Genomic DNA, 72,089 nt, shown 5'->3' with positions numbered 1-72,089 from the left:
TGCTTCCTCAGGTGGTAAAAAAAAAAAAAAAAAGAGAGAGAGAGAGAGAGAGAGAGGGAGATTTAGATTAGTGACAAAACCACCACTTTACCTTGCTGAGAGATAGCGTGGTGAGGATTATGGCAACATGGGAAGGAGTTCTTACTCCATGGTAGGTTAGCTTGAATGCTAGGAAATCTTTTTTTTTTTTTTTTTGTTATACTAAATACTAAAATAGTGGCCAGTGAGACCTGATTTCATAATTATAAATTTAGAGATATGTTCCTTCAGACAGTGAGGTCCCACACTTTCATTTTTCTATTGACTTGCCCTAATGCTATACATTTAGGGGGACATAGTCCCCAACAAATGCAGGGAAAAGGACTTGACCGTTGTTTGCCAGGCTGGGACACCCTGCAAGAGTGGTGTCTGTCCTTCTGCAAGTATGAGGATGTACAGCTTGCAGGAGCGCTGAGAGTTAAACTGTGTTTTCTGGGAGAATTACATAAACGTCTACTCAATAGTACAATTCACATTATTACACTGATGGTTCACTTGGGGATATATAAAACTGTATTTGGCAAAGCAGAACTTAATATATGCTCAGCATTAGGATTCACTAGTAAAAGTTCCTTTTACTAGAGCTTGACATTTTTAAATCACGCCTCTGCTTGCTGTTTTTGTTTCACGCTTTCCATATTTCTGAGATTTCCACTCTTGATACCTGTGCAAGACAAAGACAGAGGAGCCAAAAGTAAAAACTGTTCCCTCAGGATTGGCTCAGGTAAGTGCTAATTAGAAATGTAAATACTATCCTTTATAGTTTTATGTAGAATTTAGCAGATAGCAGATGAAGGGAGGTTAATTCTTAAGTGAACACTTTAAAAATTCTTTCCCTGTGTAAATAATCTCCACAAGACATTTCATTTTTTGATATTTTCTCTGCTTCATGATGGCCTAATCATAATCCAGACACATGGATGATTTTCAACACAGCATTTGCTTGCCAATAATCAAAGCTCAGATCTCTGCACAGGGAAGTGAGACATCATTAAAAATGACGTTAATCTGAAAACAAAGAAGCACCAAAATAGCAGTTCAGAACAGGCCCTCCCATTTGCACTTCAAGCCTTGTATGCTTGCATGGCCTGTGCCTGTGTTGCAAATCTCATCAAGCAGCAGCAGCAGTGTTACTTTTGCCCTTGGAGAGAACTTGCCTTGGAAATGCTGAAAGAAAAAACAAACTTGGCATGTAGTAACTGCAGAAGACAGAGGATAACACAGCTATTGTCAATAATTCATCTGGAAGATTGATGTTCAGTGCAATTGAGATGAGGGATGGCAAAGCCTTTCTGAAAGCTGCCTCCTGTCCTGTCTTGTCCTTGGCCACTTGGGCTGCTGAGTGCTCAGGCATACTTCTGAGGGCAGCAATGGAGAGTGGAAGCCATACTTCTCTTGCAGCTTTCTCTGTTATCCATTAGGGCAGTTTTCCAGCTGGTTTACTGTTTTAAGAACCAGAAAAAAAGCTCAGCGCTCCACCCTCCACTTTTCCCCACATGAATAAAAACCAGTAGTTGATAAAGAAAAGTTAAGATACACTTGGCTTTGCTTTCATGGTGTGACTAATCAGCAAATGGCGGCAACTTACTGCTTGCATACAAAAACCTCATTCTAGATAACACGTTCTAAACCTTCTCAACATCTAGTAAACCATATAGTAAGCACGTTTTTATCTCTTCTGCAGAACTAAGCCATGTTGTCAATGTTTTTTCCCTCTTCAATGTCATTACAATGTTACCTACAGTCCTCCAGTGTCAGCAGACTAAAGGCTATGCTCCTTCTTAACGTAGTCTGTATGCAGCAGCCACCTGTTAGTTCAGCTGATTTTCAATCTGAAGTGGCAAGACTTGCTGTAGAATCAGGTGCTGCAAGGAAGTATTTCTTTATGAAATGTTTTACATGCTCTTTTCTTGTATTGCCCAAACAAACCCTTGTAATTCTTCTAATTTATATAATTAAAAAAATAAATATATCTGTAAATAGCTATTTGGTGTTTCTCTCCTCAGCTTTTGCCTCCTGCATGGGTCTATAGTGAGCTAGCAAGATGAAAAGTGATATCTCACATGGTGACTGGTGTTACCATGAGCTGAACATCTGGAACCTTTTAGGAGCCTATCCTGAAAGAGACTTCTCCACGATTTTATTTATTTTTTAAATTCATACTCTGTAGAAAGAGCTTTAAACACAAAGACTTTAGAGACTTCAGGTAGCTCACATTGGATGGAGCTTTGAGCAACCTGGTCTAGTGGGAGGTGTCCCTACCCATCACAGGGGTTTGGAACCAGGTGGTCTTTAAAGTCCTTTCCAATCCAAACCATCTTCTGATTCTGTTTCTACAATTCTATGTTGTTTATTTTTCTGAAGAGTCATCTTTTGGTGGAACAGAACAAACCAATGAAAAGCTCTGTCTTGAGAATTAAAAAGCTTTGTACCTGGATGGCAGGATCTGCAGAAGAGCTTGTGGTAAAGAAAAAACAGTGACAGCTATGAGACTCACCTGGCTGCCTGATCTATCCACTGTTGTGGATTCAAATTACTGATCCTCCACCACAGAACTGCAGAATCACTTTTAGCTACCCTTTGTTTTTTACTTCTTTTTATTCTTCTTGGATACAGTCAATTATCCCTTGATACAATGATGCTTTAAAAGATGGATCCTAACATAATTTTATAGTTTTAGATCTTTGTCTTTTATTTTTATTATTATGTACTAGAACCCCATTACATTAATAATATAATATAATTTCAACTGATGTTACCTGATGGATGCATACTTTTTTATTTGCTTCATCAGCTGCTCTCATCCATTCTTGATTTTAGTTTCAGATTCAAAGTTGTTTTCACTACATTGTCTCAGATATAAAAAATGAAAACCATTTAAACTTGGCCAGGGGTGGGGGAAGAAGGAAAGAGGAAAGCTTTTGGCACAACTGATTTTTCAAAATTTCTCCTCATGCTAATAAGAAAGCATGATGGAGATTGAATGCCATGGCTGAATGGTTTTGTTTAGCTCTAAAAATTCAATTAAAATCAATTTTCATTGCAAAAGGAGGGGTTCTGAATAAGTGATAAATGTTTCACATAAGTATTGTTCAGTTGGGAATAAATAAAGTGGAGCAAGATATGGGCATATTAGCTAACAGAATAACTAGACCTCCATGTTAAGTTAAATAAGATACTGGGATACAGGATATAGGAATATGAGCTACAAGATGAGATCTTATGTGGAGCTCCATTCTCTGATATGAAAAAAATGATAGACTAAAGCTAAGACATATATACATGACCTATCTGAAGGATCATGGATGAACCTTTACAGAAGGAAAATGAAAGAGCTTTTCTCTTGTTCAGCCTAGCACTACAAAGGCTTAGCTAAGATTATTGCCTCTAAAAACTTTGTAGGAGTAAATATCAGGACAAGAAAAGTACTCTTTACAGTTCTAAATAAGAAGACAAAAATGCCCCAAATGAGGTATTAGTACATTTTGGCTGGAACTAAGGAGAAATTTTCAAATTGTTGGGGTAGCCAGGGAGGGATAGATGCGCAGGAGGAAGTGTCTGTGAAAAAGCACTTAAAACAATTTTAAATAAAAACTCAGGTTTTTAAATAAAAACAAAGGAAAATACTGCCTACAGAAGATAAAAAACAACCCCAGTACTGCTCCTGTATCAGGATGCTTCAGGCAGAAGAAGGGGTTTGGGGGAGAGCAGAGGGGACACATGGCAGGCTCATGTGGCCAGAAGAAAAAAACTGAACTGCCCTAAACCCAGATCTGTGCTGTAACTGCTGATGGGCAGAGTGAATGGGCACGTCCTATTGTGGCTGCTTTGTGTGTGCAGTGAAACTCAGTCAAAAACAGTGGTGAGTTTTGGAATGACCTGAGCTATACTTTTTAGCATATTCAATACATGTGTCAAAAACAAACCATTTTTTTCTGATCTTCTGGAAACTTTGATTTGAAATGGTACTATTTTCACCAAGTGAAAGCTCTATTTGACACTGATCTTGTGACATTTAGAGTAATTCATTTGGTCAATTAAAACACCTGTATTGAGAGACAAATCTCCACCCCTTCCAAAATCCCTAAGATTTGCATGGGGAAAGACATGGAGCTAAACATGTCTTAAATATATGAATGTAGTTCATTGCTATAACTTGCACGTTTCTTGTTACTTTAGACTCCAACTTTTTTGGTGCATTAGTTCACCCTTGTGTTAGTTTTGTGTCACATGCCTGGGACCAAAATGACCTGTACTTGCAGCAGCAAAGCAAGGAACCAGTGGGAGCACTGCACTGCTGTCAGGCTGCACCTTCAGCAGGGGATTTCTGCAAATACAGTGGGTCTTTCCTGTTCCAATCTCTGACAAACATGCACTGGTGCTCTGTGTCTGAGCACATCCAAGCTCTCTGCTCCACAGCAAAGGCAAGCAGCATAAGGTAGAAAGCTGGATGGAGATGAAAAACTTGCTACAGGTAGCAAATCAATTTGTCTTGTTAGCTTTGTCAAGCTTGAAAACTGATGTGCTTTTCCCATCTTTCCCTCAGTACCTTTATTCTCCCAGTTTTGACCACTAAAGACTTCAAGCTTTTGGGGGCAGGGATTATTTCTTATTGGTAGAGGTGTCAAGACATCTCAGCAGAGGCAACAAATGAAAAAATGAGGCACTTTGTTAGCAGAAAATAGGAAAGAACTTCTAGTCCCATAAAGGTTATGAGGTCAAAATATAGCCTAAATTGCAATATGCTCCTTTATTCTTCAGGTTAGACATTACATCACCCACAGTATTTTGAAGTTTGTTCTGGAACAAATGACTGGGCTGGCACACATTGTTAGCCTAAAATCCAATTTCTAGGTTAGTTCTTGCTTATTCTAAACAGAATGTATCCAGTCTTACAGCTTCTCTGAAATCCTGTCTCATGCAAAAGAGCAAATTAGAGAGCTGTACGGTCGTGTGTGGGTGTAGTGGAGGAGGTAGAGAAGAGAATGGATTTGTGTTTACTTCGTATCCCCAAATGCTCAATTAATTGCTTTCCTTTCTCCCTCCCTCTTTGCCCATGATGACAGCAAAATCAGCTCTTGTCTACTGTTATAAATTGCCCCTCTGCCAAATGAACACATGGTTATAGAATCAGATAGCTTTAATGACAGAAAGTCAACGAAGTCTTAAAAAATAAAACTTCTTCTAAAACACAGAAGAAAAGGGTGTTAGATTTCCTGGTTTTGATATCAGCATGGATATTCAGCTTTTCACCTGTCAGATGCAATGAGGATGGGCCTTCTGCCTGATGTGCTGGGGCAGAGGGAGGGAGGAAGATGTTCTCAGACTCTGAAACCTCTTCCCTGATGGAGGGGCCACTACTCTGTTGGGCTAATGCCTCTCACTAAATTGTTGAGAAATGAAACAAAACAAATTCTCCCATCCCTGAATTATGTTAAAGCTAGAGGTCAGATGCAAACATAAATTGAAATACTCAGTTGGATGTGGCCAGGCGTGTGCTGTTTAATGTGACACTGCCACAGTGTTTGTAAGCTTCTGATTAATAAGATGGCACAATTATCTCATTTACATATGTGAATCTGGACAAGAGTGCTTTTTAACAAACTCTCTGAGAGCCCTGGTAGTGCCTAAACATTTGGCTCTTCCCTAGAAAGCCACCTGGGTCCATCCGCAGCCACAGCTTGTGCAGACCCATGCTTCCCACCTGCCTGCTAACAGCCTGTGCTCCTGGGTGCTCCCCGTGCCTGCAGGCAGCCTTCTCCTCCCTTCTCCCAGGGCTGCAAGAAAACTGCATGAACCTTGAAACACTTTGACCAGGGTTGTACATGATGCCTGCAACAAGGTACTTTTCTGGCACTAGCTACCAGCTAATAAGAGACGTTCTCTCCCATGCCAGGGTGATTTTCAGAAGTTGTTCAGAAGCAATATGTGGAAAAGTTGTAGCTTGTCTGAGTTTTAGGGTGTCTCACTGTTACAGGTGTGAAATACATACATGTTTTTGATTTGGCAGACACTTCATTAAATACTTTTCATTGTTGTATGTAAGGGAGGAAGTTCTCTTTGCAAGAAACTTATTTTTCCTAACCCTCATCCCATCAGTTCGTTGAATGAACCCCAGAGCTTCTATTTACTTATTTGTACTTGCAGAATACAAAAGCCCTACTTTTACAATGGATGCATTTCCTTCTTTTTCACCCTCATTCTCTCTCCCTGAAAGTCAATGTTCCTCCCAAAAGTAATTTGCTTTGCTGTAAATTTAGAGTGTGTTCGATAGTTATTGAAGTAGAGGATTAATGGATCTGTCTAGAGGCAGGCAAAGACAACCAGCAGACCTCCCCCCTCAGCTCTTGAAATACTGTGCAACTCTTGATAGGTTATTTCACTCTTAGGTCTCTCTTTTCAATAAAAAGTATTTGCCAGTTCTCACAGTCATCCTGTCTGTTACATGACTAAGAAGACCATACACAAGCAGAGGAACCAGCTGTGCATATGCCTGGAAGAAATTTTCCCAACTAACAGACCTACTGAGAAACATTACAGCACTTGAGCAAAATTGCTTTTCCAGAAAAATCCACATTAGCAATGCTTTTTTTTTTTTTAACATCTGCACAGAACATGTGCAAATGTAAACAGTCCCTCCTGTTTTCTACAAGCTCATGACAGACATCATGGCAGTTGATCAGGTAGTCCTGCACTTGAATTGTAAAAATATAGCTGTAACTAAGGGTTTGGTTTATTTATTTATTTATTTATTTATTTATTATTATGTTCTGGCACCCCTTCAACCACAAAAAGACTATCCTGTTTTACATCCCATCTCTTTGATAAACAGCCTCTATTATGTATGAGATTTTAGCAAGATGGATGAGTGCCAGTTGGCATAACTTCCTATTGTAATGACAAGCACCTTCTCCACCAGTCAACAGCAGCTGAGCATGTTGATTTACATGCCCTTTGCACTGCAGATGAAGCTGCCTGACAGATTTTTATGGGGGAAGGAAGAGAAAATGACAGATGCTCCAAGCCGCACCCGTTGTTGTCACATAGGGGTGAGTTTTCCGGTGTGTGCATCACTTACAACTGGAGTCAGGGCTTCCCAAAGGAGCTCAGCTGTTATACAGGCTGTTATTTAGAAGAGCTCTGAGCTCATCAGGCATTGAGTACTTGAGAAGTCAAGTTCGCATGTGTAACAACTCTTCTTTTTTGGTCCCAATTCACCCATGTATCATTCCAATGTCAATTTAATCTAACCACTGAGTCTGAAGGAATTAAACTAGCATGGGGCCAGAGTGAATATATGCTGTCTTTTTTTGTTAGAGAAACAAGAGTTTGTTTCAGGTGTTACCCTCCTTGTGTTAATACGGTACGTGCTGAATAAAGAGCCATTTCAACCGACACAACTCAGTGAAAGTGCTGTGGGCAATACTAATAAAGAAGCATGCTATAAAGGGGGAAGCTCAAGGGTCAGTCTCTCAGCCTCCTGGGGCCATGTCTGCATGCTTTGATCATGCTTTTGCTTCCAGAAACTCAGCTGAGATGTGGTGAGGCACCCACACCGCTTAGAAGCTGGTTTCTGGATATACTGTGTTGTGTGAGTATATAAGGGTGAGAGTCTGGGTCCAGCTAAGAGCAATGGATGTGCTTAGCACTTCCCTCCCTACCCTGGAGTATCAAGAGCCAGAGCACAGAGGATGCCTTGCATGAGATATAGGTAGTAGGCAAGACTGGCATGGAGAAAGGGGTGGGATACTTTTTGCCCACAAGTCAAAACCATTCTGGCTATCTGGGCAGTATGAATTAGTATTAAAGCTTAGAGATTCATCTTGCTGATGGAGTTTCAGCTGTCAAAAACAGGAATGATATATGAATGACTCAATCCAGACTCCTTCACTGGATAGCGGAAAGAAACAAACATTTCCAGGCTGGATTCATTCGTTGATCAGAGGTGAATCATGCTGTAGAGATCCCACTCTCTTCATTGACCGCACTAGGAACCCAGGGTGACAATTCCAGTGCAGATATCTATAATGTGAATACCCACCTCTAGTGAGATGAATCTCAGTTACTGTCAGTTTCCAGTACTTAAAGAGGAGAAAGTGGCTTAAAAGAGAAAAATACTCAATGATTTCCAAGATGAGACTTTCCCTCTTTGTATATCTGTGGTAACCTTGTTAAGTCATGTTTAGTGAGATGACCAGGGAGGTATTCCTACAAAGAGTTGAACTGAGACCGTAGTTGAGGAGAACATAGTAAGGAAAGACAAGAAACAGAAATCTATTGAACTTTTCATTATTTTTGCTGGGTCAGGTATTTGCCAGCAAGGAGAGGGCTATGAAAGGTATGGAGATTTTCATTAAAAACAAACCAAAACAGGGAATGGGAAATAAGAAACAGATGAATTGTGATTAATCACAAATTAGCCAGCTTTTATTCCTGAGTTGAGTTGAACCATTTTCTAAGGCCAAGTGTAGCAGCAAACATTTCCACTGAGCTGATGCTGAACATGGTTTATAGTCTAAACATGAAAAGGAAAAATGTCTTTCAGCATTGTTACTCTTCAGCAGATATATTTTCAAAGACACAATAGTCAGATGCTGATTAACTACGTTTAGTGACCAGATGAGCAAGGATTAGATGTTTGTTCACCTGCATCACAATCTGTGCTGCTTTCAGTACAAAAAAGTGTCAGTGCTGCTACTCACACCAGTTAAGGAAGACCATTAGTAGCTCCAGATTGTTCTTCTGGCTGGAGTTTCATTTTGAGCAATTGAAAAGTACAAAGTTTTTAGTAAAAACATTGTCACCTGATCCTTTGCTATTCATTAAGAATGTAATTCTTGGCAAAATAGTCTTATTGTGCACCATCAGAAACCACTCCATTTGCTCTCTAAAAGGTTTTCAGAAAGGCATACAGTATTAGGTAAAGGAGGAAATAATGCACTGCTCTCCCACTGCCTGTGTACTGGTGCTAATCACTGCACTATTACATAAGTAAGTGAACAACCTGGGGATAAAACAGAGGGTATGCTGCACTTTAGCTACAGCCAGAAAGAAAGGCAAATGACGGCTACAAGGGAGGAATTTAACAGTGTCTCCAGGAAGGTGGGATCTGTATGGTCAGGCACAAGCACAATGTTGAAACTGTGGTCAAATAAGTGACAGTCTTCAGGTGCTTGTGGGGTGATACAAATAGAAACTGAAGCTCATCAAGGTCATATTTTGAGGCTTTGATAATGCTCTCTTAGAAGAGCACGTATGAACTTTTTGAGGATCTGGATATCAATCTTCATCATGACATGCTGAGGCGGGTTCTTGCTGAAAAAAAAGTAGCATTGACATCATACTGTTCATGGGAGTGATGGAAGATTGGAAAAAGGGGAAATTACTGGAGACAATGGTAATAAAATAACATTAATGCCATCTCAGAAACAGAGAGCTTTATCAGGTATTCCCAAAATAAAATGAAGCAAGGTATTGGCCAATATTCATGGAAGTAATTACTAATATTATTGGCACAAATGCTTCTGGGCTCACATAGGATGTTGCAAAGTTTGTAAGTGCTGCAGTCTGCATCTGCACAATCTTTCCTGTGTGAATATTTCTTTGCTGAGAGTTTTTAATGTGGCTGTTTAATACAGCTTTTGACATATGCAAAACATTATTTACCTATGTGAAGAAGCTGCAATTAATACTAATAGACTTTTTCTTGTTACAAGAACTCTACGTCTTCTAATCAGAACTGGTGCTGGGAGGATCCGATCTTTCCCTAAGGAATATAAGGAAACAGTAACTGTGTGGTAGTAGAAGCCAGCATATAAACTGCACACAGCTCCAGTGTACTAAACTTGCAAAGAGGAGTAGAAAGGCAATGTCTGAAGAAAACAGCAATGTTTTTAAGGCTTAGCATATTCCTCTCCTTGATTTTTTTTTTTTAAGTAGTTAAACACTTGTTTCTTCCAATCTATGTGCCTTAACTGCATGCTAATTTTGTTAAAACTTCTTTCCTAACTGCCCTTTTCTCTCTCTCTTTTGTTTTTTTTTTTTTTTTTTTTTTTTTCCCCCCTGGGTTTCTTATCTTCATTTTTGCTTAGGCCATCTCAGCTGTGGGAACTTCAGTTCCTTTAGCAAGATGAACCAGCTGCTTGGATTCATTCAGACAACCTCTGCTGGTTCTGGGCACTCTCTCCCACTTTCTGATGATAATCACTTTGAAATCCATGATGGCATCATAGCTCAGTCCCTATTTAGCTTGGAGGCTGGAGATTGACCCTAATCCACTGCTGCCTCATCTACCCTTGCTTTTTGTTTGCTGATTCCACTTACGCAGAACTCCTCCCCATCACCTGATTCTCCTCCAGACCCACTTTTTCAATTACCTGTTTCTGCAAGAGCATGATACATCAGTCTCAGTTAACTTTGATTCTTGAACTGCAGCTTTTTTTATTAAAGGCTTTGTGGCTCAGTTTCTACAGTTTGGAAAAGAGCAATGTTTTGATCTTGAGATTTTCTGTATTAATGCTATAAAATAAAAGACTTAGGGGAAAGATATAGAGAGTTGGAGGCAACTGAACTGCTCCCTTAAAACTGCTCACCTTTTCTGCCCTGTGTGGAAGGTAGGTGTTCCTTTCTAGTTGTGCTGACAACTTCTGATAAATATTTTACACGTTTTTACTCCCAAATCCAGGAACAGAACACAAAAATTTCTTATCTGTGAAAGTGACCAGGAAGTTTAATTCTACTCCATGGCTGCAATGTCTATAATAAGATCATGGAAGACATAAGATTTTACAGGAAATGCAGGATAAATCAATCTGGTGTACATGTTAGTGTCCACTGTAATGTGTGGGGTACTTTACAGCCCTAAGTAGGTTGCTGTAAACAATGACAAAACTCACATCGACTACCACATAGATAGCATTGTACCCACTGTTTCACACCTGAACTTTGTGGTTGACTTTACTCCTTCTAATTTTCTTTTTAATTATTATTATTGATTGATTGAAAACTTGGTAAGGAAGAGGCATTGCAATGGCCAGAAGAAACTGCTGCTATTATTTTTATCTAACTCTTATTTAATGTATTGGAATGAACAAGACAGTTTTTTAGATCTGCAGCTTAAAGGAAAGATGTATAAAATATGACTTCTTCATAAAATACTATCACTTCTGCTGTGTCAAATAGGTGCCAAAAGGATGAGTACAATGAGAGGTATAGAGATTTGAAACTGGCATCAGAAATCCTGAAGAGGCAGTAGAAGATGAAAGAGGAGGGCAAGAGTTTGCCTGGAAGAAATGCATGGTGAAGTGAAGAGAGCAGCATGGAGGCTGAAGTAGAAAAGTATCTATAAGAGGTTTTGAAAGGTTTCATTTCATTTATTTATATATTTTCTTTTCTGATGGACTTTGTTCTGAAGGGACAAGTGGTTAGATATTAACTTATGGGACAGACACACTGAACTTCACTAGAAGTAAGCACTAAACCAAAACCTGCCTCATGATTATCCCTGTTCGGGGGCAGCTCCTCAGACCCCTAGTCAGAGAGATCTGATACTGTGCTTCCCAAGAAGAGGAAATAATTATCTTTTTTTTTTTTTTTTTTTTTTTTTTGCTTAGGTTCTCTTTCATTCTGCCCAGTGTCTGATTAGCTAGCTGCACCACAAAAGACACCATGTGATCTGTTTCTTTGAGGACATGCTAGCTCCCTTTAACTCCCTTTCCCCCTTCCAGATTTGGATCTCAGATGATTTTCTGGAAGGCTGACTTTCTGAAGCCAGCTGATTTTGCTTTGTTTTTTCCTTTCTTCCTTTCTTAAGAAATGTGAATTCTGTCATTGTGTGGCCACCCCATCCTCAGTTGCTCTTTGCCTCCCCATTCTAGTCCCAATGTTAGTGCTTCTTGCAGTGTTTTCTTTTCCACTCTTTTCTCAGCTTTCTGCATCCAAAAGTTGTTAAACCTGTAACCAACAGAGAGCAGTTGGGTTGTCTGTGCCTCACTGTATTCTTTTTCTGGATGTGGGATTCACCAAAGTTTTATTATGGAGCTGTAGCCTCTTTCTGGAAGACAAAGCTGAGAATCTCCATCTCTGTTTGCACTGATGGTATGTTAAAACACAGTTTTGCTCTACTGCATATTATTGCCTCCTTCTTTGTTCCTAACTGCATTTCAGACAGCAGAACTAGCTGGCTTTTCATAACTTTATTAAACTTCAAACCAAATTATCATCTTTGCTCATTTTCCATTTTACCGTCATAGCTTATGAATAATGAAAGAGCTTCATTGCTACTGATTTCTTTGATATTATTCAGAAAGCGCTGCAATATGATCCTCCTGATGGCATGTAAAACATTGCTTTTGGGCTACCATCAGCCCCCTGAACCAGCCAATTAAATACATTGTGCCAGTTAACATGATTGTGGTGGTGACTCTTTCAGTACAAGAAATCTACTGTTTAGTAACTCATTCATTCAGGGGCCTGCCGGCACAGAGAACCTGTCCAGAAACCCACTGGATGTAAGAAATTACTGGCACAGCAAAGCCCACAGACAGCTTGTAAGGAGAGCAGGTCAGTGTTCCCAGAATTTTTTAAAGGACTACAGATAACATATGTATGTATGTGTGACATTTCATGTTGGCTCACCATCTCGAAGTTCAAGACTAGCCAAGGTGCAAGAGCTGGCCAGGAGTTCTGACAAATGTGAGAGTGAAAAGGGGCTTCCTTTCCTCATGAAACTAGAAGAGGTTATATTTGCCAGGCACAGCTGAAGACTAGCAGGTTCCATAAAGAGTCAAACTAACCAAGATTAAGGACTTCAGAAAAGCTTAATGCTTTCCACATTCATGTCTGATGCATCTTGGAGGGTCTTGTTTTCCATGAGTCTTTTTGGGAAGGTTGAAAAACAGAAACTCCAATATTTAGACCACTAGCATGTGCTTTGGAAACGGGGAGTAGAGGCATGTACAGAAATTGATTACATTTTACCTGTATATCTCATTAACTAGAGCATTTTGTTAGATTAGAATTTATTGCTGAGGTTGAACTATGTTTCTGTAGTTCTGTTCTTAGTGATGTATTCTTGCAAGACTGCAGTCTTGGGCTGAAAACCATCAAATATTTATCAAGAAATTATCACTCAAGCACTCTAGCTGCAGTGTGCTCCATATGATATTGGTGGACAGTAAGATTTTGAGTGAATCGGTCAATAGCAAATACAAAAGCTGCTTTCCAGTTTGGTCCATTTAGCCTCCCCTGGAGGAAGCTTAGGTTGCTGGTAAAGAATTAAGCTAAATGCAGTATTCTGCAAGATCTACCCCTCTGCTTTTACTATCCTTGGAAAAGAAGGGAAAGGTAAACATTTTATATTGAAAATCTAACAGGTTGTTGTGAAATTTTATACCACTTAACTCTAACCACTTCTAAGCTGTCATTGCTATTTTCAAGCTCTTTTTTCCCCCCTCAAAGTTGTTAAATGATTGTATGAGGATTACACTGGGGAAAAAGATGGATTACAATTATTCTGTCTTGAGGGCTCCAATGGGATTTTGAGGGAATTTATTCAACAAAAAATACACAGAGCAAATTTGCAGGGCCAGTGGAGAGGAATAATAGTCTTGTACTCTGCCTGTCTGTATCATCATTATTCTTAATGGTCTGCACATGCATTTCTAAGATACGCTGTACCTAAAAGTGGATGAGTAGCTGTTCTGAGGGACTCAATGCATTTGTAGTCAATGCTGCTCTTTTGCTTGATACAGAATGCAAACTTGAAGGAAGCTCATGCCATATGTCTGTCATTTTTTCTCAAACAGTCTCAGGTGCTGTAGGTATGCCCTTCAGTGTTCTCCTTTCTTTTTCTTTGTTGAACTGTTAAGGGCTTCCATGAAATGTTGAAACCCAGTCTGACTTCTATTGCAACTGAAGGGAACTGCTGTGTGAGTTGCTTTCTTTCTGCCTGTGACTGTCAAAAGAAGTTTTTTTTTTTTTGTTTGCTTGTTTTCTCCTGTAAGTTGTTTATGGTGCTCATCTGCCATTTTCACCGTAACTTTGGAGTTGGTTGCCCCCCACCTTATAAGTGTCATCACTTACTTCATAGCATTTTGCACAATAAATTAAGATGTCTATGTCGATTGTGTTGAGTTGCATATAGTCAAATGCACACAATTCTTTACTGTGCACACAGTATTCTCACTGTGTTCTTTAATTTAGAAGGCTGCTCTATATTCCCACTTTTGTAATAACGAATGTCTTTACTTCTAATAGCTAGCAAAGGAAGAAGCAAAATTTTCAAATCAGGAATAAGAACACTCTCAGCTTAGATTTTAAGGTGTATTCATATGGCCAGGAATCTTTTGCTATCCAAATACCATTAAAATATATATATATATATTGCTGCTTAATCCATACATCTCTCCTCTTAAATTTTGAAAATTTACATACAAAGAGGCTTGACCTTCATTGAGAGATTTTACACAGGAAGACTAAGCATGCTCCGGTAAGTAAACACTAAAGATAGGTGGTAAAAATAACTGAATTTGGACTGAGTTAAAGGTAACATAAATTATGTTATTATTCAAGAATAACATTTTTTAAAAATACAGATAGTTAAAATGAGTCTTCTAGAGACATAAAAGCACTGAAGAGTAAATTTGCAATTTTAGGCTCAAAATGCATATTTGTAAGTTTTGTTGCAGTTTTTTATGGGGCTAAACATACATTTGAAAACTTAATTTTTGGAAGTCATTTAAAAAGAAGTTAAGAAGATGTGACAACTTCTAGTAAGGATAATTTGCATTTCTATGTCTCCAAGCAACACATCCTTTGGTCATTTTGAAGAAGGGAAAATCTAAAATGACACAGTAGATACCATTCAAAAGTCTAGTGAACACTGAGGCTTCAGATCTCATCCAAAACATTGTCATTTACTCTTACAGACTCCGTGCTGAAATTCCCACATTCAATAAACCCCCTTTTTCTTTTTTTTTTTTTTTTTTTTAATAAAATCATCATCAGTAACAAAAAGAAACAAACCAACACACACACAAAAAACATCAACAACAAAAAAGCTCACACCTTTTTTTCCACCGTCTAATTCCATCTGCTTCTGCTGGGCCAATTAATTCAAAGATATTAACTCTCCAAATTGTTTCTCCCCACTCCCCAGTGGTCATATGTCAGAGTGCACTGTGGAGTTTGGTATTAGCAATTTTATGATGTTGCTGGTTACAGAATTAAAATGAGAGTTAGGAGCACACACCAAGGCAAGACATGGGGGGGAAAAAAGAAAGAAGAATTAAAAGATGAAGGGAAAATATTTCTTTGTCTATCACATTTGTTACTTACCAAGAACAGCCTGTTCGGTGACATGAAAATTACCCTCTAGGCCAGAAGTAGAAGATCTATAGCAGGAAATATATATGACATGGAGTTGTTGCTGTGATTTGCAGGTAAAAAAGTGGTGGAAGGGAAGGCAAATGAAGCATATAAGGGAGCTTTTCATAAGAAACTCAACTTCCTACATCTGTCAATGAATGATTTTACTCACCTGTTGTCTCTGATCCAACTACTATTGTGTCCTCATTTGGGTCTCGCTTTCTACCTATAAATACAGCCATTTTGGATATTCTGTCTCTTGTAAGTAAAGAGAACCTGCTTGTCTCTCCTGCAAGAGATATTGTCCACAACAGGGTTGTGGAAACAACCTGGAGTGGAAGCTGTTCACACCTGGGAACTGGAGGAAGGCCACTCTGAGCTGGTATGACTCAGAAACATCCCGCCCCCGTGTGAGTTCACAAGTGGATGCAGTGAGGATCAGGACCACAGTGTCTCTGCCTTCAAAACATACCTCCATATTAGTGCATCTTCAGACAGCATAATTAATGCCATTAACTTCAAAGAAACGACTGACTGCTCTTCCTGGTGCTCTGGCTGCCTAGATGAAAGAGGTAATGCTGCGTCTGTTTCCTTCTGCACTGTGTGTACATTTCCCACTAACAAAGAACGTTAAAGCTTTATTTCCAATCAATTCCAGGTTATATCAATCACAACTAACAATACCCGGTGCCCCTATAATTAATTCAGACACATGAACTTAATTGTTTGTCTTGGCAGGTTCGGTTCATTGCACAGTAACTTACAGCCTGAATTTCAGAAAGCTTAAGCCTTACACTGAAGTCAGCAAGCATTGCAGTTGCTCACCACTTGCAGTGTCAGGCCATTAATGACGCCTGGATGACAAGCGCCTTCACATCATCATCACTGCCAAGAGCACTTCCTCTGTCATCCAATCCACCTTCACAAATCATTCATGATAACTGTTATGAAGACAAGGACACTGAATGAATTAGTAATCAGACACAGATTTAAAAAGCACAATCACATTTTCAACAATAAAATAACAAATCAGTGTTACACTTTTCTGGCCATTGCATAAATGTTTACCACTCTTATTTACAGCCTTTCTTTCCCTCTGTATAGCATGAGCCCATTACATCTGTAGCACTAATAAATAAAATGAAGTTCCAGTGTAAGAGAAGGTCTCAGCATGAGTTCTCTTTAGCTGGTCTATGAAATTTCATAGATCTTTATTATGCCTGAATCTTACAAAACATTTCAGCAAATCACATTTAAATTCAGAAGACAAACGGTAGTGACACGTAGCCTAACACTTGCCAGATTGCAAGCATTTACAAGGAAAAAATGTCAAGAAAACTTAAGACACTGTCTGAAGTCAGCCCATGCAATGCATCATACCTTTTCGTTAGACTTATTTTTTCATGACTAACTTAGATTAGTTAAAATATATAAAAATGAAGCGTGGACATCTAGTCTTTGTTTCAAGCAGAAGGCTGTGCCATCACACCTTTTTCTGTGTGGAGGTGGTAGAACACTTACATATGACGTTCACTCTTACTCACAAGAGAGCTTCACTTTAAAGAGTATATATGTGCTTTATAGGTAGTTTGGTACCTAGGTGGCTCAGCATCAGCAGCAGTCCAAGTGCACTCTCCTGGTGTTGGTATTGCACTGAAGCTGAAACATACTTTTTTTCAGATGCTTCAGAGCATCTGAAAACATGCTTTCAATGCCACCTTCCAGCACTGTTCTCATTTTAATTTCTGTTACCAGTTGGTAAGTACCAATTTAATGGTACTAAGGAGCACTTGAATATTGGTCTTTCTCAGTTCATTATGCAGGATGACCAATTTTATTCATCCTTTTTTGCCACGGTATTTTCCATACAGATTGTATTGGTTTGATTCTCTTCTGAAAGATCAACACATCTATCAGACACCCTGGTTTTCCATGTGCAGGCCTCCCTTGGAGAGGAATGCCCATCTCTCTTACAACTCAATGGACTTTCCTCAATGTGGGAATTTACTGAATAACCCAATGTGTTATGTTTCCCTAGTCTGTAGTGAACTCACATGGAGGCGGGATGTTTCTGAGTCATACCAGCTCAGAGTGGCCTTCCTCCGCCTCACTAACTTCTGTCTGTGATCTACCAGAAGTGACTGTGTATCTACTTGCAGATCACTGATGAGATTACTGAGTAATGGGGAAGATCTACAAGGAAGATAAATCCTTCTTCAGTGATTTCCCTGTTGGAAGAAACTTGAAATGTGTCGATGAGATAATGATTTTTCTCTTCAGCCTGTGCTTTTTTCCTTCCTATAATTCTATGCTTTTAATCAATGTCATGAGTTACTAAATCAAATACCTTTACACTCTGTAAGTCTATTATGTCAGTGCACTTACATTTAATCAGTAAATGTCATCTTATTGAAGAATGAAATCATATTTGCTTGACAAGATTTTTGTTATCCAGAAAATTGTGCTGAGAAACATGAACTATATTTCTATAATTTAATTATTATTATTATTTTAAAATAAAATCCTTATATTGGCTTTTATGGTATTTTACCTGCAAATTATGTCAGTCTGGGCCATGAAAAAATGTTCCATGGATGGTCCCACCCATCATTAGGCAGTTTGTTCTGCACAAGTGCTGTCCTTTTTGGTCCCAATCCCATTTATAAGGACTTAGGAATTTTGAAATATTGATTAGCAATAATGTAAAAAATACTTCACCAAAAGTAGGCAAAATAGGTGGAAGAATAAATTTATCTTTTTTTTTTTTTTTCTTCAGATGAAGTACAGGCAATGGAATTGATAAAATTCTGGATTGATTCTATTAGAAAATTGCAAAGAAAATTCCATAGTGGAATAATTAATGAATAATATTTATTTCTATATATTTATATTTATTTTGACTCATTTATTTAGAAGTACTATTACAGCAGAATTTCTGGGAAGAGGTCCTACTTTCAGTCAAATATATATGTTACACAGTTCACACCCGTTCAAGAACTCTGATGGCCTGCTTTTTTTCAAAGCAAGGGCTCTGGGCATTCCTGGACCTCTTGGCTCTTCCACCTTTAAGTAAAAACTTCTTTTGATAAGACATCTATACAATCAAAGAATATCCCGAGTTGCAAAACTCCTGGCTTGACACAGCACCACCCAAAAATCAGACCATGTGTCTGAGAGCATTACCCAAATACACCTTGAACTCTTGCAGGCTTGATGCTGTGACCACTGCACTGGGGAGCCTGTCCCAGTGCCCAACCACCTTTTCCCTAACACCCAGCCTGACTCTCACCTGTCCCAGCTCCATGCTGTTCCCTCAGGTCCTGTCACTGTCCCCAGAGAGGCGCAGAGCTCAGCACCTGCCCCTCCACTCTCCTTGTGAGGAAGCTGCAGGCTGCCATGAGGCATCTTGTCCATCCACCATGAACAGTGTGTGTTTTCATCACTTACGCTACACCTGGCCAATTGGCCTAGCATATGCTCTCCATAACAATCATTTTCCTTCCCTCTACTTCTTAAAGGAAGAGCCTTCTCATTTTTGTAGGTCAGTGGTAGTGTCTCCCCCTGTGAAAAGAAGAGGATATGGAGAACATATCATCAGTGAGCTTAACCTGAGCTCTGAGAAATAATTCAGATCAAATAATGAACTATTTAGAATGCACCTGTGAGATAAAGAAATAGTTGAGAAGCAGACTGTAGGATTTCATAAAGAACAAATTGTATAAAAATAATATAATTTTCCTCTGTGGTAAAAAAGGAGATGTGGAACTAATCCATAGAACTTCATACTAGGAACTCTTTTGATTTGATCTTACATGATATTCTTATAAACCAGCAGAAGAAATACAGTCTGGATGAAATTACTGGACAGTGTATACACAACAAGGTCTGTATCTGTATATTAAGAATTATCTCATTGTCAAAATATAAAAAGGTAGTAAGGGATCTTACAGAGTTCCTTCTGCTCTGACTCGGCTCAGTGTTTGCATCAGTGAAGCTGCTCATAATTTATTGTCTGGATGACTACACTCAAAGAATTGCTCAATGTCCAAGTGGAGGTCAGTGATGAGTTATGTTTCTCAGGAGCTGGGATTGCAACTGGTGCTGTTTAACATTTTTGTTGGTGATATGGACAGTGGGAGTGCACCCTCAGCAAGTTTGCAGACAATACCAAGCTGTGTGGTGGGGCTGATATGCTGAAGGGAAGGAATGTCATCCAGAGGGACCTGGACAGGCTTGAGCAGTGGGATTGTGAGAACCTCATGAAGTTCAACAAGACCAAGTGCAAGGTTCTGCACCTGAGTCAGGGAAATCCCAAGTACAAATACAGGCTCAGTGGAAAACAGATTGAGAGCAGATCTAAGGAGAAGGACTTGGGAGTGTTGGTTGCTGAGAAACTCAACGTGAACTGGCAATGTGTGCTTGTGATGTGCATCAACAGAAGCATGACCAACAAGTCAAGGGAGGTGATTCTCCCAAGCTCTACTCCTGTGAGGCCCCAGCTGGCGTACTGCATTCATCTCTGGGGCTCCCAATATATGAAGGACATGGACCTATTACAGCAAGTCCATGAACCTATTACAGCAAGTCCAGAGGAGAGCCATGAGGATGACTGAAGGACTGGAACACCTTTCCTACAAAGACAGAATGAGGGAGTTGTTTCTTTCAGATTGGAAAAGAGAAGGCTCCAGGGAAACCTTGTTTTCCAGTTTTCCAGTTTTCCAGTACCTAAAGGGGGCCTACAAGAAAGCTGGAGAGGGACACTTTGTCTGGGACTGTAAGGATAGGACAGACAAGGAGTAATGGCTTTTAACTAAAAAGAGGATATTTAGATTAGATATTCAGAAGAAATTCTTTACTAAGAAGGTGGCGAGGCACTGGGACAGGTTACCCAGAGAAGCTGTGAATGACCCATCTCTGGAAGTGTTCAAGACCAGGTTGAATGGGGCTTTGAACAACCTGGTGTAGTGGGAGGTGTCCCTGCCCATGGCAGGAGGTTTGGAACTAGGTGGTCTTTATGGTCCCTTCCAACCCAAACCATTCCGTAATTTTATGATTTAGAGATGAGCCAGGGCAGGGTTGAGAAACAGGTTTAGGTTTCAAAGTTGTCTTGACAAATTAGAGAAAAGGTGTGAAAAAAAATCAGTGAGGACAACTGGAAGGGAATGACTGAAGAAAAGATTTTTCAGTTGTATAGGTACTAGCTAGTTGGGTTGCTCTTCAGAAAAGGATCTGTGGGATTGCACTTTATTGCCAGCAGAACATAACGTGTACTGTTGGAGTTGGCAAAACATCTAATGTATCAGTAAGTCCTCAGAAAGAAACCCTTGTACAGCTTTGGGCACTGTGGGTCAAGGAAAATGGAGGCCAACTGAAGAGTGTCAAAAGAAGAATGAGTGTGTCCATACTGCTGAACTCCTTTACCCTGTAAAACTGGCTGTTGGCAGAGAGTTTGTTGGCCTGCGCTGACTTATCAGGTATGCCCTACAGTTCTCCAGGAGAGTACTAACTAGCCCAAGTTAAGTTAAACCAAGAACTGGTCTAACAAGAAATGCACAGAAATATTCTGTAGTGTTTGACTTATAAAAATAGAAAAGGACTATGATTTTATGACCTTCATCCCAGTCCAAAATGCATGGCATCCCCTTATGAAAGAGAACTTCTGTCTTTGCTCACTGGTCAAACTGAGTCAGTAATTCAAAAGACAGCTCTTCAAAATTCATTTGGAGTCTAACATGAGAGAAGAGAGATCCCCAGATCCCCCAGGCTTTTTGTAAAGCTCCCCTTGATTTTATTTTATTTTATTTTATTTTATTTTATTTTATTTTATTTTATTTTATTTTATTTTTATTTTTTGCATCACAGTCTGGGTGAAGAAAGGCTGTTTTTCTGAAAGCAGATACTCCCCATTAAGTGTTTGCTTTCAGAAAGCTCAGCAAGGGTAACCTGTGAGAGATGAAGAATCTACCCCATCAAGTGTCCTAAGTGGCTCTCAAATAGTTAATGTAACATGGAAATGGTGTTTTCTGAGGTGCACATGTATTGGTCTGCTTCTTGTCCACCACTCTTGTGAATGAGAATGTTTTTAATCTGAATGATGCAATCATTCTGTTGGCTCCCTAAGGGTAACTTGTGTAGTACTCAGACTTTTTCTTCTTGTGTTGCTCAGGAAAGGTACTTGGGTCTAGATTTGACCTTGTTCCACAAAGAGACATACAGTCCCTGAGAGGTAGCCAGATCATGCATCCCTCAGGATAGCCTCAGCTTTTCATCTCTGTTCCCTTGGATGCCTTGGAGAAGCTAGTCCAGTGTCCCACAAGAGACTGTCATCTTGGGAGCTCAGTGGAGAAAAACAACAAGACATGTTGGGAGGATTTGACCACAGTGCCTTCAAAAAGAGAAAGAAGCCCTGTCTGCTTTTTTTTTTTTTTTTTTTTTTAATTTATATATTTTTTAAACACACTTTTTAAAAATCAACACCATAGAGCCCACATTCAGTCTAAAAAAGTGCCATCTAATTCTGTATCTGGAAATTTTATAAAAATAGTGAACATACAAAGATATATTTCCTGAGCCAGAGATAAAATAAAGCTTACTTAGTAGTCTTGCATGGGCCTTCTCCTCACAAACTCATCTAATCAGTTTCTGAATCAATCTAAACTTCAGGCAGCCATGAGATCCTGTGGTGATTAATCCATGTTTAATTATTTACTTTACATCTCTTATCCCCACCCCTATCTTTAAAGTTTTAATGATACTACCTGAGAATTTCATCAGTGGACCTTCAAATATTTTGTTGCAAGAAATAGTGAATGTGAGTTCCTGTTCATTTCTACACATCATTCACAACTGTACACATCATATCTTCTCTTAGCCCTTTCTCAGCAATGAAAACATTTTGAGCTCTTTAACCTTTCCTTATATAAAAGTAATTCCATACCTTCAATTGCTCTTGCCTTTCTTTGTATATTTTCTACTTCTAACCCCTTGGAGGATGAAAGAGTCAGGACAGCATATAATATTCACAACACAAACATACTTTATGAGCTGGTAAAAGGATTGGCAGAGGATTATTATTCTGCTTGTTCTCTGTTCCTTTCTTCAGAATTCCTAATGCTTTATTTACCTTTTTGATGGACCCTGAACATGGCATTGAGATTTTAATGGAACTGTCAACAGTAACTCAAACATTGCTTTTTCTGCATGCTGATAGCTCATTTAGAGCCCATCACTGTTATACATGGTTAAGAATGGTTTTACCCGTGTGCAATATTTATCAGCATCTCATCTGCTATTTTTTGCCCAGTCACTCAGTATTGTGAGCCATCTGCAACTCTTCACAGTTGAATTCTATTTTATTGCCTGAAATAATAGAGCATCATCAACAAATTTCATTACCTCATTTTTCCATAAGACTTATGAACATGTGGGATAACATGAGTTCTAGCATGGATACTTTCAAAGAGCTACAAAGTGCAAAGGCTATCTATTAACTTAATGATTTAAAATATGCAATGAGGAAAATAAAATTCTTAATAAGAAAACAGTAGATGGTCTCTGTTCTTTTCCCTGTGATTATAATTTTTTATTTTTTTATTTTTAATTATTTTTTACTTGTCCTCAGGAGACTCAGATGGAAGAATATCTGCAGAGAAACATTGAATATTTCTAATGTTCTAAATGACTTTTACTTTAATGACTGCTGCATAGCTGCTATTTTTGCATAATAATCTGCTCTGCTCTGTATCAAAGCAAGATCTTGTTTACCACTCAATGGGGAACTTCTGGTCTTTCATGCCATATCATCCTCAGGCCTTCTCATCATCTGATCCTTAGACAATTATTTTTGCTATTCATCCTATACTCTCCACTTGTAATTATCACAGAATGAGAAGTCTTTAAGTCATGCCTTCCCATAGTGTGTTTCAAAAGAGCATTGCAAAATCAGTTGTGCTTTCACATCGTGTCTTCTGTTTGCTCCATTAGCTCAGCTATAGCACAGATGAGAATTTTGCCATCCCCACCACTGCCCAGGATGCAAGTCAGACCTTTCTTCTAAATACAGAAAAGGGCTGAATAATAAACAATTTTTTTTTTTTTTTTTTTTTTTTTTTTCAGAAAGAACCTGTTGATAGCCTTTTTTTACAGCTAATTAGTAGTCAGAAGTTTTTTCCCTTTCCCAAGCTTCTTACATTGTGCACAGTATCTTTATGTTTAATCAAGGGATCTGGTGTGCTATCAACCATATCTCAGTTATAATATCTGCTTTGAGACTTACCCATATGCTGTTCCTTTCTTTTCACCAACATTTGGGTCCAGACCTCAGCAATTACATTTTTTCCCAGACATGATGCCATTTCCCAGACATGGCCCCAGCTGCACCGTCAAGAAGTGACATGCTTCATTAGGCCTCTGAGACCCTCACAACGCAGAGAAGAGGATGCGCTCAGGGGGAACTCCTAGCCACAAGAGCACTCGTTTTTCATTCTCCTTGGAGGGTCTGGAGGAGGAGGATATACATGGTTTCATTCCTCCTCTGTTACCATTCTTCCGGTATTTACAGATTAAGAATGACTGTATTCTTATGAAGATCCTTGCCTGCAGGATTCTCCCCATCCCATTAAATGGTGTGGGAACAAAGCTTCATTAGAGCCAGGAATCTGGCTATAGGATGCAGCATGGTCTGTACCCTGTCCTCATTACTGCTCTCCAGCTACAATGGTGCCTGGGCACACATCAGGGCAGCCAGGACCCTACATAGCAGGATGCTGGTGCCTCCTGGGGACACAATGAGAAAAGAGGACAATGGAGAAAATGAGGATCACTATGTGGCCTCTAGAGTCTGCACACGATTGACTGAGTCCTTGCATTGGCACTGCCCTGTGTCGGTCCTGTGCTTCTTTTAATTCCCTCTGTGACACTTTGGGAATTTGTATTATTTATCATCATTGATTACCCACCAAACTCTTTATATTCAGCACTTGCATCACTCAGAAGATAGAGTGTATTCCATCTGCTTACCACAGAGGAGATATGGGCTCAGGTCAAGAAGCAAGGTATTAAACTGAAGGTGTTAAGCTTGGAGGGGAAAAGGAGGAAGGGAGCTCAGCTGATTTGTGGTGTGTTCTTGGGATAAGAAATCTGTTGAAGGCACTCATATGGGATGGAGCCTTCTTCCCTGACAAACCAAAGATGATGTGAGGGTCCCAAATGGATTCAGGGAGAGGACTGGTATTCTTTGTGTTTGGAGCTGTATTTCTGAACACACAGCCGCCTCTATCTCTCTTCCAGAATAGGAGTAGGATGGTGCTGTAAAGTAGAATGGATTGAAGTGTGGATTGAATAGAAACCCTTCACTGAGTAAAACTATCCGAGAAGTAAATCACAAGGTGATATTTACTGCTAGAAACAAAAGAGCATTTCAGGAAGAGGTCTGGAAAAATCTCTATTTAGCCGTGTCTGGAAGCACTGCACTGATTCATGCCTGTGGTAGAGGTGAAGTTACTTAGACACCTTAACACATCTCTCTGAAGTTTATCCTGCTTTCTATACTTAGTTGAGCCAGTGACTGTGACAGCAGCTGAAAATCTTTAATAATAGTTAATGTGACATGTAACATGGTTACTGCAAGAACAAACAAAATCTACTGCATGTTTGCCCCATATGTGTGGGACTGCCCCAGCAATGCTGTGATACTTGAAACCTGTGGGTCCTCTTGACTAGTAGGAAAATTAGAAAGTAGCTAAAGTAATTTATTTGGTGTTTTTGCCTACTTAGAGAGAAGGGAGTAAATGCTACACAGGCAAAATGAAAGTGAGGAAGCTTCATTTACTACTCCTAAACACTATCACTGAGCCAAACCACTATCTGCAGCCAGCAAACTCCTCGCGTAGGACTTTACCCCTTGAAACATCCCCATGCTCCGTCTCCCCTGCTCACCTCTGCTTCACAGTTTGCAGCTTATTTAAGACTATGAGGTCCTGTACCCTGTGTAGGCAGGTTTGCTGTCTTCCTTGCTCTCACCTGCAGTCAACTGCAGCAAAGCGCTGTCTCCATTCTCCATGCACTTTTATGAATGGAGTGTGCACAGCTACAGAAACTGGTGTCACGCATTGCCAGCTGGCTGGTTTTTAGATAGGAAATATTTCCAAGGAAGGGAGGTAATATCGAATGATTCATAAACTGTCCAAAGAGATGCCAAAAATATAAAAAGCAAAGTTTTTTTTTTTTTAAAAAAAAAGACTTTTATACTTTATTCTAGTTCTTTGGGAAAAGAAATTACATCTTCTAGGTCAAGAGAGCACTAGAGAGCTTTTTACAGTGTCCATTCTTGTTCATCTGACACAGATACAGAGAATGAGCTAAGCTCTGCCTCACCATCTTTGTCCATCTCTGATATATTTGGGTCAGAAAACATCTATAAACTGCTAGAATAATCAGGCAACCAAAATGTAGCGTAGAAGGTTTATATACCTTTAAAATGTGCACAAGACAACTGAACATCATTTATTTTTTTACAGTGTAGTATGTACAACTCCAGTACAGCTTGCATAAATATCACCAAAAACTTAATACTTTCAGATGGTAGCATTTTCTTGTAACCAGGACTGGAGAAGTAAAATACCCAGAGCAGGAAGGAAGAGCAGCAGACACATGTTGATCATGTCTATATGAGTGGTCATGCCAGTGTGTTAAGACTTCTTGGCATATTTCATTCCCTTTGACCACACAGTCCTGAGGGCTCTGGCTGTGTTTCCTAGATGAGGTGCTGCAGTGGAGAAACCATATCTCCCCCGGGTAATCGAGACATCAGAACAATTTGAGTCCCTTCTCAGCTGTGTCTTTGTGAGTCAATGCTGTGGGAACTGCTGCAGGGAAGAAGCCCTTTTCATTTCCTGCCCATTCACAGCTTTCCGTCACTGCCGCCTAAAAGTCTCTTTTCCTGAGTCTTTTGACCTGGTGAACCAGAATAATGAAATTTTAATGAAAATCTGACTTAGCTCTGAGAACACTACTCACTGCACATCATCGTGTGAAGTTACAAAACTTATTACTAGACCTTGCAAGGAATCAGAGCATGAACTATAACCATGGGTGACCAAGATCTCTCTCCACCCCCCCCCTTTTTTTTCATTATCTGCAAAATCTCTCTTTGCTGAGGGACTTTAGATACATTAGTAAATTGGTTAATCAGCAAAGGCAAGAAGTTCAACAAAGGTAAATGCTGGGTTCTGCCCCTGGGACAAAGTAAAGCTGGACAGAGGCACAAGCTGGAAGCCAGGTGGCTGGGGAGCAGCTCAACAGAAAGGGCCCTGGGGGTGCTAGTCAGCAGCAGGCTCAGCACCAGCCCTGAGAACTATGCCCTGGTAGACAGAGGGCAAACCACTTTTTGGGGTGCATTACACACAGCACAGCCAGCTGATCAAAAGTAGTGATTCTCCTGCTGTATTTAGTGTTGATGAGGCCTCACCCGGAGCACTGTGTGCAGTTCTGGGCTCCACAGCACAGCAACAGGCTTCCTGGGGAGCTGGGTGCTGCCCCGTGCCCATGAGTGCTCAAGGGTCATTTGGGCAATGCCCTCAGTGATGTGCCCTAACTGTTGTTCAGCCCTGAAGTGCGTGGGCAGTTGGACTCGATGGTCTTTGGTGGTCCCTTACAACTGAACAATTCTATTCTGTTCTACTCGAAAAGCCTTCGGATGCAGCTGTCACAATCAATTCCCTTTGGAGAGGGCTATGAGTACATCTGACCTGAGGGAAGGCTGGAGCAGGGCATGAGTGGGGTGTGCACAGCTACAGAAACTGGGGTCACATATTGCCAGCTGGCTGTTTTTCTTGCTGGAAACATTTCCAAGACAGAGTGGTAATACCAAATGATTCATAAACTGTCCAAAGGGATGCTGTCTAAAATATAAAAAGCCAAGCTTTAAAAAAAAAAAAAAAAAAAAAAGTTTTTATTCTTCCAGCTTTTGGGGAAAAAAAATTGCACCTCCCAAGTTGAGAGCCCTAGGGAGCTTTTTACAGTGTCTGTTCTTGTTGATCTGACACAGATAAAATAATTAAGCTCTGCCTCACCATCCTTGACCATTTGAGAAGTCCTCTGATTCCACAAATACAAACGTCCACTAGGGGGACAGAAGTAATATGTATTTCTGGCTTGGCAGTACATCACAATAGTGGGAAGTTGAGCATACCCTTCCATCTGTGGCGGGTCACTTTGAATGACAGCAGGAGTTGGCAGACAAAACCATGGCAGAATAGATTTTTCTCTCACTTATTTCCAGCACCTTCAGAGATACTACCACGGCAAATAACCATGATAACAAGCAATAATATGCCAAATATTTCTCTCCCAGTTATATGAGGATTCTGTTCACTGCTGTTTCTCATGTCCTAGTTTCCTGAATATTATACTGGATGACATCCTCATATCCTGCTGATAATAATAATTCACTATTAAAGCACAGCTTAATTTTTTTATATATGTCTATTACACAACTAAAATTTCAAACAACACAGAAGTTTGCACAATTGCTGAAAAATCAAAAATGTTAAGAAGTTCTAAAATTAAATAGAAATATTAACAGAAATTGTGCTTAGAGAGATTCAATAAATATGCTGAAAAGACATGAAGGACAGATGCGGAATATATTATAATGTTTCACTCATGGCACTTGAGTGATGAGTCACCCTGAAAGGCTTGGCATTTTGGAAGGTGGCACCAGTGCAGGTGTCATAATTAAATTTATTTCTCATCTTGGGCTCTCACAAAGTGTGTTAGAAGTGTACCTTCAAAGTGTAGCTTAATTAATCTAATGGGAATTTCAAGCATTGTGGTCCACTTGAAGGAGTATAATAAAGCATCCCTTAACAAGGTTTGAAGATTGGATTATGATGGGAACTGAAATTTCCATGGCATAAGCAATAAGTCATGTTTTTATGCAGGGTACTATAAATCTTAAATGCAAGCATATCCCCATTGAAAAGTGCCCTTGAAATCTCTGCGTGACTGGTATTTACTGTTTTCTTTTCATGCAAGCAAGTTACTGGAAGGTAACTTGGACTGAGTTTTCAGAGCTCTGACAGAGTAGAGCATATACCTCCTCTGTCTCCATAGTTAGATGTGAGTGCCAGGACAAGAGGCACTGGGCACAAACTGGAGCACAGGAGGCTCCAGGCAGCATTTCTGTGCTGTGCAGGTGGCAGAGCCCTGGCACAAGCTGCTCAGAGAGGCTGTGGGGTCTCCTCCTTGGAGATCCCCAAAAGCTGCCTGGGCCTGGCCCTGTGCAGCCTTCTCTGGGTGTCCCTGCTTGGTCAGGGCTTGGGGCAGGTGAGGCCAGAGGGCCCTGGCAGCCTCAGCCTTGCTGCAATCTGTGAACGATTCTGTGAACGTTTTCTTTTTAACATCTCTAAACCCACCCCACCCTGGCTAGCTGTCCCTTCGGCCCTTCACCTTTTGTGGAAAAGTGTCCTGACAGGATCCTGCAGGGACAACTCTGGGAATTAAAGGGATCTGAGGGAGCTAAATGCAGACAGATCTGCAGATTTTGAATGCTGTATCTCAGCACTTCAAACAGTGCCAGACAAATATGAGATCAACTATTGGTAGACAAGGGCCATATAGACTCATCCAGGAGAAGACGCCATTTAAGGGTTTGGGAGGCTCATGTTTCTTTGGAAGGTGCTGAAGGCTATATTCAATTCGAGACAATATCTGATTCCCTGTATCTTTCTGTAAGAAAAATCTAATGGATTCGCATGGTATCCTTGAAGCTGACATAGAATCCATCCCAAAAGTGAGTTAGAGATGATGCTGTGCTCTGTGATGTGTCCAGCTTATAATCACTGTAGCACACAGGGAGAAGATGAACACTAGCACTGTAGCTTAGACTGACTGACAAGACTGGCACATGCTTAATCAAAAAGACTAATTTATAAGGAGTTGTCAAGGTTTCCTACAGCTTATAATTTAGAAAGATAAACATTAGAAACATTGACACTAGCTTTTTATTTTCATCTTGGTAGAAAGCCAAGCCTTCTCTGATATCCGGGGAGACAGATCTTATAGTAACTGTTATTCTGAAAACACAGAAACATTGTTTTCTTGATATATGTATTTTATCTACCTTGTAAATAATCAAATTCAGTGCAATGAAAAGCAAACTCTAAAAACAAAGAACTGTATTTTTATCTTTAGTCACATGTCTTTGCTTTTCTTTGGAAATGATCTTTAGACCCACCTTAACATCCTCCATATACTGCCAACAGATGTGTTCTACTGAGAATCTGGTCCTGTCCTCATAGAGGAAGTCAGCATAGCAATTATGCACATTCAAACAGTGTAATCAGAAGGATTTAAATGTCTGGTGGGAATGAAATCAGTGTGACTCCCTCTGTTCAGTGAGCAAGGTTCAGCCAAGGCTAGGTAAGGCACAGCTTTAGCTCACCATGGTGCCCCTGTTGGAGGTAATGGCGGGGGTTGCTTTGCTTTGAGAAGCATCCTGAGGAGGAATATCAGATGTTTTGACTCGGAAAAAGAGAGTCAGGGTTTTGACTCTGAAAAAGAGAGCCAGGGTAACCCTGGCTTTTTCACTAAAAATAATGCTGGCTTTTGCAAACTTCAGCCTTCCTCCTGGATTTCTCTATCACTTTTTTTTTTTTTTTTTAAATAGTTGTCTCCCTGCCCATTTCCCCAAGGACAGCAGTAACTTGGCCTGCTTTTCTCAATAAAACATCTCACATTGCTTGAAATGATCCAACCTGTCCTTCTATACAGTTTTCTTTGAAGCCTTATTTTCACATGGCGTCTAGAAGAAATATGCTAAGCAGTCAGTGCTTTGGGAAAGAGCTGACAAGGGGATATTGTACTGGGACTTTCCATCACCTTTGTGTGCTACATCCAGAGTGCTCACAGCCTGTCCTTCCTGATTGCTGATGCATAGGTAGCTCACCCATTGTAATGCTTGGATCCATATCTGCCCATACACACACACTAAGCATAAAGCAGGCAGGCCCTGCTCCAGAAAGCAAGCAGAAGATACCACATTTAATGAATAATGGTACATTATAGGGTCTCACAACAAGAGCGCTCTCCCTGTTGGTTCGGCTCTCCCTGTTAGCTGTGTGAGCAGCAAAGTGGCACAGGTTTGTGCAGGTAGACCTATGCTTTTAATGAGTTGCCCCTACACTCATTTATGTGGAGCTGAAAAAAGTCTTAAGTGCATTGATCATTGATTCAGGAGTCTTTTTAAGATTATTCTGTCATTACAGCCTTGGACTCAGAGAGGCTTGTTAATAAGATATAATAAACAAGATTAGATTGGACAAATAGGAAATGTTTCCTTCCCATAGTGAATATTTTATCTCCAACATTGGAAATGTTTCAGCTGAAATTTCTTAGTTGCTGACACACTACAACTCAGCTTCACTTAGTCATTCCTGCAGAAACTCGTTTTGGTTCTGTAAATGTTCTGTGTATTGGCAAGGCTTTGGAGAATGCCAACCTGGAATGCCACATTGGGCTCAAGAAACAGCAGTGGAAACACTTTTTTTTTTTTTTTAAAGTAAATATTTATTTCCTTCTACCAACACAATATGCTATATTTCCTTCTTCTGTGCAAGAGGATGTATTTGTAGATACTCCCCCTTAATTTGAACTTTTTAGCATTTTCAAAGATTTATTTGTGTGTGTGACTGTATAGTCATTTCTTATCCATTCTCTTCTTAGGTAAAAGCTGCACTCCCAACTTTCCTGGAATTTTAAAGTATTTAGAACAGTTCCTACTAATAAATTCAAACAGATAATAAAGAAAATAGCAATCTATCTAAATCACAGTCTATCTAAATCACAATAATTTCTGCTCTAACAGGATTAGAAGGCAGCTGAGGTTGCATAATACTTCGCAGGACTGTGCCTTACATTAAGGGGAAAGCATAAGGATCACTTCTAAATCATATTAATTAAACTCAATTGATTAAGTAGCCTGAAGGATCCTAAAATAACTCTCAGTAAAAATATCCTAGCCACATATTGAACAGCTCTGAATGAGAGTGCAGCTAATCCTACTAATATAAATGTATGGGAAAATAGGCTTCATTAGCACCACTGCCTGGTAAGAGACTCCTTTAAACCTGTGGCAGAAAACTTAATAAAAATCAATAATCTGAGGAGCTACAAGGTAGAGATTTCAAGATATTTTTTTAATTATATATTTTTTTAAAATTAATATATCAGTAAATACTGAAATCTGTGGCGGAAAACATTTTAACCTACAAAAAAAAAGTTTTATCAGCAGAGAGTCTGTAAGACCTCCCATACTGACAGAAATACCATGAACTGGTAATTAATGTTAGCAGTGGACACCATGCAACAGGAAAACAGTTCAAGCTTTATGTAATATTATTAATATTCTGTCAAATATGGAATGCAACATGAGAACCAATATAATTATGAATCAAAAAATGCCAAGGAGGAGAAACTGAAGTATGAAGGAGAGGGAGGCACTGGTCTGTTCTCCTTGGTGATACAGAGATGATGATAATGACAGGACGTAAGGGAACACCATAGAGCTGCGCTGGGGTCGGGAAAACTGGACATTGGGAAACGTTTCTTTGATGTGAGGGTGCTCACACACTGCAACAGGTTTCCTGGGGAGCTGGATGCTGCCCCGTGCCCGTCAGTGCTCAAGAGGCATTTGGGCAATGCCCTCAGTGATGTGCCCTAGCTGCTCTCAGCCCTGAAGTGCTCGGGCAGTTGGAAGAGATGGTCTTTGAAGGTCTCTTCCAACTGAACCATTCTGTTCTGTTCTGTTCTGTTCTGTTCTGTTCTGTTTTTTTTCTCTTCTATTCTGTTTCCTTCCTCCTGCAGCAAACATACACCTAAAGCCTGTGTCCAGCTCACGGTGTTTGCAGTAAAGATGGGGAGGATGTTAAAGGCTTGGTAGGACAGATTGATGCCTAAAACGCAATAAAGCCCAACAAGAACACAGTCTCCTTCAAGCTGAGTGCTGCAATTGATTCTTGGAGGGCCAAAGCTGTTGTGCAACAAATGTGCAAAGTGGTATGAAAGCAAAGACCACTCACTTTTTCTTTCTAATGAGACAGATGCAAAGGCCACTGATGTCAATGTAACACCAGTCAGCTTCCATAACTTGCCTCTGTATATTTTCTTTAATTAATCAACCCAGAGCAGCTGAGTTTCAAGGCCCAATGCTGTTAGGCACATTCAGTAATTGCAATGCAATTGCTCTGAGCCTTTTGTTTTCATAGGCAGTGCTTTCTTCAGTGTTCCACTGGCAGTGGCCTTCTGCAAGCCCTGCTCCATCCACAGCCCCTCACACAGCTGTGGCAGCAGAAATGGGAACACTGAAGATTTTGAACACCTCTGTCAAGTCCCTAGTGTCTGCAAATCTGTTGTCTGTGCAACATTGCCTGAAGGAGAAAACTGGACCTGGGATGAGGATGTCCAGTGGGTAAAGAGAATCCCTGTTGTCTTTTGTGATACCACCTTTGTCTTTGTCTGTTTGGCTGCTGGAAGATAACTCTTTCTAGTGTTTGTAAATTGACAAAAAAGCAAGTGAATAAACATGCTTACGAAGCTTGAGATGATTTCTAACTAGAAAGCAACAAAAGCCTTCTTATTTAATCTATCATGCTTTATTAGCTAGAAGTTTTGTGTAATTCAATATTTACCTTTTGATAGAGTGTTCAGTTTGAGTCCATATTTCAATAGAGGTCACTCATGCACATTTTTGAAAGCATGGTGTACAAAATTAAAAAAATATATCCAAAGGCAAAAAAAAACAACAATCAAATTAGAACACATGCTTTCACAGTTTGATTTCTTTCTTATAAATCCCCTTCTAAATGTTACTTCAAGGGAGCTGAAATGTTAGCCTTTATGCAAATTTTCATTCGATAAAGATTTTTTTTTTTTTCATACCAGATTATACAGCATCTGGAAAAGAGAAAGCAAAGCATGTTTCTAGTAAAATAAACTGCATTGCCTCTGTACACAGCAATTCAAGACATTTGTATTGTAGACAGATGGCTGAATGCACACAAACATTACTTTACAAAGAAATAAGTAATATTCAGAGGAGATATCAAAATTACACTTTATAAAATATGTACAGCCTTGTAGTTCATAACCAAGCTTTTCCACACATGCACTAGGAAAATGATGTGAAGTGGGCTCTGTCCTCAGCTGCCTTCAAAGTGAACTGCTGATAAAGCTGGTCTATAATATGCAACTGGTTCTCTGTGTCATAGATTTTACAAAAGCAAATACTGTGTGGTTTCTTAAAGATATTTTTTAAAGTGCATAACATGGTAACGGATCACCATGCTTCCTGAAGTGATTCTTGGCTTGTTCTAAACCGCCAGCAACTGGCCCTGAATGGACATCCAGAATAATTAGAAGCACACACTGATTTTTCCTCCAGGAGGAACCAAATGAATGAGAAATGCTTGCATGAAGTCCACCTGCTATTCATAGGGATCTGCTTCTTGAAAGAAAAATGGGTTCCCCTCTGATACTCCTAATCACTGAATGAGGGAAGTGTTTTACAGTAGTGGCATTTATTGTTGTTGGTGGTGTTTATTTGTTTGTATGCTTTTTTCCAACCTACACTCTATTCCTCAAATTGTACAGCACAGCTCACCTCTTCCCTTAAATGCAATACAGCACTGACAGGGAGAAATATACTTGATTTTTCCAAAGAGCACCACATTTCCTTTTGGACATCAATAAATTACATTGCTTACAGTTTGCCTCTTGGTAAATATCACATTAGTGTGTATTAGACTGATGGTCATGATTATCCATGTCTCTTGCTCTTCACCTTCAACCTGTGGCATAGATAACAAAAGTGTAAGTGCTGTAGGCATGAGATTGGCCAGATACTTTTTCTCAGTTTGCTATTATAGTCTCCTGAATGAGCCTATGGGAATAAAGGCATTCTTCTTAGTTTTCTTCCTGTTCAGTCCAATACACAAGTAACTACATGGCAGAGGGAAGACAGGCCACTGCTATTATTATGGTCTAACAAAATTTGTGCCGGGGTCTAAGGTCACACAAAGGATGACTGTGGCAGTAAGGGTGTATTCACAGCAGCTTTCCTCTGTCATGCCAGCAAGGAGCTGCACAACCCTAGAGCAAACGAGCAAAGGGCTGTGAACCACCTTCTGGAGGGGTCTTGTATGTGCCTCATTCAGGTGATTGATGATGAGGAGGAAAAGCCTCCTTCTTGTTAAACCATCTTAATGGCCTGTTTAATGTGGCATCAGGTGGTGGTGACAGGGCTGCAAGCAAGAACAGAAGGCTGCAAGGTGAGAACAGAAGAATGAAAATAACGTGTGCCCTTCTGCTGGTCAGCATGGAGGCAGGGCAGGCCAGCCTGGGCTGACTGCCACAGGAGATGTGCAGAAGGATTCATCGGGACAGACATCAGCCATTTAAAAATTAGGTAGATAGTCTATTTTGATCAACTAGAGCTGGTATGGGTGGTAAAGGTGAGAGATGGGGCACCATGTCTCATGAAAAGGGTTGTGTCCAAAACAAGAGGGATGATTGTCCACCTTCAGGAATGAATGGTGGAGAGGAGATGGTTGCTCACTGGGGCTGGGAGCCAGATTTTTCAGGGCAACAAGGAGGAGAGGCATCCCACACTGGTAACTGTGCTCAACTCTGTCGTTAACCTTCAGAGCCAGTAGGTCAGAGCCTGCTTTGGCTTGGTTTTAGGCTATTCATAAAACAAAGGTAGAAATGTCCTTATTATTTTCTTCTTCTTCCTTCTTCCATTTTCCCCCCTCCTCCCCCCCAAAAAAAAATGTTTTGGACCCTTTGGATGAGAAGTCTTGTCCAGCAGGCAGGTGCTTTAATCACTGCTCTCTGCCTCATAGTGCAGGGACTGGTGTCATATCCACCTCCCACTAACAGGAGGCTGCAGAGGAATGGTGGTGTGAACAGCAATAATACACTGTCTGACTCTGGAGCTAGAAGTGCTGGCACAAAGCCCAGGTTCATCTGTTTCAAAGCATCTTATTGGAAGGATGTAAGGGACTGACTTTTCTTGAAAACACGCAGTAGCACTTACTAAAACATGTTCAGCATAAGGCAGGCATTTTACCATGAAGTGTAATTAATTTACATTAAAACAGATTAAATCCTTTATTTCAAAAGAATTCTATGATCGGTTCTCTTTAATTCATATCTACTTATGGTGAAATAATCAAACTAATCACAGAAATTGTCTGAAGTAGCTATTTCCAGAAAAAAGCAATTAGGCACTTTTAAAATGAGTTTTGGATGTGATTTTAATATAAAATTAGATGTAGTCTTCATTGATAATCTTAGCAGAAAGCGGGGTGGTATTTAGTCTCTATTCTTAACAGATTTTACTATTGCAGTTATGGATTATGATGAAGTGAAAGGTAGGGACATAAATGCCAACCAGCAGAGGTGGACATCCCAAGGGGGGGGCTCTTTCCAAAGGTGACACTTACACCCCCTCTGTGGCATGACCTACACAGATGCCATAACTGGGTGAGGACTCTTGGGTTAAGTGTGAACCCATATCAAAGTCCACTGCTTTCAAGGTGCTGAGCCTTTCAAGGTGGCCCATACAAATAAAATTCATGTTTTCTAGGGAAACTGTTACAGAGAAGGAATAAGTTATTAGAGTTTTTGACCCAAGCCAACAGCACTTGGGATGCCTGAAGTTTGATTTGGAGATGAGCCTCTCTTTTCTGTGGTTCTGCAGGATGCTGTGCCCACAGCCTCATGCTCCTCCCGTGTAGCTGCTTACAGGCAGGACGAGCAGGGGTGAAACCCTGCCAGTTCGTTTGGGAAGAGAGATGGTCCGGGAAACAAGGAGGTCTTCCCAGAATAGATATATGGGAACCCAGATGGTGCAGGCCACTGGCTTAGGGACAACAGTCTTTTTCAGATCTGTGCTTGTGAGCTGTACCACCCTTGTGCAAGAAATGCTGTGAATAAGGGAGGGCTGCTGCAAGAACAGCTCATCCAGCTCACCATCCGCTGCAGAGAGCTGCCTGCAGGATGGCTGAGCTCTCTTGTGACTGTAGCTACCCAAGCTAAAATGCATTTTACTGCCCTACTGCCTATTCTATGATCGTAAATGAATATCAATTTATAGATGGCCCAAATCGGTTGTTTCTTTACATGCATGCTTTTAAAAGATAGCAGCATGTATAAACCTGCTGTCATAGAAAAAAAAAAAAAAAGGGCTAAAGATAGCATAAATATTTCAGTAAACATGCAGAAAGCTATCAGGTTTGAATAAAGTCATCTAAATATTCCTTTGCCTCCTGCCTTCTTTCTCTTGGAAATGGAGATATGGTGATATATGAGATCTCTACCGATTTATTGAGGAATGATACAGGCCCATCAACTGCTGTGATTTCCCAGGATGGAGAGGGTAAGCTGCCCTCTTATCATTGTGGTGCCTAGCACTAACAATGAGCTGCACAGTTAACATTCAGGGGATTGCTTACTGCTCAGATAAGCTGCACTGAACTTCTCGCCTTTAAAGAAGGCTGAAAGACTGTTTTTGTTCCCCAACTGAATACACACAGATGGTTTTCTGCTGTAAGAATAAAAAAATGTATTTTGTCAGAAAAAATGAGTAAGAAGGTATATTATTTCTGCCAGATCATGCATAAAAATGCAATCTTTCTGTTTTGCAACTAAAACGTTCATTAAATACAAATCAAATTAATTAGGGGAATCAGGATCACACATATGTTTTCTTGTTAGGTAAATAGAGGATTTTCAAGTTATTTTTTGTTTGTTTAACACAAAGAAATATTCATTATCTTATACAACATTTGGTGTCTTTTTTCGACCTGAAATAAATATTTGTGTTCAACAATACAACCCTTCTTTTCCATCATTTTTCTTCTTACAACTACTGTTACCATGCAGCAGAATCACATGCATTTGGTTTTTCATACTTAAACATTTCCTAAAAGGCAATATGTGGAAACACAGCAACACAAATACTCTTTTGTAGGCAGAGCTGGAGGACTCTGAAACCTTTACTTGGTGTCAGTCTTAGAAAATTTCTGTTCTTTTTCATTCTTTGTTTCTAATCTCTTTGATTCTTTGCAGTGATTTTCAAAACTGATGAGAAAACATTTTTAACCAAAACGGTGCTTAATAATCCTAAAGCAGGAACAGCTGAAAGCTGTGATTTATTCACTGCTTTCATCTCCCACTATCTTCAGTGGGAGCAAAGGGAATTCAGGAATTTCAGAAAATTCAATTTCCTAATGAAGAACAATGTTTTGTCCTTTTGCCCTATTTAATCTGTCCTGAGAAAGCAGGGACAGAACTCAAGATGTCCCTGTTAAACATTAGTTTCATATTTCACACTGATTCATCTAATGGCAGCTACATGTATTTAATAACCCCGCGGCACTTCTGACCCAGGATGAAAGCACTGCATCCTCATAGTAGAAAGTAGCACTCCCCACTGTGTGACATGTAGCAGCCTGACCCAGGGGCCACTTGTCCCCCACCCACATGCTGCAGAATTTTGGGAAAACTGGTATTCAGAGCCTTTTAATGCAGCATTTCCTAACCGATGTGGTCCCCAGGCTTTTCCCTATCCTAAACCAGAGCATATCCAAGGAGCGGGCAGCATCTGAGTTCATGTCTCTGCAGTCGCTTGCCAGGCAGGGACTTTATCTTTGTGCTCTTTGAAAATGTATTGAGCGCAAGCAATGCTGCAGACAACGCTCCAGGTTCAAAGAATTGGCACTGCAGGTGTGCCAGCAAACGTTGAAATAGCTCTAGATAAGGAGTTGGACTGTTGCACCAGAATAAAGTACATCATGTTTTTGAAACCAAGGTAATGAGACAAGAAGCAAGAGGCAGAAAACTAATTACAGCTACAACTAATGCAGTGATGTGCTAGGATATTTCTGAAAACTTTCTTGGGTTCTCTTTTCCCTGACCTCAACTGCTGCATCGAGTGTTTTAATTATTTTAACACAGGGAATGAAATAGGAATAATTCCAGGCTCAGATTTGCTCTTTTTGAGGTATTAAAAAAACAAATGCAAGTTTGTGAAATACATTCAAAAAAACTATTTTTTTTTTTAACCATGAACTTTTTTTACTTTTTTTTTTTTTTTTTTTTCACAAAAGCACCAAATTTTCTTAAAGATATTAAATTGGGACTGAAGTGGGATTTGAATAAAATAAAGAATTTCATTGAAAATATTTACTCTAGTTTTCCACTGAAAAGGCTTGCCCCATATTGCTGAAAACTCAAAGAAGTTGAAGGCATTTTAGGTTTCAATTGAAGTTTTACATTTTACATGGAGCTGCCTCTAAAGATTTTCCTATGAGCTCTGAAAATAAATGGAGAAAAAAAAAAAAAAAAGGAATAGTGAGGAAATGAAGCAATGGTGTGGCTGTGACACATGCGAACACCTGCAGCTGCATTGTTGGAAAGCACTTTCCAAATGAGAGCCAAAACCCCCTCTTTCCTGTCCTCAGGGGGGTCACTAACTTTGTTAAGAAGAAAAGGGTGAAACCCACAGAACTTGTTTAATTCCATGGTGCCGCATCTTCATAATTCTGCTGTGCTCAAAACAGCGTAGCCATATTCAGTGCAGCCCTGAGGGAGCTACAGCCAGTGCTCTTTTCCCCATGTTTACAATTTGTTCACATCAGTGCTGTGTTTTCCCCTTTCCCTCAGAAACATGAATTCAGAAATTATTGAATTCTCTTGTAGAGCAACAGTGATCTGTTGTTCATTACCAGTCAGGCCACACAAGGCAGCACAGTCACTGCGGCTGTGGGTGAAATGTGCAATTCCTGCTTGCTTTCCATGAGACACTTACATGGCTGAAGGAAATATTTAGTGTAAAAAAGTCTCAAGCAAGATATATTCTTCTCATTTTGAAATACCGTGAACAGCTCAAAACCCAAACAAACTTTCTGAAGTGATCACAGACCAGGCTGATCAACAGGAGCTTCATGTTACAGCTCAGGGAAAGCACCATCCTGATGAAATGGCAGCAACTGAGGCCTCAGACAGCCCAGTGAATTGCAATTAACACCACTGCTACACAGTTGGACAAGAAAGAGAGTGGACTCAGCTGGAAAATGACCCCACTGTGTTAATTTTTCAGGCAAGGAGATCCTCACCTGGGGGGAACTACTCTCTGAGCCTGCAGCCCCTGCAGACAGTAGGTCCTGCCAGCATCCCTGGGCACCTATGGATGCCAGGCTGAGTGCGATTATGCTGCACACCTTTTTGACATTCACCCAGCAAGCCTAACACAAAGTTTTACTAGCTTTCATTTTTCTTTTGCCATGCTAAGAAACAGGATCATCCTCACAGAGGACAAGGGCCATTAAAAACTCAATATTCCACTGCAGGGATTGGTTTATGGCCTCATTTGTTGCAGCTTGCTTTATCAGGTGTGCAGCCTCATTGCCTGTCCTATACGTCCACACGCTTCAAGAGCTTGTTATCTGCAGGACATGGTGCTCGTGTTTCCAGGACAGCTGGTGCCTGGCACAAGATCTGCTCTGGAGTGAACATTACAGGGGGCCTGCCTCACCAGGCTGCCAACCAGCCTTGTCACTCAGTCTCCACAGATTTCTGTGAAGATAGAAGGAAAAAACTGTAGGCCAGAGACCGGACCTTGCATTGCTGATGGCTTGTACTGCATAACTGGTGAGTTTCACAAAGCACTACTGCATGAAAGTGGCTGCTCTTCATTTTCTGTTAGATAATCTACCCCTAGCCAGACCCGACTAAACTTCTGTGGTACTCCGTAGGTGATGAAACACATTCGCTATCTCCCACCTTGAAGACAGGAATAGCAAAGTAGTAACATTTGGAAAATGCCCTTCTGTCTCCTCCATAACATGGCAAAAGCTCACACATTTGAAAACTGTAAACATATTCCAACTCACATTTATTTACATTACTGCTTTCACATTGACGTAGTGCAAGATACTGCTCATTTATTTCAGATGGGGCCACCAACATACCCCAGTAAACTCTTGATATTTTTTATACCATGAATTAATACTGTACTCCGAACTTTAATAAATACTTGAAAAGTCTGTAAATGACCTACACTGAACTCCTTTGCAAAAGTATTTACCTTATTTAAATGGATTTATTTTGGTGTCAAAAATATTAGCCATGAACTGCTGGATGCAACTGTTCTAATGAATTTTGTGCACTTGGTGTAGTCTTTATCATTGCTGTAAGTCTGTCTGAGTTTGGGATTGAGCAGAAAGTGACGAAGAACTGGCGGAGCCAAACTAGACTTGATCTTAAAACGCTCACTTCATGCTCGTTAAAAGCAGTGGGTCTTGAAGCAATGCAGGCCACCCCAGGGAACTCCTGCGGGCAGGTGCTAAATGACCTGCCGATCCAGACATGCCGCAGTCTGGGATGAAATGTTGGATGCTTCCAGCTCCTCTGAGTTCATTCTCAGAGCGCATCAGATTTCCTCACACACACGTGTGCATGCATGTGTGCTACTCAGCATCCCCACAGAGCAGAACCAAGCAGCTGCACTAGGTACATAGTGCAGTGGTCCTCAGCTGCTTGCTTTAGACATAGCCTTCATGGCAGATGTGGTTGCCATTGATAAGGCTGAAGGTGGCCAGGGAGTGGTTGGTGCTCTTGAGGGAGGTCATTCGGGTGGTGCTCCTGGCCATGCTCTGGGACCGGATGAGGAGGCGAGCTCTGCAGCAGAACAGCTGGTTGTTGAACTGTTTCCGAAAGCTCTTGCTGAGCAGGTAGAGAGCAAATGGGTTGACGCAAGAGTTAGTGAATGCCAGAATCCGAGCACAGATGCTGGCGATGAAGTGCAGCACTGAGGTGTCCACCTCTGAGTAGTGGTAGGACCGGTATAAATAGATGATGTGAGTGGGGAGCCAGCAGAAGGCAAAGAGGCACACAAAGACCAGTACTGTTCTGGCCAGGCGCTTACGGGATTCAATCTGGAAGAAGAAAGAGAAATGCAGGTTAGCAGATATCCCTAGCTTGGACCTACAGCTAACTGTTTTTCCCAGTGCTGCACCTTAGGGTGCACATGACACCTGCACAAGTTACCCATATATAACATACAATGCTATGTAATATATAGAAAAAAATATTAATAAATATTAATATTAATTATGGAGTAAGGGTCTGGGATATTTCACAGAGCCCAGAGGCAGGACTTTCTGCCTTGGGGCCATGTGGTATATGTACACAAATGTGCTGCCAAGAGTTTACAGCCCTTGGAGACCAAACACAGTGCTCAGACTGAAGGAGCTGGAGAAGTCCAGAGAGGAGATTTTGTGCCTACAGAAACACCAAGGCAGCAGCACAGTGGACCCTTCAGCTGAAGGAGCTGGGGTCACAAGGAGCAGGTGGCTATAGGGGGTGACCAGGTGGATGACCAAACACCTCTCAGCACAGCTGTATCTACCCGAGGGGAAGGTGCTATGATGTCAACTAGCTCGCGGTATAACCTTCACACAAACAAGCCACACTTTTGTTTTCCTTACATGTACAGGCTTGGAGTCAACCCAAAGTATTGCTCAACTGAGGGGAACTGAGGTAACCCATGCCTTATCTTATGTCCACCAGTGCTGCACACTAAGATAACACCACTGAAAAACACGTGTTTCTTCCTAATGAAGACAAGATCTATGACGGAGGTCACACAAAACTGAGGAGGAATGGAGTTGCCCAGAAAGACCTGCTGAAATGCTCTGCTCCCTGGGTTATACTGCACAGCAAGTATAACATTGCTGCTTTTTCAGGGATCATAGTATTTTCCTGGCTGGTAATTTCTGCACCTCTTCCCAATATAGAGTATATTCTGCCACCTGCTTGCTCTCTGTATCTGAGAATGACCTGAATAGCCTGAAACTTTCCCCATCCCTGGCTACACTGCCCTTGTTCCAGTGCTGGTGCTGCAGCAGTGCATGGCCAGGTTTTCAGCCACCTCCTCATCCTCACTTTCTGAGCTACACAGAAACTTCTGAGCTAGATTAGAAACTGAGCAGCTGACACGGGCTGTTTTTTCCTCAGGGCAGCTGAGAGGAGGGAGTATGCAGGAGAGACCTGATGTGCACATTTGGACTTTATTTGGTGCCCCTTTAATGGCACCAACTGAAAACTAGCTATTGAGCTTAGAAAGAACTGACATGTACCAGATGATAATGTCTCCAGGGAGCGGTCTGAAAATTAAATCCTTCGAGAAAGGGCTCTCCATGGCTAAACCATATATTCTTTTTAAATGTATCCTTAATTTGATACAGGGCTATTGAGGCCACATCTGCACTATAAAGAAAGGAAGCAACGCAATAAAGAAATCAATACCAGTTATCTCAGATGGAGACCTATAGCTCCTGAATGCACAGCAGGACAGGAATGATAGAGTGATGGTGCTAGACTGTAGCCTGGACTTTTTTTTCCTTTAGAGCACTATCCCCAAAACCAAAGGGGGAAAGGACTGCTTTTACAACTCACTTTATTGCCGCTAATCAAAACAGTCACTGGATCTGCAAAAAAAATGGCTTGCAGTGGAAAAAGATTTATACATATTCAGAAGAGAAAAATGGTAAAGATTTCAGGGACAGCACATCACTTAATGGGTGGAAAACATAACTTTCCATCCCAGTTTTTTAACTTAGTACCAGAAGGCTACAAGAGATGATTGTGTTATGTCAACCTAAGGTGGAGATGTCAACTTGGTGCAATTATACAGACGCTTGTTCAGCTGAAGAATGGCTTGTGTCAGTTTAGCTTAGGTTGAAGAACCTCTCAGTTGAAAGGAAGGGGATCTGTCAAGGGAAATAAGTTGTTTAGGAAGAAGTTACCTTGCTGTCGCTTTCTTACTGAGACAAGCCCAAGGCTTAGATGCATCCCAATTTAAGCAGTGACCAGAAACACTCAGCTGCACATGAAGGATTTGGACTTACCCCTGGAGATAACTTTTTCTCCCTGGTGGCTTACAAAAAGAGCAGCCAAGAGTGAACAGTCTGCAGTTGAAAGCCTGGAATTAGGTTGGACAAATCCTGATTAAAGCCCCCAGCTAGGTGCATGGCCTGCACATTTTCAGCCACACATTTTCAACCAGAGCATAAGACTCAATTGCAATATGTCCCAATTGAGCCAGCCTGGCTGTGAGTTCTGTGGTAGCACAGCTCAGGGAATTTTATTTTATATACATATATATATATACACATGAGTGATAGTAACAGAGATATCTCTGCTTTTGAGGATCCATAGGGGAGGTTAAGAGTCTGCATTGGTCCAGAGTAAATGTCCTACATATGTAAATCAAATCAGTCTTAAGGTGAAACTTGAGGGTATGACTTATTGGACCAGAAGAAGATTGACCAATCTGGTCTACTAGAGGGCAGATAACAAGTGGGCAGGCTGTTTTGTGCAACACCACTCCCCTCTGCAGACCGTAGAAAAAGAGTCATTGATATATGGAGAATAAATGAAGGGTTTCAGGGAAAGAAGATAGGTCTCTACTTTTCTCCTAAGACTTCAGCCTGGATGGCACCACTGCAAAGATTACACCATCCACAAGATATATAACTTCAGTGCATCCATTAGGAGGCCTCACTGTCCTGCTCTGTCCTCCTTCCTGGGGACCCTGTGAACAGCACTGTTCTCCTCCTGTCTCCACTCCCCTAGTCTCTCTCCAGCCTGTACTGGTTTCTCTGCATGGCACAGCACCAGCAGATGACACCCCATTTTCATGTCTCCATGCTGAGGACTGAATTAGAGTTGGTTTTTTCCTTCTGCATGAGGAGGGACTGCTTTGTGAGGCAAGACATTATCCAAGGTTCTCTCTGATAAAGGAACATTGATAAGTTTTGATTTTTTGCCATGCCACCCCTCAGCTTTGATCTCACAACACCATGCTCATCTCTGCCCCATCTCCTGCATCCTAGTCAATACCTTCCCAGGCTCTGGCCTGAGTTTCCTGCTGTGTTTGTTGTGGTAATCACCCTGTCAGAGTCTCCAGAGTTAGAAACATGAGATGTCTTTAATGTTGTGCCACAGCTTGTGTCAACCACTGCAATTCTTTTAGCCCACGGTCTAATAAAATTAGCACAACAGATGCAGTCTGCCATCATATCATTTTCCCTGTATGAGTCCTCTTTGCTATTAGATTCATCAGGAATGTGGATTTTTGAAGAAAGCCAATTCTGTACCTGTTTTCTCACGTGTAAGTTTCCTTCCACGGGAATGTTGTAAGCACTCCGGATCAAATTCTTAGCAATGAAATAATAATATACTGATATGACAGATAGAGGAATGATATAAAAGATCAGAAATGATGCCATTGAGTGGATTTTTGGATGCAGCCCATCAGAATGTGGGTAAGGAGCACAGCTGATGAAGGTTTTGTTAGTCCCTTTGTCATGGAAAGGGTGTAAATCTGAAAACACTGCTTCAGGGATGGCAAGCAGCATGGAGACAATCCAGATGATAGCAGCTCTCACACAGATCTTCATCAGCGCATGGGACGCTTGGATCTCCATTGGTCTTACTATAGCTTTATACCTAAAGAAAAAATGAATAAATAAAATAAGAAAGAAAAAATAAATAATTTATTGACCATAGCACTGGTCATTTATAAAATTCAGGAACCATATTATTGCTTATTCCTCACAGACCCCTTCCATTTAAAAACAAACAAACAAACAAACAAAATATCCTATTTTACTCGATTGATTTTTTTTCCTGCTATTTTAAATTTTACCATTTTCAAAAGATTTCTCATTTTAAACCAGAGACACCTGTTATGAATCCATTCAGTTTCATGTGTATTGATTCTGAGTTAATTTAGTTTGTAACTGACCCAAAGAAGCACAGTGCTGCCTGACATTAATATGTATGTGTCCAAATAGCATTAAGATAGGAAGCACAGTCACAGACTTCTCTTCAAAGGCATACAACAGTTTACACCCCATTGAAAAATACTGTTGAAAGAACCTGAGTGGATTACTGAATTTGCAGATTTTGTAGCACATTTCCCTTTTGAGCTGTGAGTGTGCTTACCTTCTGGAAGCAAAATCTGATGCTTTCTCAATCTATAAAGAGTGTTGCCCATTTAAATTGCTGCTTGGTGCTGTAGATGGCAATAGTCCATTGTCCAGAACTAAATGCTCCCAGGCTAATTAGCCAGAGATGCTAACTGCCTTTCTTAAAGAAAGAAAGAAAGAAGCAAACAAGCAGCAACAACAAAACAAAACAAAACAAAACAAAACAAAACAAACAAAACAAAACAAAACAAAATAAAAAAATAAACATAAACAGAAGAAAACAAAAACAACAAACAAAACTGACCACTATTGCTTGCTATGCTAGGCATGTAGAAAATATTTTTTGTTTTGCAATTTTGTCTTTCATGATTTCAGCCCTTTGGAATACTGCACTTTAGAATCCAAGAAAATGGAAAAAGCAAAGTTATTTGAATCCAATGTGTGGAATGAGAGGACAAGAGAACAGAAGAGTTTCATATATGCTAGAGCCCTGGTCTGGTAGGAGTGTACTCACCAGGTAAGCCAAAATTTACATATGTATTTAAAGACTACAATAGAAAGAAAAAGTTAATTGAGAAAAATTTCCAAACCTACGCATTTCACAAATTATTATTTAAACTCATTATCATAGCAATTACAGTCTGCTGAACATTTTTTCCAGGATCCACCTCACACTGCGCATGACACTTCTGGACCCTTGGTCACTGTCAGCTCTCTGCGGATTGATGAGAGCCTGTGTCCTCAGCTGCCCTAGCCTACTTTTGGCATGCCAGAGTACATCCCTATGTAGGTGTTCCGGAGTCCTTACATAATCTCCTTCCAGGGTTCTGTCTCTTTCAGCCAGCTGAATCAGGAACCATGGCAGGAGCAGAGATAGCAAGTACAACGCTCTGGGGTTGTGCAGACTGTGCTGTTTTAACTAGTTAAGTGCATTATTTATGGGATAAATGTGTTCAGTTTCTAGTTATAAGCAATACCCTGTTCAATATACTTATCATTTCCCTCTATGTGTGTATGTCTACAACAGTGTATGTGTATTTTATATTGTACACACATATTTCTGTACATACGCTATGCATGTACATGTACCTACAAACACAAATAAGAACATACATGTACACATAAATGCTTATATTAAACATGCTTATATTTAAATTGTGGGTGGTCAAACACTGGAACATGCTTTCTGGAGGAGTAGTTGATGTCCAAGTAGTTGATGTCCAGGGACAGTCAAACAGCTTTGGGGCAATTGGTTAAAGGATCAGGCACATGGTTAATGTTTTTTCTATCCTTTCAGTAGCAGAGAACAATATTGAAAGAAACAGGCAGACCCAGCTGATCAATATGTAGCTCTGAGGACAGTGTCACCTGCAGAATTTTGGGTTTCTCAATCATGGGATGGGCAACACAACACCAGGCCTGCTGGCACCTAATGGGATGTACCTTTTTCAGAGAGGGAGAAGGATTTTTGCAGAGGAGATAGCAGGGCTGATCGACAGATCTTTAAACTAGATTTGAAGGGGAAGGGATAAAAGTAGGCTTATCAGCTATAAACTATGGGATGGTATGCCAAAATCTGAGGGACTGTATGCTAGTGAGATTCTCCAGTCTGCTCCATGAGGTGCTGGGTACAATGAAACACATTTGAAATGTTTCTACTCCAGTGCACACAGCGTGAGGAACAAGCAAGAGGAGCTAGAAGCCTTGGCTCAGTCCCAGAGCTAAAACATCAGTGACATAAGTGAAACCTGGTGGGAAGAGGCCTGTGACTGGTGTGTTATGGTAGATGGTTACAGGCTTTTCAGAAGGGATGGGCAAGGCAGGTGAGGTGGGGTGGTGGTGCTGTTTGTAATGGCAGAGCTGGGCTGTAGAGAGCTTACAGCTGGAGATGACAAGGTTGAGAGCCTATGGGTAAGGATTAAAGGACAGTCAAATTAAATAGATTTGGTTGTGGTAAGTTACTTACTTGTGATAATTCACCCAGACAGTATGACAGCACAGAATAACTATTTTTAAGGAACTAAAAGTTACTTCTAGATCAGCCACACATGTCCTTATGGGGACTTCAAATTGCCAGCCATAAATTGGAGTGACACAGAGCTGATATAAACAGGTCCAGGAGATTCCTAAAAAACCTTGATGATGACTTCTTGTTCAAGTACAAAGGGAGCTGACTAGACAAGAAGCCCTGTTAGATTTGTTGCTTGTAAACAGAGAGGGTCTCATAGAAGTGGTGTTCTGTGGCTGTCTTGGAAATAGTCACCATTGGGCAGTCAAGTTCAAAGTCTTTGGTAATAGGAGGAAAAGTGCCACCAAGACTTCAAACCTGGATATAGGGAGAGCAGACTTCAGGCTGCTCAGGGAACTAATTAGTAAGGTCTGTTTTTGAAGATATCGGAGTTCATTACTGCAGGTCACTTTTTAAGTACCATCTCTTAAGAGCACAGGAACAGGCAATTCCAAGATACTGGAAGTCTAGCAAGCAGACCAGAAGGTCAGCTTGGCTGAGCAGGGATTTTCTTCTAGAGTTTAGATGGAAAAAGAAATTGTATGGCCACTGGAAGATAGGTCAGGCAATGTCCGCTCATGAGGGGAGCGGAGGGGCAGGCGCTGAGCTCTGCTCTCTGGGGACAGCGACAGGACCCGAGGGAACGGCATGGAGCTGGGACAGGGGAGGGTCAGGCTGGGGGTTAGGGAAAGGGTCTGCACACAGAGGGTGGTCGGGCACTGGGACAGGCTCCCCAGGGCAGTGGTCACAGCACAGAACCTCCAAGAGTTCAAGGAACATTTGAACAACATTCTCACACATAGGGTCTGATTTTTTTTTCGGTAGTCCTTTGGGGACCCAGGAGTTGGATCTGATGATCCTTGTGGGTCCCTCCCAACTCAGGATATCCTATTGCTCTTAAAATATTATATTCTATGAATCTTAATATGGTGTTACAAATACTACAGTACAAAAATGGAAGAGCTAGGCTGAAAAAAAAAGGCATCTATAAAAGCTCATTTTATAGTCAGTTTCACCAGATATTTACTGAAACACTAGCTAAATGAACATCTTCAGTAAACCCTAAAGAATATAAATGGAAAAGGAAATGAATTACATATCAAGGTATTCATAAATTTAGTTAATTCAAAGCTATTTCTGCAGGTGTTTATTGTATGCTTATCAACATGGCATGTTAGCATAATTACTTTAGGGATTTTCTTCGATATAATATAGCCAGCTGAGAGAACATTTTCCAGTATTAATTTCCACTAATATGAATGAATTAATGTATACAGAGAAAGATAGAGTCTGACTTATTTTTATTAATATTAATAGATTAAGGAGAGTCAGAAAATTAATCCATTTAAGGTTATTAGTACATTTTAATTAGACATGGCATTTCCAGACAATATAATTTTGAAAGAATGTAATTGCAAATGTCTAGGAATGCTGGCACTGATTATTAGGCATTTAGTTTACTTTATAAAGCCTGCTACAACAGTTACAGAAGATGACCTGAGAGACTTTTTGATCACAATGGGTTCTGTGTACCAACATGATGTCATGAGGTCAAAAGCACAAAACAAAACAAAACAAAACAAAACAAACAAACAAACAAAAAAAAAAAAAAGAGGAAAAATGTAGAAAAAAGAGGGTTTGAAGATGTAGGTTCTTACATACAGGAACACAGGAGTATATTTTCTTAAGAACCTAACAATTATATAGAATTATTTTGCTGACTATCTTCATGACTTTTCTGATGGTGGGCTAACTTATTCAGAAATCTCCAGTAGTTATGTTAACCTGAGTATTAATGTTTAATTGCTTAGTATTGATCTAGTGGGAGTCTTCATTTCCAGCTGCCTTATGGATGGGTTGATAGGTGTCCCCTTAGCTTGCATTTCCACAGCTCTGCTTTCCCTCTTGATCTTTGGTTGTGGACAGTGGCTGCAGAGGATTGCTGTGTCCAAGGGCACAAGGTGGGCACGCATCCGAGATTGACCTCCTAGGCTGGCCTGGTGTTGGAAGGATGATGGATCTTCCAGTGATGTGTGCTCAGGGAGTGAAAATGCTGCACCTTCTGGTTAGTTTTTGGGGGTGGGTTCAGAAACTCCTTTGCTCCTTTACTTTTTCACATAATTTAAATGGTAGGGTTAACCTTGGATTTTAACATATTGTTGACCTTGCTTAAGGAGTACAACAAGGTACACTGGATTTGAGCAGCGCCTTGTCCTGTTTTTCAGATTGTGTAATTCCAGCTCATGCATCAAATACTCTTCAAAGCTTTCCACAGCTTTGTCCACTGACATTTCTTTTATAGTGAGATAGTTTTTCCCTTTCACCTACCAGCTTCAGATTAGTTGCATGCCCACTTCTCAAACAACAGCAACAACAAGAAAAACAGAAAAAGGACAGCTTTGGTGCTGGTGGCTGTTACCTTTCATTTTGCACTGCTTGGACATGGTGGTGGCCAAGTTCTCTGTTAAGTGCTCTGCACTGTTTTCCTGCTCTGCACAGTCAGGTCAGTTGTGATCAGCATCACAGCAAATTACACGCTCTGGAACACATCCAGTTTTCTAGGGTAGGCTACCCCTTTGGGACATATCTAATCCACACCATTTACATCTCCAACAAATGCCTTTTAACTCCTTATCGTGTTCTCTTTTATCTCCTGAGAAAAGCACAGGCTGAAGGTAAGTAGCTGAGGTGTGAATGGCCACCCGAGGGCTGACTGAGGCTGAATGAATCAAATCCACTTCTCCATGCCTGCATCAGACATCTCTACTACTACAGCTGCCCAAGGACTGGGCATAATCCTTGGTGTCAATGGAGAGAAAGAGGTGAATCAGGGGGTAATTTCTCCAGTCCAGAAATAGGTGCCTGAAAGGAGTGGGGTGATAAGTCCTCTAGAGTTGCCTCTCTTTCTGCTTTCTGTAGACAGAGCTCAGGCAATGAGATCATGAGTTTCATAGCTCGTTATAGATAGATACTTTCCCATATTTAACCTCCAGCATTTGAGTAATCCAATCCAAATCTCAGTTTGTCTGAAATAAATCCAGTTATGGTCATGGATTTATCACCTCTGTTTGCTCTCACATTCATTCTTTCTACTTTTTGTATGATACTGATCTTTTTCTGTTGTAGTCTTTCCCCTGCCTGCTTTAAAAAAAAATAATAAAAAAAATCTTGAAAGAGATTAAAAAACAAAGGTATGACTCATGCCTCGCAACAAAGGCCAAAACTTAAAAGGAAAAATATGCTTCTGAAGATTCAGTTGAATAAAATGACACAGTCAAGAATTTGTGTCAACTCCAATCTCTCCAGTTGTCAAACAGCCCAGATGAAAGTGACTGGGTTGCTGATCTGACAGGAAATATGAATGAGGCTCTGACCTTTACTACTGCTCAGTCTTTGAACTTCTCTGTTCTCACTGTGCTTGCTAGGTAGCAGCCTGCCTCGCACACAGCAGATACCAATGACCTGCTGGCCAGGATGGATGCCAGCACATCTCTGTGTCTCAGGGTCTCGGTCTGAACCTGCACATGGGGATTGTCTTCCATGCAATTAATGCGATGATAGGATAGTCTCAGAAATAGTGGGTCAGAGTTTTGGCCAGATTGAGCAACTCTTTGTGAGGCTCTAGCAGATAAAAACATTTTGCAAGATGCTGTGAGGACTCAACATGCAAGGCGATCAGTGCTGTTCCTCTTCTCCACGTCTGTCTTCAGGCCACCAAGAGGAGCCTGGTCAGAGGATTGCTTCAGCATGGTGACCCAAACCATGAAAAAGGCTCATGAAAATCTCTCCCTGCATACTGCAAAGTGACTCCTCCACCTTAGGAGATGGGGCTGGCAAGGTTTTGGGCCAGATACGTTTTGGAAATGAAACCTGACCTGGTACGGCATCTTCAATGCAAGAATTCAATAACAAGTAATGCACAATCACTTCTTAACCTAATCCCAGTGATTCAATTTGTGACTTACGTAAGTTTAACAGTTAGAACTAAAAAAATATGCAAGAACAGATGGTCAGGAGTCGACAAAGCGTGTACTTCTCATTGAATTCTGGAAAATATCTTACATGTGTCTCTTAGGATCTCTATTGAGCTCATTGAACAATTGTTTCTCACAACTGAAACTACTGAAATGACCATAAACCACCAAAGCGTGACACCCACACAAGGTTTTTCTGTGGTAAATACTTTTCCCACTGAGGTTAATAAGTCAGGGAAACTGGAAAACTGTGTCATTATCCTTGTGTTAATAATAATGTTACTAACGATAACACCACATAATGTACTCTAAAACTTTATGCAAACATTGGTTAATACTGTACACTTAGCCCCAAAGGCACAACTTCAAATATAAACACAGAAGTAGCTTTATCACGAAAAAGGCAGTTAAGATCCCCAATGGATGTCAGCTTCCTAGATGCAGTTTCTGTGCTGGTGCAAGATATTCTAGCCATCTTTATGCTCCACAGCTGAGACAAGAAAAAGCACATCGGCTGAAGTATAAATGGACTTTGCCCTCAGAGTCATATTGCCTGTATGTTCCTAGGCATAGAGATCTGAAGGGTTGCTTTCACACTCACAATGGGGGAGAGAGGGGCTTATTCCTAAAATGGCACATCCAGTGCATCCTTCATGTTTCTTTTCCTGCCACCTTCATCTACTTACTTGCTGCCTGTTACATCAGCCACAAAAATTAAATTAAACCAACAAAAGCACAGGAAGAAAATCTGATGTTTCCTTTGGATTTTAAATTAATTTAGCTACATATGTCTCACTTTTTTTTTTTTTTTTTACTTTATTTTATTTTATTTTTTCTGTGAGGTAACTTCATGCTTTGTGGAAAAGCTTGCACTGTAGGCAGCTTTAGCTTGCTTTCCTCTTTTGTGATTGCTTTGTATTAATGCTTTCCCCTCTTCTCTTATGCCAGTAATTACAAGTAATATAGATGTTCCATACAGTCCTCATTTTATACTTCATAGATATGGAATGCAAATGAAGAGACAGGCTATTTTGTGCTCAGAGATACCACCTTCTGCAGTATTTTTGAAAGGAGGAGGTTGGTAGATCTTAATTTCAGACAAAATCACTTGTGTCTGCTGTAATAATAGTACCGCTGTGGCCAAGAACAAATGAAATTTGCAAAACCTGGCCTGCCTTTGCTTCATTACCAACCACACTGCTTAGACTGCATCAGGCTGGCAGAAAAGTTTTCCATATTTCAGACCCACTTTCTGTTTTTTCTCTGAAGGTAGAAATCCACTTACAAACTTTTTGATCTGTTTAAACTGAGCTTTTTTTTGAGATGTTGAGTGAATGTGAACCCAAAACTTAAATAAAAAGCAGGGATTTGTTAGAATGGACTGAAGCCTTACAAAAATGGTCATTTAAATTGCCGTGACATGAAAACACTGAGTTCTCCCCAGATCTATTAAATGAGCTTCTGAAATTGCAACTACTTCCTATTGTAATGATGGAAGAGCTGCCTCTAAGTCAGGATGTCCACATATTTCTTCTGCTCCAATCTGTCACTGAAAGAGGGAGAAAAAATGTCCCATTTTTAAGTTTAACATGTGCACCTTGATCTGGCCTTGGCCTGTGAATAGACTGAATGAAAATCTTCTCATTAAAAATTTGTAATTACCTTCACATTATCATTTTTGCCCACATAATATGGAGGACTGGCTCAATTACTATGCAAAAAGCCTCAAGCAACAGAGAAAAAGTTGATGCTATGCAAAGACTGTATAAATGAAGCACATGGAGCCTTGTTGAGTGTGAAGTCTGAATTTGAAAGCAATGAAAAAATCTTACTAAATATTGGAAGAACTTTATGAGAAATGTGATGTCCAAAACTTTCTCATTGTTTCCAGCATGAATGTTATGAATATTTATAGCTCCTAAGATAAATAATTGAATAAATCCACAAAATTGTTAGACTGTCTAAGCCATCAGCACCCTACGACAATCTATTTTGGGTCTATCTGCTTTCTGCATACTTAGATAAGATTATTGTTATTATGCATGACTCTTGGGTGAACATCTGTTATTAAAATCTTTAGTAAATTGCACATGGGCTCAAAGACATCTCTGACGGGCTAGTCTTACATACATTGGCAGGTACTGCCTACTTTCTCTCTCTTTCCATTAATTAACATTCAAACAGAAAGAAATGGGATACAATGAATGGAGTGGTGTAGTTCTAAATTTCTGAAGCATGTTTTCTAATTTCAGTCCATGTACCTGCACACTGCTACATTGGTCTGAAATCTGGATGAATGGGAATTTCAATCCGGGAGTGACTGGGGTCGACACTGAGCTACACAGTGGGGGGAAGAAGGCTTACACAGTAACTATTTAGTAATGACTGTGTTATTCCTAGTCATGACTATCCAGAACACAAGATATTTTGAAAATTAACTATACGTATGGGAAGCAACAGATGTAAAGGTCACTGGAGTAAATAGTGGATGGCCTATGGGCAATGCTGTTCTTATTAGAAAGACCCCTTAGCACCTGGAGTGTTTATTCTCTGCAGGTGACCTTCATTCAAGCCTGTGAATGAAACCCTGATCTCAAGTCAAAGATTTCAGTTGTGTCAGCCTTGTCATTTGCTTCCTGTCTGAGGGAGGCATGGGACCTATGCACTGAAATACATCCTTTGATTTCAAATCTGGTGAGCTCCCTAATGCAGTCAATGCTCCAGCTGGAGAAGCTCCTTGGTGCCAGCTAACTGCTGCACAGGTCTCTGAGTGTTCAGCACCCACTATGGGAAAGGGTATGTGCTGGTGCCCACACTGCATGGTGGGGGATCAGGCACTACCAGCATGGTTTGCTCATGCCAGGGCTGCTGGTGATGCTTTCCATCTAAGGATTTGCTGTAACAGGACAAGTCTCCAGGGTTGTCACAGAATCACAGAATTTCTAGTTTGGAAGAGACCTCAAGATCATCGAGTCCAAGCTCTGACCTAACACTAACAGTCCCCACTAAACCATATCCCTAAGCTCTACATCTAAACGTCTTTTAAAGACTTCCAGGGATGGTGACTCCACCACCTCCCTGGGCAGCCCGTTCCAGTGCCTAACAACCCTTTCAGTAAAGAAGTTCTTCCTAACATCTAACCTAAAACTCCCCTGGCGTAACTTTAGCCCATTCCCCCTTGTCCTGTCACCAGGCACGTGGGAGAACAGGCCAACCCCCACCTCTCTACAGCCTCCTTTGAGGTATCTGTACAGAGCCATAAGGTCGCCCCTGAGCCTCCTCTTCTCCAGGCTGAACAAGCCCAGCTCCTTCAGCCGCTCCTCACAGGACTTGTTCTCCAGGCCCCTCACCAGCTTTGTTGCCCTTCTTTGGACCCGCTCAAGCACCTCGATGTCCTTCTTGTAGCGAGGGGCCCAAAACTGAACACAGTACTCGAGGTGCGGCCTCACCAGAGCCGAGTACAGGGGGACGATCACCTCCCTAGCCCTGCTGGTCACACTGTTTCTGATACAAGCCAGGATGCCGCTGGCCTTCTTGGCCACCTGAGCACACTGCTGGCTCATATTCAGCCGACTGTCCACCATCACTCCCAGGTCCTTCTCTGCCTGGCAGCTCTCCAACCACTCATCTCCCAGCCTGTAGCTCTGCTTGGGGTTATTGCGCCCCAGGTGCAGGACCCGGCACTTCGCCTTGTTAAATGGTGTCAATGGTGTAGGACTGAGGGCATGGAATAAAAATTTTAACAGGGAAACTAAAGCTGGGGCCTCAGATGCAGACCCTTCATCTCTCTAGACAGTCAGCCTGATTTCTCTGGAAAGCACAACCTTCAGTGCACAAAAGGAGCAACAGTGGTTAACCTAAACACATGAGGTAACTGCTGAATATCTTACAGAGCCTGCAATAAAAATTCATTGGAGTTTCTAAAAATGGCAGTTTCTCAACCCCAGAAGTCCTGCCTGTGATGTGCAATAAATCAATATTGTGCTTTGCTCTGACAGAGAAAGAAGAGCTCATCACTGACCTACAGCTTAACAGTCCCTTACACTGTAGCACTTACACTACAGTGCACAGCCATGGCACCTTATCTTTGATTTGTGGAAAAAAGACAAAACACTATATATATATATATGGAACCTAAAAGAAGCAGGCTTCTTGAAGTTAAAAGCAGCTGCCAGTACAATGGACTGGGAATGCAAATGTAAAGTGAGAAATGCTAATGACACATTAGTAGCTGACCACCAGCTTCCTCCTTTGCCACACCTTGCCCTGAAAAAAACATGCAGGGCAAAAAGCTAACCTGAGTGAGAGAAAATGAAGAGTTGTGCTAGAACCTCAAAGAAGTAATTAAAAAAAAATCAATATGCAACAGATGGGAAAACAAGCAAAAGTAAATGACAGCAAATATTGGAGTTTAAAAATGTTGGTGTCTGATAAGGAAAGCTGGAGGAGCCAACAAAATATCAAAGGTCACTGTGTGACAGACAAATGTCCATTTTTAAATACATCGGGAACAAAAAAAATCATTATGTCAGGCATACACATAAACAGTGAAGATATAAACAATGATGGAAACAAGGTGAAAGGCAATCACCATATATTTAAGCCCAAATGCAGAGGAGGTGTCCATAGCTTGTGTGCAGTTCTCTAGATGTAGCAGAAAAGTCACCAGCTGTATTAAAGAGGATGTGAGCCAACATCTGCAAGCCCAAAATATTTTCACACCAGCAGGCCTGAATAATTTGCACCTAAGAGTATTAAAGGAACCAGCTGGGGAATAACTAGTGTTATTTTATTTTATTTTATTTTTTAACAAATCTTGAAACGTTGGAGAAATTCCCAGGAACTGGAGAACTGGCTCCAAAACTGTGAAGTTTAAAAAGGTGGAAGTTGTGACTGTGAAAAGTGCAAGAATTATATATATATATACCAAAGGCCAGTAGTAGATGGTATAATGGAGAGGCTAATAGTACCAACAGATGACAATTAATATTAGTCCATGTTGTTTAATGCATGGCAAGGTTAGTCTTTTTTTTTTTTTTTTTCTCTGTTGTCACAAGGTTGTAGGTGATGTAAGAAGGGTGTGTGCCCTGCTGACATACAAGCTAGCAGCCTGTTTGGGCATGCTGTCATGGGTGACCTTGTTAGATGTAGACATGCCCAAGAGTGTGCCCAGACACGCATGCTCCTCCCTTCTCCATCCATTCCCAAGTGGTCCCTGCCCCTCTCCCATGGAACAAGGGTTAAAAATAGATTCCCTGCCTCAAGAAGGGGAGCTGGGCCAGGTGAGGACCCCGAGCCCCATGGCAACCCCAGAGGGTCCCCAAGCATGCTGGTAAAATTGTAGCAGTGTGTGGAAACCATTTCTAGACTGGGTCCTGGGAACCTGCTCTAGCTGCAGTACTATTTACTGCGGTTATCAGGTGCCTTGGGCAAGCTGTAAAGCTTCTGCTGGGAAAGTCTGCAGATGGCACAGTGGCTGAGCAGACTGCAAAAAAATATGTCAGAGTCATTGGGATAAATGCCCATAGTCTAACAGAAACCATTTTAACTCATACGAGTGCAGTGTATGTAGGACCCAAGCGAGCAGATTATGGCAAAAAAAAAAAAAAAAGGGGGGGGGGGGGGAGCTTTCAAGGAAAGGAGACCAAGACTTCGGAGTGTCTCTTATACACCTGGCAATCATGTCCCATGCCATTCTTATGGTGTCATGGCTTTAGTGCAATCAGTACCTGAGCTAGTCCCATAGTATGAAGCTGTCAGCTATGTTATATGATGCTTATATGATGTGTATGTCCTTTGGCTTCATCAAAGACAGGTGTCCCAAAAGGCCATTACCTCCATATCAACTTTTAGCTCCATTTTGGGGCTAATAGTCTAAAAAATAGTCTAAAAAATAGCCTAAAATAGTTGAACACTATCCTTGACTGTTGTTATTAATTCGATTAATAGTAGCATGGAAGTGATGGTGTCTGTGGTGCCTCCAGCACTGTAGGTTCATGGTGAATCATCTGTCTGTGGTACCATATGCTTTTAAGAAAAATACTAAATACCAGGAAGAGTTCAGAACAGCCTGCAAAGAGGAGATGGGATCAGAGAATACCAGTTATTAAGCCGGTGTAGCTGAATGATGCCTTCCAAGGAGCCTTGATTGCCTAAGGAAGTGTCAGTGGGGGTGTTCAAGGAACTCACGTTCCTTGGGGTGTTCAAGGAAAGGTTGGACATGGCACTTAGGTTTAGTGGGTGATATTGGTGATGGTTGGATAAGATAATCTTGAAGGTCTCTTCCAACCTTAATGATTCTGATTCTATGATTCTATGAAGGCATTTTCATATTGAAAAGATAAGCAGAGGTAAGGGATATTTTCATCCTGCTGAGAAAGGCATAGACAAATGGAATGGTCAGAGGTCAGACAAATTTAGATTGAAATACGGCAATTTCCAAGCAGTAAGGGTAGCAGAATATTGGAGACCAATGAGAGGGAAAGGGCACCTTTACTTAGAATATTTTAAAGTTGCCTAGTGTCACTGAAATGATCTGTTTTAATACAAATGATATGAGATATGCAGCAGCCTCTGTGTGTGGTGGGGGGGGCAAGAAAAGCAGCTGAACTGAATGGCCGGAGCCATTGGTTCTGCCCCAGCATCTGCAGCTCTGGTTCCCCCAGGCCACTAGACCAGCCATCACTAAATCTCATACTTCAGAGCTGTCTGCAGGTATGAAGAAATAGTTTTGACTCTTAGAGTGCCATTGTAGTATTTTTCATCCTGCCTTCCCAAGGAGCCACAGAGACTGTAACCAGAGGGCAGGTGAGGACAGGGTGGACAGAGCTTTGGCAATGTTTTTCCCTCTGATTCTTGGCAGTTTTCTGCACTCTGGTCAAAATGATAGCCTGGGATCGGGAAGGCAGTTTTCTGCAAGGGAATCCAGCTTTCTGCCTTTCTCTACATCACTCATATTGGCTGGTGCTAGGACGCCTTTTGGTGCCTCACCACTGGAATGGGCTCAAGCATCACTTTGGTTTGTGTCCAGGACACAGGCTGGTATCTGAACACTAAAATTCCCTTCTCTACTTGATCAGATGGTGTGAGGGCAAACCAAATAGCCTGCTGATTGGAGCTCGGGCAGGACTCCATGGTCCCTAGCTGCTCACATGGCATGGGTGAGCTGGGTGCATGGGTGCAGAATTGGTGAGAGGCAACCTGAGGGGTCTCTGCAGGGCTAACGCTTGAGTCAATTCTCAAAATAAAAAGAAAACAGGTTCTTGCAGAGGCTGCCTGCCAGCAGAGCAGATATAGGGTTTTTCACTGCACATGCAGGCCAGCTTTTTCAGCTGAAATCCACTTTCCTCTTTTTGGCCAGGCTGTTGCCCATATCTGAATGCCACGTACGAATGCCTGAGCTGATGGGGCTGGCAAATTCTCCACAGCCAATTGCTCTCCTTGCTAACGGTGCACACAGCACCTCATACCACGAGACCATGACAACTGATTGGGGTTTTCAGGTTTTACTGAAATGTAAACAACAGGTAATCCAACTTTTCTTCCTTTTGATTGCTTAAATATTGACAGTCTCCAACACATTAGCAATGACTCTAGCCTCGGATTTGTGCGCTGGTCCCACTGATATGAATGGGAGCTCTAATTCTCCCAGCTATACTACTGCATCTATCATGTTTTAGCCATCTGCTCCAGCTAATCAAGATACTCTGAAAGTTTGTGCTGTTGATCTGTTTCTCTTGGTACAGACGGACGCAGGAGCTTAGGAAATGAGAGCTAAAACCAAGGGTGTTAAGAGTGTTTATATTGTATTGACACAGTGGGCAGCAACACAGTATCTAAAACTCGGAGCAGGGGCTGAAAGAGATACCTATATCTCCTGAGTGCACCTTCTGCCATCAGCACAGGAAGAGCAGCGGCAGGGCCACCATGCCAGCAGCACAGACCTGGTACAGCCTGCCCAGTGCTTCAGTGGGAAGAAAGACTTTGGGATGGCGTTTGAAGCCCCTCAGGACTTCTTCTCTGGTTTGGAAAGACCGATATTCTTACTGAGACACGTTGGTGGATCCAGAATGAACATGTGAGGGTAGCATTCTGCCAGTTTTCATTGACCAGACTCGGGGTTGTCTTGGCAGTTTGGAGAGCGGCTTTCTCAGCCACCCTTTCAAAACCTTCCTGAGGCTGCCCACTAACTTACAGCACAAGTGAATTACCCCCAGATAGTGCCTTAGTGACCTGAGGGGATTTCATCAATGCTGTAACTAGACTGCCTGGAATGAATTCATAATTGTGGACCTGACACTTTGTAAATGATGTATTAAAGAAAAGCATCATTCTGTAAATCAACTCTGTGGAAATCAGTTTTACTTCAAGGTGGCACACTTAATCCTCTTGTGGAGACATAATCTGGCATAGTAAAATAAAACAAATGAACTGACATGCTTCTCTGCTATTGTATGTATTACTAGTAGCGGGAGCAGGAGACATCTAATGCACAAAAGGGATAAGTCCAACAAACAAATATTTTTAGTGTATTCAGAGACATCCTTCTAGAAATTCGGTGTTTCTTTCCTTCCACCACTGATTTTTATATATTTATTTATTTATTGGGGGGTAGGAGGTGTGGGGGAGAGAGAGGATTGTATGGGTCTTTCTTGTATAAACAAACTTATGTGTGAGTTCAGAGCAACATCAGAAGGTTGTGGCTGTGACCCACTCCAAGGGGTCCAGGGCAGCTGGGTGCACTGCTGTATCCCTGCATCCATGCCTGCATCCAAACACTGAGTTCAACATTTGCAAGAGTGGTTGCCATTGTTAATCCCCTTATTTCAGGTCTCAGAGCTCCCGTGTGACTACAATTCCTGTCATCTGCAGCTGGTCTCACCAAGGTAAGCCACCTAACCTCATATTCATAATGGCACCCCATGTGTCTCTCTACAATAAATGTCACTGCCTCCTATGACTGGCTGGCAGCAGCTCAGGGTGTCAGGCATTCCTGCAGTTTTCCAGCACTAAAGTCTGGATAATGCAAGGTGCTTAAGGTAAAGATTCCACTTGCAAACTCCAATTATGCTTTACAGTTGCTCTGTTGTGTACTTGTAAAAGCAACATTACTTCAGGAAGGCTTCACCGCATGAGCACCAGGGCGTTTTGATTTTTGTACAGTCTCAGCAAAACAGTGGGCAAGTATGATCAGTGCCTGACAGCTTGCCTAATTTAAATGCAAATGTCTAAACCCTGTCAGTCATGGGAGAAACAGTCAATTAAATAAAGACATCTCCCATGACAAGGGCAATTAAATGGGCTGCTTTTCCTCTTACTGTGCAAAGATTTTCCTTAATTTTCTGTCACTTGCTGAGCCAGCTTTTGCTTTTCTGCCTGGGCTCTCAGGCCAGGTGTGATCGCTCGTGCAGGCTGCCTCTGTACCTTGAGTCCCTTGCAAGAGGAGGGCAGACAAGCAAACTCAAGCTCCCTCTTTGCAGGGATGAGCTGAAGAGTAGCTGAAGAAATCTGATGTTCTGACAGAGCAGAAGAGCAGCTCAGACAGATGTCCTTTCCCTGCCAGCCTCATCTGCAGCCCTTCTAAAACACACAAACACGCATACATACACATCGACTGATTGTTTCCTTGCTCTTGTATACTCAGCCCTGGTGCCTTATCACTCCTGTAAGCACACCACAGGCCTTAACCCTGTCCTGGCTGCTCTGTAAATCTGCCAGGCTCAAAGGAAAAGTCTCACAGGCAGCTCCCACTGCTCCTGCAAATGTGGCCAGACAGATGAGGACACCATGCAGCCATCAGAGTGGTCTGGAAGAAAATACATTTCTTATATTTTTAAATCTACTTCGCCTTACCTCACACTCACAAATAATTTAACTTTAGCCTGATGCAATCTCATGGTTGAACACAGAGCCAGGCTGAACACCCAGGAACCCCATGGCTATGTCCTATGTAACCAAACCTGTGCAGGCCGGCACGTGTGCATGTGCACACAGAGCACCTCACAGCCTGGGAGGCTCCCGCTGCAGGAAGAGATGAAGCTGGCAGTTTGTCCTTCTGTTTTATTCTGAGAAAGGTTTGCAAGTGAGCAACCAATCCTCCGTATAACCTCTGGGTCTTGGCGGGTCAAACCACTGAGCTGCTTTGAGTGCTCTGTGGTGAAGGCTGGCACTTAGCTCAGCATCTGCAGTCACCAGGAGATGACAGAGTCGAGGTTATTAACCCTGCCTAACACATGATGAAGTGGAGATGGAGAGAATAAAAGTGTACCTCAGGAAGGTACACCCCTGCATCCATGGCGTGGGCTGAGCACAACGTATTAAAACTGGGCCCCTGGTCTTCAGAAGGGGACGTAAAGCAACAGAGATGGTTTGTGGCATTGTGGTAACTTCTAGCAGACTTTCCTCACCACTCTCTGCCACAGTGTATTTGCTCATCATATCCACCCGTTGCTTTTCATACTGTGTTTCATTGGGCACCTCTATAGGAACAACCCTGCTGTATCACACTGCTTTTTCTTTGCACAGCAGATTTCTGATCCCAGAGATACCAGGTCTCTAGGCATTACCACAACACCATCAGCAATGCCTACAGTTGTTCCTACTAGCTTTTGTTAATAGAAGCTGACTATAATTGAGCATTTTTTTTTCTTTTTTCCCAGAAAATGATTTATAGACAAAAGTCTGTGGTGCACTGACAAGCCTCCCTTTCCTTGGAATCAGTGCTATGAAGTGTTATTCACATCAGATGGGTTTGGAGGTTTTTCTCTGTGAAGGCCCATGGCTTTGATTCATGAGAATAGGGAAATTTGCATGTTTCATGTGAGCATCTCAGGTGGGTTTCATGTTAAACAGCAAGACTTTGTCTGTACACAAGGAGGGAGGGAGTCCTGACACGGTGGCTTATCCTATCACCTCTGGAGGTACCTTTCTCCATGGACTATGGGACACTTTGCTGGCCAGGTGTCCCTTGCTTGCTATGAGGGGCTCCTTCATTCAGATAGCAAAAGCTGAGGGAGACGAGCTGTGCCTGAGCAGTGTCACCCACCAGACTCCTGAGTCCTCCTGCTACCCTGCTCTGACCACAATGCCCTCAGACATCTCCCTGCAGGGCTGAGCTGCTGCTTACAATTCCTGCAAGGCCACATCTGACCTTGGAATCAGCCTGCTATGGAACCACTCCAAGCTACAGGGTCCGCATTTCCTTGTCCACCTCAGAGTGCTGGGCTGATGGTCCATCCATGGACTTGGGCAGGCATCACCATGCTGCTCACAGCCAAAGCATGTCTTGGAAGTTTTCCCTGTACATTTTATTTTCTTAATGATTCTGACATGATTAATACTGTGTACTAGAGTTTGGGGTGACAGTTCTCAGAAAATATAGATAGACCAATGATCTGTGAGTTGGCAAACTGTAGACCATATTACCATATTATTCCATAAGAAAATTATCCTAGCACTGCTGCTAATAAACCAAAATGAAAATTTTAGTAAGCATAACATATAAGTCCTGTTTGTGGTCCAGTGCACAGCATTTAAGATTCATAGATCTAATAAACATAAATGTTTTATTATTATCTCCTTCTACACTGAACAAGAGATGCATTCAAAGAGAGCAAAATTGTCCCTTGAAGACGGGAACATAAAGTCTTGCACACGCGTGCCCATCTCCCTAATAGCTAAGTGGCTTGGAAAAGTGTTGCAAAATTTGATTACCAGTGCAGCATGATGGTTAAGAGGATTCAGACAATGCCAAAGTTGGGAATTTAAAGTCACTAAAACCCAGGCTAGGTACTGCTGCTGTTTTCTGCTCTGTTGACTTACTTCAGGCAAAAAAATACTATTGATGTGCTGCTCAGTAAAAACATTTGCCTTGTTTACTTTATGTGACATGATCAGACAGCAAGAAATCTCTCTAAGATAATCTTCTTTATGATGCATTTTTCTTTTCCTGACACTTTTTAAAAACAACTTTGACCAGAGCTTAGGAAAGATGAGTTCCCTGGAGAAATACTTATTTTCCTAACATTTTCTCCAGAGCAGGGTTCCAGCTGTCACAAGAAACTCAAGGGTGAAAGTGTAGGTGATCCTTTAGTAAAGAGTTTGTGCAGTTTTCCCATTTTCCCAGTGCTTTTACAGTAAATTGTCTGAAGACTTTTGTCTGTACATAGGCATGTTTGTTATCTGCTACTGGGGCAGGCAGTGCTATTTTTATACATAACTATCGCAGAGGAGTTGAACTGCTGTGATACAAAACATATTGACCATTCTCTGTTTCTGAAACACAGTGGAGTGATCTGCTTTTATTGAAATCCCACAAGGTATATTGAAATGTGTATGTGAACAACCCTGAAAATTGAGCATAAACAGTCTGATATTTTAAAGTAGAGACACACAGCATGGCATGCAAGGCACTACCTAAAACAAGGCTATTTCCACTTCCTTGTGACCAAGAAAGATGGTTTCTGGGTCCTACTTTTGAGCAGAAGAAATGATAAGGATTTTTCTCATATGAAATCTTATTATTTCTTTGAAATTTCCTGTGTATTGATGACAATGTATTCCTTGGTCTCTTTCTGAAGCATCAAAATTAGAAACAAGATATCCTGGCCTCTATGATGTGCATAAGAGTTTCTATGAAGGCCAACAGTCTAATAAATACTTAAAATCTTTTCATAAAGGAAGGCTTCATTCTTCAAAACAACATTCGATTTCAAGGTCTTTTGATTTTAAATCTGAATGCTCTGAGATAATTTTCCAAATCCTCACAGAAATACAAAACAGAGCTGGCTCATTAGAAGCTTATCATCTGTAGAAAAACTTTTTTTTTTTTTTTATAAAGTCTAAAGTAGCATAGCTATTACGTTATTTTCACCAAATTTTATTGGAAGACAAAATTTCCAAACCAGCAGCACAGATCAATTTTGGTTGGCTATGGGGCATACCACTTAATCAAGGGAAATGTACTGACTACAGCGAACTGAGATGCCTGACTTCAGGCATCTTTATTTGAGTACTTTGAACATATTTCATGAAATGTTGCCTCATATGGTGGTAGCCCTAAGGAAGCAAGCCACTAGAAAAAATTGATTCTAACTGCACTTTAAATTGCTGTTCCACTGCCTTCACACTTCATGAAGTATGGATCAATTATCTTTTTGCAAATCTGGACATGCTGTCTTTTAGTAGAGCATCTTTCATGAATTGCTATTTTTCCTCCCTGGGCTTGATCTGTTCTTGGTTTTCTTTTAACTAAGTTTAACTAGTTGCTAAACTGCACAGTTTAACCCAGAAAAAGTAACCTGCATTCAGCTTGTTTCTTCCTCAAGTTTTGTGCTCATAACTACCAGAAATTTAAGAGAATTCTTTCTTTTTCCAATGTTAGGTTAAAAATGCCACATACAAGCAATGTATTTGTGACCTGAAAATAGATGTCCATAATTTTGCATTTTACAGAACTGGAAATATGCAGTTTTCAAAGCTATGGCAGCAGGCTTACCTGTCAGCTGAGAGAGCAGTGAGAGTGAAGACTGACACCCCTACAGAAGTGAGCTGTATGAAGGGGATAAGTTTACATCCAATTCTGCCAAAGAGCCACTCATCAGCAAGGTACCTACTGGCATCCACAGGCACGCAAGTCACTAAGAGCAGCAGGTCTCCCAAAGCCAAGCTGGAGATGAACAAATTAGGGACATTTCTCATGGATTTCACAGTACAGAAGATCTTAATCAAAGTGATGTTGCCGATAAGGCCTATCAAAATGATGATCCCGTAAATGGTGGGGATGGCATAGAGGAAGGCTGGGTAGAACCACTCATCGCTGAGGATGGAGAGGTTTGCACTCTGGTTGACAGAAATGTTGTAGAGGATGAAGTTTTCTGTTTCCAGGTCCAGCAGAAGGCACTCTCCAGATGCCATTGTCCTACTTTTCTCAGAAGACAACTTTTTGAAAATCCTTGAATAAAATTTCTTCCTTTGATTTTGCTGCCGCTTGATCTCTTTAAACAGTCAGAAAAGTTTAAAAGTCATTTCACTTTGTGAAACATTTTTAAAATAAATAAAACAAAAAAGCCACTGCACATTGCTTACCAGTACAGCTTCTATAAGTTGAATGGAGTACATCTTTTACCAGAGTTTGAATCCTGGAACTTGTCTTTTTCTCATTGTCTTGTCTTGCTGTTAGCTGCTCCCCAGCTCTGGAAGGCCATTTATCACATTCAAAGCCCAGTCAGTGGGAGGCATTTTCAAAATCAAGGCTAGTTAATTTCCCAGCTCCAGGTCTGCCGAGCAGAACGGAGTCTGAAACAAGGGAATTGCAGCCAGCAAGAACTTTTGGTAGTTGCCGTCATGCTGCATTCCCCATATCTCCTGGCTTTCAGCACCTGCACTCCTCGGCTGGATTTAAAGTGAGGGAAAAGCACGGCTCCTCTGACGGCTCGGATCCTATAGGCAGGATCTTCCGGACGTCAATTCTTCCCCGGCTTCCCATGATGAGAGCAGGATTGCTTTAAATGATCGCAGTCATTCCGTGGGAGCCGCCGGCTAGTGCCGGGGAATGCCAGCCACCTACTGGACAATCTCATCACTGCCTGGGTAGGAGAAAAAAAGAGGGAAAAAAATCTCCGTTAACTCTTTAGATGTTAGTACCTCGTGAGATGAGGTTCACTGCCTCGCCAAAAATAAAACTAAAAATAAAAGTTTGTTTTATACTGCAAATAATGTGACCAGAAAAGCTCTTGGGCACTCTTAAATGAGAGCACGCTTACTTTGTTTGCACTCCAGTATTCAATTGTTCCAATGAAAGAGTGTAATGATATGGAGCCAAATTCATCCCCCAGGGTAAATGAACCGAATAAAGCCAATTAAGATAAAATCAGCAACATAGTTAAAGCAGGCAAATGCATATTAACACCATGCACCTGCAGTTAACCAAGGAAGCCTGAACTCTGCACATTTTTTGTTTATGTTTTAATTTGGAGGTAACAATAGCAAGGGACAAAGTTTACTGTTCAAGGCAATCATTGCTACTTATGAGGTACCCATCATAATGGCATCTACAGGTAATACACGTTTAGATGCAGCAGAGAGAGACTGACTCAGATTACAAAAAGTCTGAAAATGCTCTTTCTTAGAGCTTAATTAAGACAGAACCAACACTGATGCCTTACGGCTTTATAACAGATAGGCTATTTATGATTATATACAAGGACTTTCTGGACTGCAGAAAAATACAGCTAATTTGGAATCCAGCCTGCAAAATTAAATGAAGCTGTAATTTACATTTCCCCTTGCAACTGCTCATTTTTGCAGGCAAAAAGAATGTTTTATCAACTGCTAGAAGTACTTGGAAGTGAAGGAGATGGTGATTCAAATCAGACATTGGACAACAGAAGCGTGATAATTGATTTGCTGAGAAGGGAAATATTTCAAAACATGATCTGGAAAATATCCAGGCACTTGGGAGCCATGTCCCAGAATGGGATCATAAGAGGGAAACTCCAGGAGCTGTTTTTCTGCCTCATTCTTGTGACCCAGGTCAGTGTTTTCAGCTGCTTTGCTGCTGTTCACTCTCAGTCAACAAAGGACTTATGTGTACCCTTAACTTTAAGTAGGGCTACTTATATGTTTTCAAACCAAGCACCCGAGAGAGTGCTGTGCTGAGAGCTCAAGGGAATGGAAAACAAGCCAGATTTTCTGGTATTCCTTTCATCTGCTTTTAAAAATAGTCCTTAGGTTGCCAATGTTAAAAAAATAAATAAATAAATAAAAGAGGACACAGAGCTACTGCGCCGGATCCATGTGCACTAGAGAAAGTGCTTCAGTGGGTTGGGGCCAGCCCTGTGCAAGGCTGCCAGGTTGGGCAGAGCCCAGCTGGAAGCAGCACAGTGTTTGGTACAACAGAACACGTGTTGAAGGCATGGAGAGACACCATGGGGCTACTAAAGCAGCCTGTCCACAGTGTGCGGTGGGACACCTCTCCCAGGAGTTCCCCCAGGTTTGTTGGGAGTCCAGTCAGAGGGGCTTCACAACAGAAAAATGTGTGCTTCCGTGAGGATGACTAAAGAACTAGAGCTCCTCTCCTAGGAAGACAGGCTGAGGGAGTTGGGTTTGTTCAGCCTGGAGAAGAGAAGGTTCAGGGCAGACCCTACAGTGGCCTTCCAGTGTCTAAAGCAGACTGGGGAAGCTGGGAAGGGACTCCTTGTCAGGAAGCATAGGGATAGGAAAAGTGATAGTGGCTCTAAACTAAAAGAAGGTAGATTTAGATTAGCTATAAGGAAGAAATTCTTTACTCAAAGGGTGATGAGGCACTGGCACAGGCTGCCCAGAGAAGCTGTGGATGCCCCATCCCTGGAGGTGCTCAAGGCCAGGCTGGATGGGGCTTTGGGCAACCTGGTCTGCTGGGAGGTGTCCCTGTCCAGGGCAGGGAAGCTGGAATTAAATGAACTTTAATGTCCCTTCCAACCCAAACCATTCTGTGTATCTCTGGGATTTGTAAACCCACAACTGAGAGCCATAACAGCTCCAGCTCTCACCATGAGCCTTTAGTCTTCCAGATGGACAACAATATGATTCATTTGCCAAAAACCCACTAGTAGAGCCACTAAGTCATGATTCATCACAGTTTAAATTATTATGTGCTGACATTTTTCATACTGTTACATGGTGAACTTTGTGGGGTGAACAAAGACAGGAAAGGGAAAACACTGCTGGAACCACTTGTTATCTTCCAGCAGACTTTGATTTGGGTCACTCTTCTGTTCTTTTCAGATGAGTGTAGGCAGAGCAGCATGTCCCAGGTGTTTTCACATGTGATGGAAGAGGCTTTCATGTTCTCTGAGACTATCCACTTCACCTTTGTCATTTCAGGGTAGCTATTTTATTCCAGGACACATTTAAAGTCTAAGGTAAAAGATTTCTAGTTTTGGGGGTTTAATAAAACCAGGCTTCAGGTTTTAGGACAGCCTCTTTTGATCATAGAGAATGAGAAATTGAAAATACATACAGAAATACTAACAAACAAACAAACAACCACCACCAACAAACAAACAAAAAACAAGTTCTGTGAAGCCTGAAACTTAGTTTAGATTACAAAAGCATTCAGTGTTTATGCCAGACTTAATAGACTGCTTTGGATTACATGACTGCTACCAACATGCAGGACACAGGCTCTATTCACTCTTGCCTAGCCTACTTCCCCATACGTAACTTAGACATGTTGAATATGTTTCCTAGAGATATTTTTGTCTTGTCATAATTTGCATATGAGAAGTTTTGTTAATTATTAAACTTTTTTTCATCATAAAATGAATGCTGTCTAGCTTTATCTTCCCTGAGCAGACAAAACATTTGGACCTTTAAATGAGCATAGACACTGTAGTGTTCATTTCAAGCTCCCAGACCTCTCTCCAAAGCAAGGTAAATATCATTACCCATATTTCACGGGGGGTAACCTTCAGGCACATGCAGACAAAAAGTGACTGGCACGATGTTACTTAACAGGCTGTTGGCAGAGTTGTGAATAGAATAATGCAGGTCTCCCAAGCCTGGTCCTGCATTGTAATGTTTTTCTGCTGGACAATGAGAGATTCCACAGATACTTTCAATAGATGATTTTGTCAGCTCTCAACCTTTATCAAGCCTCTAAATGATAGTTGCAAAGAGACAAACTTCTTTCTCCTTAACTGTGCACAAAATTTGTAAAGCAAGTCTTTGAGTAAAATTTTCAAAAGCAGTTAAACCTATTTGAAAAGTAATGAATTTTAGGCCCCTACACTGTTCATGAACTCACCACCCAGAAATGGAGCCAAATTTTTAAACAAATGCAATCCACATTGAGAGAAGTACACGGGGACCAGTTTTTCAAAGGAACTCAGCAAGCTGCAGCTGCCACAGTGACAGCCACAGGCAGATTATCAAAGAGCTCAAATACCCAGTGTACTGAGATCTTTTGAAAGACGCTGATCATTTATTCTTCATATCTAAATTGGCTTTTTTTTTTTTTTTTATTATTTAATCTAGTGCAACAAGCACAACACTGAACTACTCTCGGGGTATTAAGATGAGTGGAAATCTCCCTGGAGAAATTAAAATGTGGGACACCTTCCAAACAGCTAAGAAACCTCACAGACTTCAGATGCTGTGAGGTCCCACAGGAGATACTCTGGTGATGGATGCCAAAAGACGATGCTGTGGCCACCCACAGACCCTGTGGCTGGCTCAAGCCAGCAGCACGCTCCAAACCACAGAGGAGGAGGTGATGAGGGTCATTTCCCGGAGAGCATGGCTCTTTGCTGAGGGTGTCATGTTCATTACTTTGCTACTAGTAAGACTTTCTTTTGTAGCAGCCTCTTGAGCATCGCCTTGGAGGAGAAGGATAAACTACCTTCCAGTCAAGTGTCAGAAAGGATGTCTCTGGACTTTGGGCTCTACGTGATCCTTGAGAACTGGGTCACTGGGGCTAGGAACAGTGACAAGAGATTGTTCCTTGCTGAGCTCATCCACTGATTTACCAAATATTTCCCTTCAGCAAACTATCTCTTAGAGGGAACAAAGTAGTGGAGAATATCCTTCCTATGACCTGTTCAAGTAAGGTCTTCATTTTTACTGCTGTTACCCTGACCCATTCACATCATGCTCCATGTCTCAGTTCACCTCTCCGTTTTAGTCACTGAAGTTAACATTAACTGTTTACAAAAGGGTAATTTTCTAACTAAGTCCATTCCAGAGATCTGCTTTACAGTACAGCTTTACAGCCAGATAATTACATTGAAATGTATATTTTTCAAACAAAGATCTGGGCTCATACCTGCATAACTGGAGGTCATAGGAAACTGAATATAACCCATGGTACAAAAGTCTCTTGAGTTTATACTACATGCTGATTTCTTGCATGTGTAAATATGGAAATGAAGCATTGTCAGGTTTGCTCCTTGATCAAGCAGAAGATGCAAATCCCAGAATGTGAGGCACTCCTACTGTGCCTTTGAAAACAGCTTACTCATCCTAAATTAGAGAACTCCTTCAGTTTGTTATTGAACTTCATAAATCCTGTGCTCACTCCCAGCATCTCATCATGACACAAAGTCATCAAAAACAGACACGGCTGGAGGGGATGTCTGAACTGGATAGCACCTAGAATATGTGCACACAGACAAGGAAGGATTTGAAGGAGAGAGCATGGAGACTTATTTACAGGAATCTCCTGCTGGGCTTGATAAAGCAAAAACGTCATGGCATCTAATGCGGCAAGTGAGACAGAGGCTGTGCGTTGGACCAGCAAGAGGAAGGAACTAGACCATGCCTTGCAAATGTAGGATGAGGAGGGACTTGAGAATACATGTATGAGATGCTCTTGAGGATGGACCAACAGGAAAAGGTGCATGAAGAGTGTCATGCGAGTGAAGAGAAAGGGAAATGAACTTGGCAGCAGCCCTCTGCATATACTGGAAGAGCACAACCGCATTTTTTAAGATCAGTGAAAACAATGCTGTAGTTGGGAAGATATGAGATATTGAACACCCGTGGTGGTTTCACACAGATGACTAGCTAAGCTCTATTACAACCACTCTCTCAGTCCCCCTTCTCAAAAGAAAAGGGGGAGAAAATAAAAAAGGGCTCATGGTTGAGATAAGGACAAGGGAATCACTCAGCAATTACTGTCATGGGCAAAACAGACTCAGAATAAGGAGATAATGTAATTTATTGTCTATTCTCTCTCCCCCCTCCCCCTCCAGAGGTGCAGGGGAACTGGCAATGGGGTCTGTGGTCAGTCCCTAATGCTTCATCTCCGCTGCCCCTTCAAGGTCCCTCCCTGCCCCTGCTCCCCGTAGGGTCCCTCCCATGGATGCCGTCCTTCCCAAACTGAGCCTGTGGGGGCTGCCCACAGGCAGCAGCTCTTCAAGCACTGCTCCCACACGGCTCTGTGCCACGGGGTTCATCCCCCAGGAGCAAACTGTTTCAGTACGGGTCCCCCACGGGTGGGTGGCAGCTCCCCCCAAACCCCCTGCTCCTGCGTGGGCTCCTCTCTATGAGCTGCAGCGTGGAGATCTGCTCCATGTGGGACCATGGGCTGCCGGGGGACAGCCTGCTCCACCAGGGGCCTCTCCCTGCACAGCCCGCAGGGGAACTGCTGCTGCCTGCCTGGAGCACCTCCTGCCCTCCTGCTGCTCTGACCTGGGGGGCTGCAGGGCTGCTTCTCTCTCCTTACTCTCCCAGCTGCTGTCACACAGCAGTTTTTCTCCCTTTTCTTAACTCTGCTCTCCCGGAGGCCCACCCAGCATTGCTCCCTGGCTCAGCTCTGGCCAGCAGCGAGTCCCTTTTGGAGCTTACTCTGGTCTGACAAGGGGCAGCTGTTGGCCTCTACTCACAGAGGCCAAACACGAAGCCCACCACTACCAAAACCTTGGCACGTAAACCCAATACAAAACCCTAGCTGTAAAAGAGATAGGAAAAGCTTCATCCTATATACAGACTCTCTCCTCCCCCCTTCAAAAGAGATAGATGCAGAGAAACAAACAGATAGAAAGCTGGCTTGAGTGATAAGCAATCAGGAAAGATGGCAGCAGAGTGACCTTGGTGCAGAGAAAAAAAGATCTCTGCTAAGCATGCTGAGCTTCTGCTGGCAACTGATCCAAAGAAACATCACAGGGG

At 41.4% G+C, this 72,089-nt stretch overlaps 1 protein-coding gene across 1 annotated transcript; it reads right to left on the bottom strand.

Moving 5' to 3' along the window:
• Positions 1 to 31,830: 31,830 nt before the first annotated feature.
• Positions 31,831 to 66,011, bottom strand: GRPR (gastrin releasing peptide receptor). Its single transcript, XM_068683635.1, has 4 exons — positions 65,529 to 66,011; positions 64,939 to 65,437; positions 44,628 to 44,979; positions 31,831 to 41,402 (listed from the first exon to the last, which is right to left on the bottom strand). Exons 2-4 carry the CDS (start codon positions 65,355 to 65,357, stop codon positions 41,010 to 41,012), a joined length of 1,164 nt encoding a protein of 387 aa, XP_068539736.1. The 5' UTR covers positions 65,358 to 65,437; positions 65,529 to 66,011; the 3' UTR covers positions 31,831 to 41,009.
• Positions 66,012 to 72,089: the final 6,078 nt, after the last annotated feature.

Source organism: Anas acuta, chromosome 1, assembly GCF_963932015.1.
Source record: "Anas acuta chromosome 1, bAnaAcu1.1, whole genome shotgun sequence".
NCBI lineage: Eukaryota > Metazoa > Chordata > Aves > Anseriformes > Anatidae > Anas > Anas acuta.
Note: the sequence above shows the minus strand (reverse complement) of the source record. Positions and strands in the feature narration are given on the sequence as shown.

Excerpts from the sequence above, each read along its gene's own strand:
- GRPR (XM_068683635.1), bottom strand. The coding sequence starts at position 65,357 with ATGGCATCTGGAGAGTGCCTTCTGCTGGACCTGGAAACAGAAAACTTC. Across the intron at positions 44,980-64,938 it reads ACTGCTCTCTCAGCTGACAG|GTATAAAGCTATAGTAAGAC; the intron begins GTAAGCCTGCTG and ends TTTTTTCTTTAG. Across the intron at positions 41,403-44,627 it reads ACTTACACGTGAGAAAACAG|ATTGAATCCCGTAAGCGCCT; the intron begins GTACAGAATTGG and ends TTCTTCTTCCAG.